General features: G+C 36.7%; 1 long non-coding RNA gene across 1 annotated transcript; it reads left to right on the plus strand.

Annotated features, from left to right (window-relative positions):
• Positions 1-389: 389 nt before the first annotated feature.
• On the plus strand, positions 390-35,529 carry LOC115278415. The gene is made up of 3 exons (XR_003902887.1): positions 390-502; positions 33,999-34,114; positions 35,498-35,529. It is a non-coding gene; the product is annotated as an uncharacterized LOC115278415 (long non-coding RNA).
• The last annotated feature ends 36,560 nt before the right edge of the window (positions 35,530-72,089 follow it).

Genomic DNA, 72,089 nt, shown 5'->3' on the forward strand with positions numbered 1-72,089 from the left:
GAGAAATTCCCTTTAAAGATTATAATCCGTTCTGTCTCCGGCATATAACACGGAGTATGGAGCAGGAGAGGCCTGATCTAACTCCCAGCTCATGCGAGTCAGCCAGCTGTGACTAAGGCGTGCTTCCGGGATGCCCGGACCGTGCTGGCCGTGGGGCGTAAGCAGCCGCCGCCTGGGCTGAGGCAGCAGAAAGTGAAAAAACATTTCCTTCCCTGAGGTCTTCCCGATAGATAACACGCCGGGCTAATCACACTTCGCTGGCGCCTCGCTTCCCGGGGCTTTTCCCCCGGATCGCCATTCTTCCTGTCACGGCCTCCTGGTAAGGCTTCCGCTGTGAGCCCAACTCAGACAGCCGTTCGCGGCGCGCGGCAGGGAGGAAGGAGGTGAGCGGCCCGCGTCAGCAGCGGCAGCGGTCGTGTGGCGAGCTGAAGGGACCCACAGCACATTACCAGGAACCCAAGGGAAAGGGAAGGAGAAAGACCGAATGCTACAAGTCCCTGAGGTAATCCATGCAAAAGACAATAAAGAGAGAACAGCGCCCTGCCCCGGGAGCAACTGCCGCGCAGGTCCCCGTGCTGCACTCGGTTACCAATGTTCTGAAACGTCTCATACTAATTCTTACTCATGAGGCTAATTTTCTTGTCAGGAGGCTATAAGGCAACTGGAGACCTACATTCAATTTCATACAGATCTTAAAAAAAATAAGCCATTTCAACAAATAATTTGGTTATAAAACACTAACTTTCGGGGCACCTGGGTGGCTCAGTCGGTTCGGCTTCTGGCTTCGGCTCAGGTCATGATCTCATGGTTCGTGGGTTCGAGGCCCGGGTCCGTCGGGCTGTGTGCTCACAGCTAGCTCAGAGCCTGTCTTCAGGTTCTGTGTCTCCCTCTCTGACTCTCCCCTGCTCACACGTCTATCTCTGTCTCTAAAAAAAAAAAAAAAAAAAAAAAAAAACGTTAAAAAGAGACTAACTTTTGAGTCAGGGTTGAGAAACACTTATTGGGGGGGGGGCGGGGAAGAGCAGGACTCCTGGGTGGGTATACAAATAAGGCATTCATAAGTTCACCAAAAGTCCCTTTAAAAACAAATAGGATTGAGGCACCTGTGTGCTTCAGTTGAGCCTCTGACTTTGGCTCAGGTCATGATCTCATGGTTTGTGTGTTCAAGCTTCGCATCAGGCCCTGGGCTGACAGCTCAGAGCCTGGAGCCTGCTTCAGATTCTGTGTCTCCCTTTCTCTCTGCCCCTCCCCTGATATTATTGTCTTTTCTGTAAGTAAAGAAAGACATTTCCCTTCTAAAAATAAAACACACACACATACCACATTTATAAATGTTATAAAAAATAATGTCTTATTCCTTAACATTGAACAACAGAAAAACTAGACAATGCACGCAACAGAAACTTTAAGATTATAATTAAATATATGTCACTATCAATAAACCATTAATATATAGTTAAATACTATGTTTTACTAAATATTTATTTGTCCTATAAACCCTAGCACTTTAAATTGTGCAAGCTGATGCTTTATTCCATCTCCTGATGAAAGAGGGGGATTTGTGTGAAGGACTCAGCAGCCTATGGGGCATATAGGAATCAGACCGAAATGGTTATTACTTCTATTATTCTTTCTCATTGCAATGTCTCTTTTCAGTTCCTTACTGTTAGAAATTATATAGAGAGAATGATAGACATTTAGATATATAATGAAGTTTTAAGACAGTAACTACGATATTTCTAAACTTTGCCAAACTTATGTGAACTAAATAATAATACTGGAATGGATGTGTTGAATAAAGAGCTCAAGCATTTTTCATCCAGTTTAAATTTTCCTATATATGAAATGTTCCAATATTTCTACAAACAGACAAATATAAAAAATAATGAGACCTTTTGTTTCCAGCAGTGTGAGTCAAGAGCAAAATTAGATGATTTTATGGCGGGGGTGGGGTGGGGGGGGCTTTCTGAGGCTAGAGGTGGGAGCAGAGCCCAGAAGACCTTAACTGAACATTGGTTCTGAACACCTACCCTCCTGGAGGGATTCTTCAATTGGGCACTCAGGTATCCCAGCATTTCAGAGTCCATGTGGGCAAGTGTAGTGGACTGATGCAGTAATATCCCCACTTAGTTCATGATTCCCTCTACTCGGACTCTTTAGAAGTACTTTTTGTATTGTGACTCTGGCCTTAGTCCTGTGATTTCCTTGGGTCCATGGGAATAATAGCCAAAATGTTGCAAACAAATTCAAAGCACTTGTAAATAGGATCTTGCCCTGTTGCTGTTCTTGGAACCCTGTCACTATGTGACCAAGCTCCAGGTAGCCTGAAGGATGACAGGCCACCTGGAGAGAAAGCCCTGTTGTCCCTGTGGTCACATTGGGGGCCATTATAACCTCCTCAGCTATTGCAGACCTATCTGCCTGCTGACCACAAATAGCAGGATGAGTAAAGGTGAGTTTAGCCAATTCCAGATCAGATCAAACCAAAACAATAACACGTAAAATTCTGAACTTCAGATTCATGAGCTAAATAAATGTGGGGTGTGTGTGTGTGTGTGTGTGTGTGTGTGTGTGTGTGTGTGTGTGTTAAAGGCTCTAATGTGATTTGCGATATGGCCATAGCTAACCAATGCAGAAAGAATGCCAAAATGGAGACTTTCCCACATAAACCTGGTATTCCAATAATAATAACAATGCTAATGATGGTAGTAACAAGGATAAAAATAATAATGCCCCACCACCTAAAGGATAAAGTTTCTATCTTTAGCATGCCAACTATGATTCTTTATGATCTAACCTCTACCTAGTCTCTTTTCATAATTTTTTGAAAATCCCACATTTTCCATCCTACTTTCAAGAATAAAAACTCATATTCATCCAAGAATAACGTTAATCCACAAACTATAGCATCAGACTTCCACTCTGCTTCAGAAATTCAGAAACTGATTGAACACTATGGGCATTTTCAAAAAGGAAAATTGTTGACGAAAAACTCAATACTCAGATAAGCTGAAACAAATAGATAAAACACACTAATTAATGAAACCTTGTTTTCTAATACTTATTATCCTGAATTTTCTATCCCAAGGAAGCAATCTCCTTAATGAACTCCACACATTTCACGTTCATCGCCACCTATACCAGGCCAAAAGTAACTCACTTGGCTGGGATGCCCCCTCACCTCCTGAACTAAAATTAGTCCTTTTCTAAGGTAACTCTACCTATAGATTTGATGCTATACGTGAAAGAACATATCATAGTAAATACTCAACAATTATTAGTTTTCTTCCTTCCTTCCTTCCTTTCTTCCTTTATCCCTCAATCTAGTATTTCACCTCCTTCATTTCCTTCCTCCTTCCTTTCGTTTCATATCAATTGACTTCCTTTTTTCAAGTTTTTTTAAAAATTTACTTTGAGGGGGAAAGAGAGATACAGAGAATGGGGGAAGGAGAGAGAGAGAATTCCAAGCAGCCTCCACAGTGTCAGCACAGAGCCTGATGCCAGGCTCAAACTCATGAACCAAAAGATCATGACCTGAGCCAAAACCAAGAATTGCAAGCTTAGCTGACTGGGCTGCCCAGGTGCCCCAAGTATAACCTCATCTTAACGACTCCACCATTACTAAACAACACACATTTACTGAAACAATGAACATGTTTAAATTTCTATTTCCTCCAACTCTTTTTTGCATGTGCTGACTAAATTAAACAACACTGAAATTTTACACATTTAATTTCTATGATTTTAGTGTAACTTTGAAACTAGTTAGGACTTTTAATTTAAGTAAGATAGTCTGCTTTTACTCTGTATGTTGTGTGAAAAGGAGCACAGTTGTGGATGGCAATAAACTATAGAACAGAATGCTGGAATAGAAACAGAAAACTCAACTTCTGGTTTTAATTCCATCACTTACAGTCTGTGTAATCTTGAGGAAATTAGTTATGCTTTATCAAATTGTATTTTCTTTTATTTCAATGTTTTATTTATTTTGAGAGAGAGAAAGAGAGAGAGAGAGAGAGCATGAGCAGGGGAGGGTCAGAGAGAGAGAAGGAGATACAGAATCGGAAACAGGCTCCAGGCTCTGAGCTAGCTGTCAGCATAGAGCCCAACGTGGGGCTTGAACCCACAAACTGTGAGATCATGACATGAGCCAAAGTCAGATGCTTAATCGACTGAGCCACCCAGGTGCCCCAAAATTGTATTTTCTATGCCTCAAATGAGGCTATAGAGACCTGCCCTGAGCAAAATCTACCTTATAGATGAGATGATGCATGAGGAGGTATCATTAATAGTGAAGAACTAGTGACCAGATGTTATAGCTCTTCCAAAAACCTGCCCAAAGCAGTAGAAATAGGAAATAGGTATGCAGAGAATGTCATACTGTCACAACAGCCTACATAAAAGAATCACAGTTACATCAAATGTGCTGAAGGGAAGGCAGAGAATGTTTTGTTTGTTCCCCAAGAACAAGAAGTCTATGAGTAAATGTGTTTGCTTATCATCCTGAGACTATAAGAAATTGTCCAGGTACCAGTTTTTCTCACAATATAGAAAAGTGGACTGAAATGTCATTCCAATGTAAAATGCTATTCTGATGGTTTCGGAGTGTTCTGAGTTAGCCAGTAGATTCCATTACTTCGTTATTGAGGGGAAAACAGAATGAGGTATCAGGAATATTCAAGATGTAGATCAAAAATACAGCTAATACTTTCTAAGATCATTTATATTCTATGGATGTTTTCTCTTGTCTTTATATTCTGTGAAACATTTTTTTGCTCCTTCCCCGCGCCCCAAAACCAAAGAAGTGAGTCAGTATCTGCCCTGAATGGTCCCTTGGGTACCTGTGGCTACCAAGAAAGAGAATCCTTTGGGAAACATAAAGGGATCCTCTGGGATTTGCTATTTTTTTTTCCTGTGAAGTTGAAGTGACTGGTCATAAAACTCCTGGGCTAGAGTCACCCATTTTACACAAGTGCTGTGCTCTGAGATGAAAAAGGACTACAGTCCAGGGAATGTGGTAGATGTTTATGGCAAGCCCATCAGTATAGCATCAGAGCCTTTCCCAAAGAAAGAAACTCTTTGAACTTATTCTGTGTAGTGCTATTTTTTAACTTTGCCACTGTCTACCTTATTGCAAATAACTATGTCTGTGCCTCCCTCCTCATGTTTTAAGCTAGGCCTGACCCTGTTAATAATTTATGGCTAAGTCACAGGGAAGGGCTCCTCTGCTTTGAGAACTTTTTGTGTCACCTTTTAACTGCTCTTACGTGCTCTCCCTTCTATTATAAATGGTGTTAAGCACCCCCTGTCGTTGTGGTTTTTTACCTGCTATACCATGTAGGAGTGAAGTCCTTATTTAGACACAGCAAATAAGCAGAGACCTCTTCTCTCTTCTCTACTTTTCTTTGAAATGATGCTGAGAAACCTTGACCTGCTAATTTGGGGCCTCTGACAAATCTCACTCACTGACTTTTCATATGACCACGCCAGCTGCACATTCTTGAATCACTAGAAATGCTCCTCAGGATTCCCCTAAGGTGCTGGCACCGCAGGTATAAATCTGTGCTTCGTCTCCTCCCCGTCGTTCTGCTCCTCCTGCTGCAACCCACTTTGCAAATGAGCTTGTTTGGAAAACTGGAACATTAACACAGTCTTTCACGGGCATGACTAGCGGAAAAGCAGGTGCACGGTATGTGACAAGGGCAACACAAAGTCACTTTAGACTGCTCCGTGGAAAAGAGAAGCTGATCCTGGAAAGTGATGTCAAATAACGATCTGCATATGACAATAAGATAATTGTAGCTGCTTTATTGTCACCACCATTGATGGTTTACCTACTATTTAAGGGGCACTGTGTTCATTTCATATGTCTTTTCCAGCTTTCACATACTCTACATGGGCATTATTATCTTGGCTTTCTAAATGATTGAACTGAGGCTCAGTCCTGTGACCTCACAAAAAATTACATCACCAGTATAGTTATAAGAACCTGGGATTTATCCTAGAGTTATCTGACTAAAAAACTTTTGCTGCTTTTACCTAAGCAGAAATAAACAAAAACCATCAAGGACTAAATAAATAAATGAATTATACACCCACACACACAGAGTATATGAATACTGTCTATACACTGACCTTCCCCTGCTTGTGCTTTGTCTCTCTCTCTCTCTCTCTCAAAATAAATAAACATTAAAATTTAAAAACAAAAAATAAAAGAGTTTTTGTTATACTTGACTTTAGTGTAGAAAAGTACACCATTGAAATATAACATACTCAGTTGCAGCAGAATCAGGTGGATACTGGCCTACAAAAGTGAAAACCTGGCCTTAAATCTGATTTGGAACAAGCTGGCTAAATTATCAGGGTTACAGTGATTTCGTTTATAACATGGCATAATACTAAATTCTAGAATGTGATTGTGAGGATTAAATGAAATAGTGTCTATAAACACTCTATTCCTCTTCCTATATGCCTCAGTATCATTATGCTACTTAAAACATAATATTACATCGTCATTTCCTATTGTAATAGTTCCATTCTACAGAGAGATCTTTAATGTGACTTCTTATTGTGATTCGTAAGGAAGAAGGTTGGGTAATTGCAAAAATATATATGAAAGATTGTTTTTCAGAGAAATACTGGATACATAGAATTTCTGTGAAAACTCACTGATACTTTAATTATAGGAATGTATAATAAATATTATAATTAGCTTATTGCACACATTAAATAATGAAAGACTAAACAAGAAAATTCCATTGTATAAAGAGGTTACTTTATAAATGATTTACTCTGGAATGGTTTAAGCTAATATAAGAATGACATACACTAGGCATGTCAAAATATACTCCAGGCTAAGGGTAGGTTCAGAACAGGCACCAAAATGGCAACCGCTTTGTTACTTGTAACAAACAAGTATCTGACAGTGACTTTTGGAAAAGCAAATAAAATTATGCCAAGACTGGCAGAGCTAGTTTGGTATCAGTTTTTACTCATTTGCATTTTCTGCTGTGGCTGATTTCTAACACACCAGCAAAAATCAGGAAGAGCTGACTAAGTAATGATTGGCACTGAAATGTAGATTAATGGAGACCAAATCTTATTTATATTAGTCAAAGATGTATTTATATTTAGGATAAACAGGAAGAATATTCTTAAAAATAAACCAAGGAGAATCCATAAGAGGGAAATTTTCACTGAGTACTAACAGAGGATTAAAAAGTGACTTAATAAATAAAGCTGCTTATATTAAATATACATCAGTTTATCTGTAAAGAAAATAACCAGAAAAATCTTTCTTCTTCAACTTGGATGTAAAACAAAATCATTTTTTCTCCCACTTCTCCTTTATACAATAACTTACTATTTTTCTCAGTAAACTCCCGGCAATCAATATAGAACACATTTGAATTTTATAAACAGCATCAACACAACATTCTATGCCATGTAGAAAATCATTTCAGTAATTGTAGTCTTCAAAATTACTCTGGCAAGAATATATTATATCAGCTTTATAAAATAATGCCTTAAGTTCTACCTCACTAGTTCAGATAAAGTCTATGTAATTTAATGGCAGATAAATTCTATAGGATATATTGTTAATACATAAGTATTTTGGAAAAAGCTTTAGTTTACATTCATTAGCTTTTTGAATTTTTCTCATAGAATGATAAGCTGTAACAGTAATATTGTATTGCATCTAAGCAAAAGTTTCCACCATAGGGCTCAAGCTGGTTACTCATTTGAGCCCAGTGATGGAAAAACTCATATTTAGAGGAATGGACCTTTAATATAAAGTAAGACTAAAAATAATCTGAAAATGATAACATCGTTTTTTGTACTACCACCACATATGTCCCTGGAAACCTCAAATCTAGTTATATGACACCCACTGATAAAATCTTTCAGTGGTCCCTTGTAAGAAGGAGTCTGAAGCCACATTTTGGGTATTGCTTGATTTCTAGCTCAGTTGTCCTTAAACTTGAGTGGATGTCCCAATTCCTAGAGAACTCATGCAAACACAGAGGGCTAAGATCCAGTCAGTGGGAGTGAGATGAGGTCTGAGAATGTCTATTTCTAACAATTTCTCTGGATGCTGATCGTACAAGTCCAGAGACCACTCTTTGAGAATTGTTCTAGTTGCTTGTAGTTACATGCAGGCTGTGGAGGATTTTTCACCTCCAATCACTGTTGTTTATCCCATTCTCTATGCCTAGAATGAATACCATTTTGTCTCCCCATGCTTAATTCTGAATTGTTTTTCAAAGCAGGCCCCAGAAGAACCTTCATTTTTACAAGGCCTCAGGCTGTGGTAGAAACCTTTCTTCTGAGCTTTCATAGAATCCTCTACATGTCTCTCCTAATTCATAAGTCACAATGCGCTGAAGTGACTTTTCTTTGCAACTCTTCTATCAGACTGTGAGTGTGTCAAGGCAGGGACCAAATATAGGTATTATTTGCAACACAACACTACCATGCAATGGGACACTCCAAAAAGTGTGATTAGGAGGACCTTTTCTGTGTTTCTATATGCAAACTTCCAGAACAATCAGCAACTATACAGATAATAAAAAATACTGAGAATAAAGAATTTCCACACATAATCAATAGGAAGAGTCTGGTAGAGATGGATTGTCAAGTGCAAGCTCAAGTTCCCTGACAGGTGCTACCTCGAGAAAGGTTAGTTTAAAAGAAGTTCAGTGATTTACTGATATTAGCTGAAGATGATTATTTTGTCTAGGACTTGATTTGTAGGTATGGCTCTCAAGATCGGGTTCTAAAATAAATTTTTTTAAGAATATAAACTTCTATACAGATTATAAAAATTCAAGTGATTTTTGACTACAAAAGACTTCTGTTTTACTCTCTATCTCATTCAAAGGTTTGGTAATTGTTGTAGTTTAACAATACCTAAACTGTATTTGAAACAGACATAATATTTCTTTTGTCCTAGATTCATACTGTGCATCTCAGACCTGATTAATATTGAGTGTTTCCAGACTTCAGAAATACTCAAATTAACAGCATTTCATTTCCAGAATAACAGAAAGACCACAATCCTGTATTGTTTATATTTTAAACTGCAGTTTTATCATTCTGCGTGGAAGGGCAAGGAAAGTTGTAAGAAATGCTGTGGTCATTTATGTACAATATAGACATTTTATAAGCAAAAAAAGTCATGGAAGACAAAGAGATAGGGAAAAGGGTTAAGAAAATGAAAACCTAGTGACTTCTTAAGGTTGGTCATGTTCAATTTATGAGACATAGATAATGATGGCTGAATTAAATAGAGAGTAAGAAAATAAATATTTCAATTAAGTGCCCTTGAAGTTTTAGATTCAAAGTTACCACCCAATCTCTCTGGGGAGTTTGCCCGACAGACTGCACTTTTATCAGGGACAATCAGTGCTCACAAGAAAGCAATGTGATGATCAATAAGGCTTTATGGTTATACTTATTCTATAATGATATCCTGGGAAACACTAGGGCAAAATAATGGTTCTCTGTGCTGATGGGGTTTATGGGCCCTTTGGCATCTCTCTGCCGCCTCCTCTGCATTTATTTCTAACGCTGTCTTCAGGCCATATGTATGCACAGCCCATATCATCCAAGACGTCTGCTGCTCATAGAGAATCAGGACAAGGGTCAGAGGCACTGCTGCAGAAATGTGGCTATGAAGAATCAGTACCCACTAGATACTTTGTGTCTTAAGTCAGAAAATTAGAAATGTACCACTAGCATGAGCTGAAGGGATTGGTGCACATGGATAAGGAAGGATGTCTTCTTTGCTGTACCTCATATCCACTCACAGACCCTAAAGAAGGGGTCGTTGCTCTCAAATACCTTTTTCAAGCTGAGAAAGCAAATGGTAAGCCTAGACGTGTGTGTGTGTGTATGTGTGTGTGTGTGTGTGTAAGGGGTTGTTTTTGGAAAATTAAAGCAAGTACACAAAGAAAAGGTGATGCAAAACATCAGAGTAGGACAAAATAAGGTCTTTTATCTTCTATGCGCCTTCAGATAGGAGGGTGCTTTGTGCTGCTTGTCATTAAAATAGTACCTTATTAATAATTCAAAAAGATCACAACTTTACATTTTTTAGCTACCTGGTTCTACTTTAATTGAAGAAATCTACTATTTTTAATCAACTGCTAACATATCCATTTAATATTCCACCCTACAATTTGAAACTAATCTCAATTCATTCAGCTAGAGTGAATCAAAGGAATGGAAATAAAACATGTTTTAAGAGATCAAATTATTGTAACTGAGAATTGACATTATGACTGCAAATATAAAGGCCTAGATTGGAATATTTTAAACTTGTCTTGTTGTTAGCCATACACATCATCCTGCATATACTCCATGCTGGCTATTTTGGTGTTTGTCCCATTGTTCTTGTTTGTTTTGCTTTGCTTTTGTTTTTTTAGATTATTGGAAGGACTGCCTTTGAATTATGGTACTTTGAGTATGGAAACTGATGTAATTTTTTAAACAAATTGTATAATGTTTCTTCATGAGCTATAGGACAAAAAGGTAGGTGAGAGGGGGAAATAGACTGTATGTCAAAAACAGTGAGAACATATTAATATAAAACTCAATTTTTCCTTGAATCTTATTCTAGAAAGTTCCAAGTTTTATCATTCAGGTTCACTTTCTGAAAGGATGTCTGTCTTTTTCTTTATTGTGCCTAATTTGCTAGTAACAGACAGAAAGATTAACAACCTCCTCACTACTAACTTCAATTTAGAAATTGTTCCAAGAAACCCATGCTATCAGTAATGATGAAAATTCAGGGTCAAATTTTTTTTTAAAAAGCCATGCCTCCATATTCTTTTCTTTCTTCTCTAAACATCAGAAAGTTTGACTCCCTTGTATCACCATTTACTGCTTCTTCAAGCCAAAATTGTCTGTTCTGTTGATTGACAAGAAATGATGATAAAATAAATGGTCTATTTTGGTTTTCCGTCTTATTTTCTCTTTTTGTTCTACCCTCACTGATCCTGCCCTACACCCCCAGCTATTACTTGTCTTATCTTTCTGCCATAATTGCCTAATGCCTCAATTCAGTTACTGTTTTTCAGACTGCGTTCAAAAGATGGCATGGCTTAATTTGAAAAAATCAGCAATTATTGTGCAGAACCCAGTTGCATAGCCTGGAACAATTTCAGTAAAATCAAATCAAATAAAAATATTTATGAGCACACATAATAGGAAAGGCACTGTAGTGGGTGCATTTGAGGATACAATGAAATATAAGCAATTCCTGCTATTAAAAATGCTGAAGACAGGGGTGCCTGGGTGGCTCAGTCAGATAAGGATCTAATTCTTGATTTCAGCTGAGGTCATGATCTCATGGATGATGAGATTGAGCCCCACATGGAGCTCTGTGCTGACAGTGGAGAGCCTGCTAGGGATTTTCTTTCTCTCTGTCTCTCTCAAAATAAGTAAATATTTAAAAATCAAAATAAATACATAAAATACTGACAATCTGTTCTTTTGGAAATTCACGATGTAATACAGGGGCACCTGGGTGGCTCAGTTGGTTAAGCATCCGACTTCGGCTCAGGTCATGATTTCCTGGTTTGTGAGTTCAAGCCCTGTATCAGACTCTGTGCTGACAGCTCAGAGCCTGGAGCCTGCTTCAGATTCTATGTCTCCCTCTCTCTCTGTGCCTCCCCCACTCATGCTCTGTTTCTCTCTGTCTCAATAATAAATAAACACAAATTTTTTTAAATTTGTAAATACAAAACCTAAATATCAGTAATAGATTGGAATGAGAGTGAAGCACCATTTGGAGAGAAAACAACCCAAAATAAAATGTGGTGAACACAGTAGGCATTCAGAAGTCAGAAACATTAATTTATATTGGAATTATGAGAAAACTCAGGACTTTGGGTCTGAGATTATATAACAGATTTAGGTAGGCAGTGATGATCATCCAGAGAGAAGGTATGGTAGGAGGAAATCTACAGAGAGAGAGAAAATAGCTTGTAGTATTTTGTGGGTAATGAATGCTCAGTTTTGGCAAGAGAGGAGAGGTTACATATCAATATATCAAGAGTCTAGGAATATCTTCCAGTCCATGGGGAGTCATTGATTCAGAAGCATTGTATCTGAGAAGAAAGTAACATGTTTATGGAGATTAATAAGGTATCACTATGCACTGGACTATTTGACCATAAGGATGTTCCTGAATTAGAAAACACATTCTGAGGGAGGGAGGGCCATATTCTGGTATTAGGGCTCTTTGAAATCACCTGACACACAGGTTTCACCTGAAGGATGTGGAGTGGAAAGGACACTCCTTAAGCCCACACAGGACCCCAAACGCAGATAATATGGACCTGGATCTAAGGCATCCGACAGTTGAGTCAGTGGTGGAAACCCCCGGAATGTGGCAGACCCCATCACATAGCACAATGGACCTGCCAAAATAAGAGATTTGCAGAAAGAGAACAGTGTTAGATGTTGCAGTGACTTTCCTCAAATGAGGAAGTTAGGAGAGATCAGGGCAGGCGTCCCTCACACAAATAACTTCAGATGGAAATAGAAATGTGGGAATCAGTCTTTTCACATAGTCATTGTCTCGTGACAGAAAAAAAATGGGATATTTCAGTGATGGTGGCAGAATGACTATTATGTGCCACACACTCTTCTAGACCCTGAAGTTATTGCAAAAAGCAAATACGGATGTGCCTTATGCTTTTCTGGAATTTATAATCCAAATGGATTAAATATACTAATTTAGCCACATAAATGTGTAAAGCAAGATAAGCAGTATGGAGAAAATAAGAGGCAGCCCTGAGAATGTGTGTCTCTGTGTACACATGCCTCATAAAAGATTGATGTGTCAGGAAAATTTTTCTGAAAAAAAAATGGACATTTTGGTTAAGCTTTGAGAATAAGTAGTTGTCAACTATGTAAAACGGCCTGGAGAAAAGAGTTTTTGAAAGAAGGTAAAAATTATGCAAAGTTACATGGGAAATTGCACTGATATATTTAGGGACAAAAAGAAGGCGTTTTTGGTTAGAAAAACAAAAGAAGTTGGAAAAGTGGTATGAGATGAAACAAACAAAATGGGCACTTACTAAAGTAAGGCTGTTAGGAATTCTATATGTACCCTCAGATAAATTGTAGTCTGTAAAGGATTTTTGACAAACACAGGACAAATCTGAACAGCAATTGTAGTTAATGTGGTTCCTTTTCAGCTCTTAGCACCGTAGCAGGTACCCATCCCCACCTCAAACCCTGTGGCAGGTGACTGTGCACCTGTTTCAGGGTATCCCTGGACACAACTTGTGGGAGTCAAGGTTGGTAAAAAGGATCCTGCCCTATGTTACGCCCAGATTATGGGGTCCCCAAACCAAGACCACCAGGGAGTCTGAATCATGTATGCAAAAGCAAAAGGCATTTATTCGGGCTTAATCTTGGTCTCTCAGACCTCACCAACGCAGTGGATCTGTGCTGAGAGCCCCAATCATCAGTTGGGCAGGGTTTTTATTACAGTTGGAGGCAAGGGATGGGGTGAAAGGTGGAGTGATACGATATGATAGGACGGTGCATCGGTAGAAATTGGTGCAGCGCCAGGTGACTGGCTAATTTAAAACTAAGTGGGCTTACTAAAAACAGAGGCAATGTCAGGTACTCCCTTGTTGGGCCATGATTGGCCGAGGCTAAGGGTGGTGTATGACCTAACCTGAGCCAATCATAGACCCCCAGGAAGGTGGAATTTCCCAGAATCTAGGTGGAGGGGGGGGAGGGGAGTAGGTTTCCATTAACCCAAATCATCATAGATGGGGGGTATTATTCTAAACTTATTGAGCAAGTCCCTTGTTTTAAAGTTCCTGGAACTTCATGTGGGGCCACAGATTCCAGTAAGTTTTAGTCATGCCTAGGGAAACAGAAACTTGGGCCTTCTAGTTTCCGAGGCTTATTTGAAGCCTGTCATGGTGTTAGTTTGGCTCTTCACCCTACAAATATTGGGGACCTTTGCTCTCACTGTTGATTGCTGCTTTTGATCCCAAAGGTATGGACCAACAGGAGGACAGCCATTCTTCTAGTGCCTTCTTCTGCTATTATAAGCCCTCCCCCTCCAGCTTATATGATTTGCAATGGCTTAAAGGGGCAGCACTTTTCACTTTCTCTTTTTTTCTTCTTCCTTGTGGGAATCAGCCATCAAAGACTAAGATATTCAAATGCAACTGTATATATTGGAAAAATTAGAAAGTGATCATACATATTCAGGGAAAGCTGCAAGATGAAAAACAATACAAGAATAGTAGGAAACCAAACTCAACAGCAAATTAAAAGGATTATACAACGTGACCAATTGGGTTTTCCTGGAAATGCAAAGGTGATTCAATGTACTCAAATTTATCAATATAATACCACATTAACAGAATGAGGGGATAAAAACAAAACACCTGTGATCATCCTAATTAATGTACCAAAGAATTTGAAAAGCTTTAACATCCTTTCATGATGAAAAACACTCAATAACTCTGTGTTATTGGAAGACTTGATATTGATAGGATGTCACTAGTAGCTAAAGTGATTTACAGATTTAGTGGGATCCCCATCAAAATCCGAGTGATGATTTTTGCAGGAATAGAAAAACCTACCCTAGTAAAAAAATGAGGGACACCACAATAAGAAATCACACCTATTGGAGTGGTAAAAATAAAAATCTGACTATACTAAGTGTTGATCAGGATATAAAGGATGTGGAACACTGCTGGTGGGAATGCAAAATCATATAAATACCAAGATAAACAGCTTTGTGATTTCTTAAAAATGTAAATGTAAACCTGCCAAATGATCCAGCCACTTCATTCTTGCTCTTTACCCAGAACAAATGAAAACATATGTCTATACAAAGAATGAGTGTTCAAACATCCTTATTTGTAACAGCTCCCAAACTGGAAATAACCAGGGTCCATCAAGAGGCAAATAGATAAACTATAGTGTAAGTAATACTTAATAATAAAATAAAATAAAATAAAATAAAATAAAATAGTTGTCCCTGCTGCTGCTACTGAAGAAGAAGAAGAAGAAGAAGAAGAAGAAGAAGAAGAAGAAGAAGAAGAAGAAGAAGAAGAAGAAGAAAAGAAAGAAAGAAAGAAAGAAAGAAAGAAAGAAAGAAAGAAAGAAAGAAAGAAAGAAAGGAAGAAATAAGGAAAGAAAGAAAGAAAGAAAGAAAGAAAGAAAGAAAGAAAGAAAGAAAGAAAGAAAGAAAAAAAGAAAGAAGAGGGGAGAGGAGGAGCAGAGAAGCAGCAGCAGCAACAGAAACTTAACAGAAGTTGTCTAGGTGAAAGATGATAGTGTTGCCAGAGATAAGTGAAGGCTTTCCAGAGATATTTAGGGAAAATACTGAACACTACTTAATTGGCTCACTATATATAGGTGGTAAGGTAAAAAGAGATTTCAAGGATTAATCCTTGGTTCTGATTTATGCAGCAGAATAGGAGGAATGATTCATTGAGCTAGGAAATCCTAGACTAGAAAGGGTAGGGCTTTGGAAGAAGGAGTAGGGGAAATTTGTAATTTCAGTATGAACATGTTATGTAAGATGTTGCCTGTAAAACAATCCACTAATTGAATAGGTGTGTAGAGTACAGAGGATCAGTCTGCACTCAAAATGCGAAATTGGAAAATCACTTACTTCCAAAGGTATGCAGAGACATGGGAGAATATGATAACGTTTAGTGGAAGGAAAATAAAAATAGCATTCAACTATGAAAAATCTGGCATTTAATATTGGGGAAGTGGAGTTTGCATCTACGAAACACATTCCAAGGAGATGAGAGGAATCCAGAACAGCATGATGCTATAATCCAAGGGAAGAGAAGGTGAGAAAACAGACCCATCAATAATGACATCTTTATTTAAGAAGTCAAGTAGGAGAAAAATTGAAAAGGGGTTCAGGAATTAGTCCACAAAAATATTTTGTGACTCTAAATTGTTCTTATTTTTATACAGTAAAACTGACAGGTAGCATAAAGTTTTAATAAATTTTAATATAATTATACATTCATATAACCACTCCCAATATCAGGATATAGAACAATTCCATTACCCCCAAAAGTTCCATGCTACACCCTCCTCACAAGCTCAAACCCAGCAAACATTGATCTCTTTGACACTACTACAGTTTTCTTTTTGAGACCATCAGATGAATGGAATCATATAGTATGTAAACTTCTGAAACTCACTCCTTTCACCCAGCATAAGGTGTTTTAGAGTATCACCCCAATTTTTTTTTCATATCAACTGTTTGTTTCTTCTTAGTACCAAGTACTCATCCTTTGTATGATTTATTACATTTCATTTTTCCTTTCATCTGTTAAAGGAACTTTGGTGTGTTTTCAGTTTTTAGTGATTATAAAATGAGCTACTATAAACATTCATGTACAAAACTTTGTGTGAAGGTTTATTTCTCTGGACTAAGATCAGGACTAGGTTTGCAGATCCCATGGCAAGTAGTTGCTTGACTACGCATGACACTGCACAACTTCTCTAGGGTGGTGGCAGCATTTTGCCTTTCACCAACACATGAGAATTCTGGGTGTTCTATAGGCGTGCCAGCATTCTGTAGTATCAGCATTATTATCTCTTTAACTTCAGTCCTTCTTATGCTTGTGTAGTGATTTCCTATCATAGATTTAATCTGTATTTCTCTAATGACTAATGATACAGAACATATTTTCACCATCTTATTTACCATACATATAAACTCTGTGCTGAAGTGTCTGTTCAATAATTTTGCCAATTTTTTAAGTATGTTTATTTATTTTGAGAGAGAGCGAGAGAAAGAGAGAGAAAGAGAAAGAGAGAAGAGAGAGAATCCCAAGCAGGCTTGGCACTGTCTGTGCAGAATCCAACAGGAAACTCAATCTCACCAGTCACGAGATCACGGCCTGAGCTGAAATCAAGAGTCAGATGCTTAACTGACTGAGCCACCCAGGTGCCCCTATTTTGCCTATTTTTCATTTAGGTTTTGTTTTCTTTTTAAAAACATATTTATTTATTTATTTATTTTGAGAAAGGGAAAGCATACACGAGGGAGGGGCTGGGGGGAGGGGGTAGAAAGAATCCCAAGCAGGCTCCATGCTCAGCGCTTAGCCCAACATTGGGCTCAGTCTCATGACAATGAGATTATGACCCAAGCCAAAATCAAGAGTCAAAGCCCCTGAGATTTTGTTTTCTTATGTTGTTTTGAGAATTCTTTATACATTCAGGATGTAGGTCACTATAATGTATGAGATTTACAAATATTTTCTCCCACTCTGTAGCTTGTCCTTTTATTTTTATAATAGTATTTTCAACAGAGCAAATGTTTTCATTTTGATAAATTCTAATTTATTCTTTTTTTTCTTTTGTAAATAATAATGATGGTGTTATTTCTGAGAACTCTTGTCTAATTCCAGGTCATAAAAATATATTCTTATTTTCTTCTGAAAGTTTTATACTTTAATAATTTACACCTAGTTATATGAACCATGTTGCATCAATTTTCATATAAGTTGTGAAATTATGTTGAGGCACAATTTTTTGCATATGATCATGCAAATGCAATCCATTGATTTTTGAAAATACTCCCCTTCTCCATTAAATAAGGAAAATAAAACCCAACAAGATCAGAAAATATTTATAACAGAAGATCTCCATTCCTTTTGGGTTTCTTCTTTTTTTTTTTTTTTTGCCTTAAAATAGCAATATATTTTTCACATTTTATTTTATTTTATCATTTTTGAATTTTTCATTTTCTTTTTATCCCTTTTTATAAATTTAAAGTTTAGTTAACATACAGTGTAATATTGGTTTCAGAAGTAGAATTCACTGTTTCATTACTTACATCTAAGGTCAAGTCCTCATCACAAGTGCCCTTCTTAGTGCCCATCTCCCACTTACCTCCCTCCATCAAGCCATAGTTCACTATCATTAAGTGTATCTTGTGGTTTGATTCCCTAAATTCCCTAATTCCATAAATTAAAAATATTCTAAAAATAATAAACATCTGTGCTCTTTCTCCCAAATTAAAAAAAATAGTATGTTTCTAGTGTATCAAAAGAATGCTTTGAATCCCTCTACATCTTAGAGTTAAACAAAATCCTGAATTCTGAGATTGTGATTCTCTTAATTTCCCATAATATTATCTTCAAATAAGCATATCCCTAAACAATTTAGCATTTGAATGTGTATGTCTTTGAAATGCATAAATGTAAACATATTTTATATTCTACAACTTATTTTTCACCAGTATTGTTTGTGAATTTAATATAATTTTATGTGGATAGACATAATCCATTTTATTCAGTGCTATATAGAATCCCATTCAATGAATATAGCACAATTTATTTACCAATTCTCTTTTGTGAAGACAATGGTTTATTTGATTTTTTTAAATTAAACTATATTTATGGAATAAACCAGATATGTAGTTAGGTGGGTGGGTAGATAGATAGATAGATAAATGTCACCTGGTAAATACTTGCAAGAATGTCTCCAGAATGTATGCTAAAAAGTTGAACTACTATAGAGTTATAAAGTATGCATATACTTTACTAGATAACTTCTACCAATTCTCCTAGGTAATTATAATATATATTTCCACTCATAATGTATTAAATATGTAATTATCTTTATCTTATAAGATTTAAACATTTTATAAATATAGTAATTATGATGGAATCTCATATATTTGGCAAAGAAATTGCTTGAAAAGATACACATAAAACTTAAACATACTTTAACTTTATACATTCTATAATTCTATATAGTTATGAATGTTTATCAAATGAGCTTGTACTGCTTTCTAATAACAACAGAAGTAAAGACAAAAATACAGATGGAAGATAGTAATAAAATTCAGCTATTTTTAAAAGCCAGTTTATCACATAATGAGCAAATATTCTTTGACAAATTGGGGAATGGAGAGTACGTAGCTCAGTCTTGTCCCTAGGACACAAGTAGATATACATATGTGTTATTTTTCACTTAAGCAGGATAAACAAAACAATCACCCTTTTCGTAATTGGCAGTCTTCCAAATACTGGATCCCATGTAAATAGCAATATGTGGTCATGAGAAATGCCCATTAGTTTTAACACAATTCTATTTCTCAAGACTTTATGATAATTTAATCTCTGTGGATTAAGTTACTATCAGCAATGTTTCCAGGACATTTTGTTCAGCTGTTCTTAGAGGTTGTCACCTATGTTGCATTTTAATTTATTAATGTACATAACTACTTTCCCCATGCATGTTTCTGAAACAACCCTGGCTTCAAAATCTCTCAGAGTTGAAATCTCAGTTCTGTGACATATTAGTTATTTACATGTGGATGACAGGTCCATGAACTAATAAGCATGTTTCTCCAAAGTGCTACTTCTGTAAGTGCAGGTGTATTACAATACTTACAATGCATAGGTCAATGTTTTGGTAGAAGACTTTTAGTGAAAGTAAGATGAGACATTATGAAGACTATCTTCGGCTCCCATTTAATATGTACAGAAGATATATCTTCTCTGTTTTGCTTCCCCCTCTCTCACCATCGATTCTGCTAAAACCAGAGTGAGTTTTCTAAAATATGGTATTGTTCATGGATAAACCTTACCAATATCTTCAATCTCATAGTGATCCTTAGGATTAAATTTAAAATGTTTTAACACCACGTATAGGGCCCTTCATAACTAAGATTTCTTTCTCTTTCTAGCCTCATCTCTTGTCAACTACTTGCTCACTGACTTCATTCCAGCTATCCTATGTTTCTTTTAGTTTCTTTATTTCTACCTTATGTTTCCCAATAACTTGTTCTACTCTACTTTGCTTTGAAGGCATAAATATGAGTTAAAGGGTGGCATCAATACACTAGGAAGAGTGTCATTAAGATCTGGACCACTTCTGTGCAGTTTATTTTGGCCTTCAAGGCTGATGCCTCTATGTCACTCCCATTTCATAATGTACTACTGCTGGGCCCACCAGACTTTACAACTTGTTGAGTTTTACACAAGGCAGACCATGATGAGTGTTTTTATTTGAATTTTTGTTTGCTTTGTTATTGTGCATCATTATTGTTGTAGTTTGGTTTTTGGTTTCTAAAATATATAAAGTACTGAGTTAGTGTGATTTATCATTACATCTGTGGTGATGAGCAAAATGTTGGCATAGACAGTAAGTATCCAGTACACATTTTCTGAATGGATGAATGAGTAGTAAGTAATTAGAAATCTCTTTCTGGTTAATTCTTTAAGTTGCTACTTAAACCTTCTTAGTTTATGCTTAATGCATTAAAAAGGAAGAGGCATTGTTCCTATAAAAATTGGGTCTTGTATAGTAATACAAGAAGATGGCATATACCAGCATAGTTTTCAGATAAGGCAGAATGCAATGATGCTATTCTTTGGAGAAATAAAATTGTATGACAGTTCAGAAGAAGAGCAAGTATTAGGGGATCCTCAAAAAAAGAGATGTTTGAAGTAGACATTTTTTAAAAGGGTAAAAGATCAACAGTTAAGTAATCCAAGTGGAAAGAACAGAATAAACTAAAAGAAGAAATGCAAGAAACTCAGGCTATTTATTAGGAATGGCATGTCTAGATGATCTGATCATAGGCTAGATTAATAATAAAACAAGTAGCTTTTTAAAAGTGAGAAAAATTAGAGAGGAAATTAATAGCTACTTTATTAACATCTGACACTCTTCATATGTTCAGCTTTTGAAATGATTCTTAAGCTTAGGGAATCCACTGATTTGTGCAACAAAGCACACATTCTGCTCTAGAAGCAGAAAGTGCCACTTAATTGCTTTCTACATTTCTCCTGCATGTAGAGTTTATCACTGGATGTAGGGCAATCAGATGGACACATCTCAGTTTCTTAATCTGACATGAATGACTCATTAGGTACAGTAGCAATGAGATCAGCTTCACTTATTTTCCAAAGTTGGCCATGAGTGTAGCTCCATTGACCATATCTATTCTTTCAATACTGGTGATATTAGAACAACAGTACTGCTCTGTTTAATGAAACAGTTGGTAGCATAATTTTAAGTATCTTCTTTCCCCAAATGCATGATCTGTAGATATGGCTCTCAAGTCCTGCCATAGACTTTGAGTTTCTTAGTATCTTAACAAAATGCCTTTCTGCTGAAATCGTTCAATTTCTGGTTCCAAATACTTGTACCTAAAAACCTTGACTAGTACACTAGACTAAGGGACTTAAATTCTATACAACTGAAAATCAACAATAATCTAAAGTATTTTAATTGGGAAATATGCTAGAGATGTGAATTAGTAAAATTAATCTAGAAACAATGTGTAATCATTCAGGAAGCCAAAATAGGCTTCAGGTAGTGAGACAGGAAGGAAAAATACATAAATAAATAAAAGGCAATACATATAGGCATTTCACAGAAAAAGGAACACAAATCACTTATAAGGATATGAAAATATGCTCAATCTTATTCATAAATAATAAAATGTAAAAGAAAACAACAATAAGAGGGCAGATTGGCCAATATTAAGGAACGATAACACAAGGCTTGGGAGAATGTGGGGAAATCACATCTTCATACATTGCTATAGAGTATGTTATTTCAGCTTCTTTGTAGATAATTTGGAAATACGACTGCATACATAAATGATGTTTTTTGTAATGACACACAAACTATGGTGAAGAGGGAATGGCATATTTGTTCTGGAAAAGAATCTCAAATTTCATCATAGTTTGTTTTTTACTATTTATTATAATTATTTTGATAACCAAAATGCTTTTTAATTTTTTTAACTTGTATTCATTTTTAAGAAACAGGGAGAGATAGAACATGAGTGAGGGAGGGGCAGAGAAAGAGGAAGACACAGAATATGAAGCAGGTTACAGACTCTGAGCTGTCAGCACAGATCCCAACATGGGGCTAAAACCCACAAACTGTGAGATCATGACCTGAGCCAAAGTCAGACACGTAACTGACTGAGGCACACAGGTGCCCCAAATTTTACTTAAAAAGGAATAGTGAAGGCCAGATATGAAAACAACAACAACAACAACAACCTTGAACGTAAAGAAAAAAATTGATAGAAAAGGACAACATAAAAATATAATTCAGAGACAAAACTGTTTTGGAAAATGATTAAATATAGAAAATGAAGAGTAGATGGAAATAAAATTTTATTTATACTCATGGAGACTAGGCGATTGAGAAAAATAGAATTATCATAAACTGAATAAATGAAGAAATAAGAAAAAATAAATTTTAAGGAATAAAGTGAATATTATTTAAAACATGCTGTAATTGAAGAGTCTATTTGTATGTCCAGCTAGATCTCACAACAGACAGTAACAGATTATAGATAAGATCAGTCAAGATGTCTCAAGATTCAGATTTCAGAAGTACTCACAACGATAAGCTAGTTATAACTGTGGGAATGCCAAAGAAGAAAGACCAGTAGAAATGAAAAGAAGCATGACCTTGCTTCTAATAACACAACTCCTTTCAGGCAGTAGAGGAACAAGAAGAATCAATAAAGAATATAAGAGAGGAACAGGCTGTACATAAAGAATAGTATGTTCACTGGACCTAAGGGATGGCACAGTTTTAAGACAGTCGGTTGTGTGGCTAGTCAGAGAGAGATTGATTAAGGTTTAGACTGAGAAAGGGTCACTTGATTTTGTGACTTGATGGTCAGTTAAGTTAAGCAGTAGTAGACAGCTGATTGCAAACAGTCCCAATGAACTAGCAACAAAAGCTATTCATTTGAGAAGTTAGTCACAATAGGAAAAGAGAAAAGAAAGAAAATGAGTTCAAAGGACTAGAAGAGCTTTAAAAAGAAACTTCCCCAGAGGGATATGTGCATAACATCTTGTGAAGATGTTAGATATTTTCCTTTGTATTCAAATGTTAGTCTTTTTTAATATTAAAAGAAGACACAGGAACCTAACATTTAGAAGAAATAGGTGGGAAAAACATACTACTTTTTGTTGGTGGTGTTGTAGTTGAATTCAATTCAACTGAATCTCTGCATTAAGACATTCTAAATCTAAGTATACTTGATAGTGGACCTGGGTGATACAGTTTAGAGGGTATCTCTCACTTTAGGTACAACTGGAGTGGATGATGGGCATTCTTGTTGGAGTCCTTAGCAGGGAATTTTTAAATCTAAAAAAGAAACCCTCTACCTTTGTATTTCTCTATAGAAATATATGACCTCATGTTACAGCCGTGCATGTATCTTCTAGCACAGTCTCAGCTGTGCTACAGGGAATTAAGAGAAGAGCACTGTGTTTTCCTTTAGTTAAAACACTAGAGGATCATTAGTCAAGTTTGGTATGTCAAGTATCCACCAGAGATTAACCTCCTGGTCCCCTTTCCTGCCATAGTCTTGCCCAGCAGTAGATAGATAGTATCTAAGCCCTCAAAGGGAAAGGAAGCTTAGGAGCAAAAAGATTGAATTCTGAAGCCCAGATAGCTCTCTTCCGTGTAAAAAATCTTTCATTTCCTTGGAATACTTACATTGAATCTCATTTATACTCTTGGCTGGTACATTAAAACATAATAGAAAATCTAAGAAGTGTTATCAGTGTAGGAAGATCTAATATGGTCATTGACAACTAAAGAAGACACTAGTAAAAAACATTTCAGGAATATGCTAAATAAGATGACAGCAAGTTTTTGTTTTTAGGTAGAAAAGATATTTTTTCTGTAATTTTTATCTCCAAATGTGTAGAAAAATATTTTTACCCATTTTGAAGTCATCAAGAAGTAGTCAACTTATGACCAGATTTACGGGATTGGAGGTTAGCTAGTATAGAGTTTTGTACTCATATTTATTGAGAGGGCATTGATATTTTCCTAATTCAATAAGATACCACCTACAGTTTTGCTAGATTTGGTCAGCTTCATCAAACAACTGGGCAGTTACTCAGAGGAAAAAGTAATCGATCAGATCAGCTACTTATAGTCCAGTCAATCAAAAATCTGGCTATTTGCCTGAAACTTTCAAGTTTTAATGTTTCCTTTTCGCATTATGCAGGCATCACCACTTTCAATCACATTTTATACTTATTCAAGATAACAGTTAATTCTACTATATTTCGACTTCCTAATATGCTCTCTCTCCACAAAACACAAGAACAATCAAATCACATGACAGGAATGAGCATTTCATTATTTTAAAGCATTTAATGTCTAACCAATAAGATGGCTCTGTATACAGCGAAGAGATATTTAAATGCCACCTTGATGAATATTCCACTTAATTCAGATAAAGCTTTCCCTTTAGGGCAAGTGAGGCAGAATGCTGACTACCCCTTTAGAGACTACCTTTGGGGGGATGCCATATGTAAGGAGTAAGTGTTAAGAAGTAGTTGGGCAACTTACATATTTTTTCTTCTATAGTAATATACTTTTTAGATCTGTATTATTCCTGTGTAGTCCTTAAAATGACTGTCACAATAAAGCTTTGAATCCTAATTTACCAGAGACAGAAATACATTTATATCCATGGCACTTAAAAAGTACATTTTTCCCCCTACAGTGACACATTATAATGATGTCAAGGTCCTGAAAAAAGAGCATGACATTAACAAGATGGAAGGCTAACTTAATGGAAGTTCCATTGATAAAATGCCATCCTCACAAAGCTAGTAATTGTTCTTTGGCTATTATACTCTTACCAAAGAAGCAATATATCAGATGCCTGCTCATCTAGGCATAACTCTAAAAGATTCTGAGACACTGTAAGTTGTATATCACTAAACTGTGGAACATTAAAAGCAACTAACTTATTCATTAATTATTATACCTTACTGACTAGAGTGAAGAATTATGACAGACCATTTACTCGTTAAAAACCTCATACATAGTTATTTGAAAGTGTTGTTTTCTTTTAAAATGAAATACATCCCTTGAAAAAAAAGTCAAAGATTCTATTTTTCATGCATAAATTAATAACCGTAGAGCATAGGATTGCAAAGTTCTTGGGATGACAATTATGTTTGTGTGTCTTATTGAGTTTTATTACAATTTACTCTGTCCTCATATGAAGCTGAATGTAATTCTCCAGTATAGAAGAGTCAGGGCTCCTCATAACAGACAAAATGGCTTCAATACAAATGTTTCACTTAAAGTTGAAATTAAATCTTTAAAACTGAAAATATGTGATTTTAACATTTTTATTTGCATTATCCATATTGTCATTATTTAAGTTCGTGTAGACCCTCTTTTTTGCCACTCTCATCCCTTTGTCATTGAGCTACTCAAATTAGCTTTTGTATTATCACCTCCCCAAGAGATTTTAGTTCAATTATTACATTTAGTCACAGGGAACATGAACAAGTACTGTGCAACAGCAGAATGATAGAAACAAGGATTTGCCCAATATGGTAAAATTTCTCTATGAACCTCATGCCCCTCTTCCCTCTCCACATTTAGAAATCACCTCTGAGCATCAAGTGATAGATTGTATGGTCTTAAGAAATTATAGTCATAAACTAAAACAACTCATTTTCTCACGGAAGAAGGAAAAGAAGGAATCAAGATGATCAAATATATTTAAATCTCTGAACCCAGGGTCTCTCTTTATCCACTTACGTTACTAATATTCATCTATTGTACAAGGTCAATGAGTCATTGCCTTCTGGCTTGGTTCATTAGTGGAAAGTGAACTCCCAGGCACTTACTGCCCTTTGAGTGTGCATGGTAGCTTCAAGCAAGTAGGCCATCTTCTGAAGGCCACAGGGACACTCAAACTGTGGGAGGGGTGGGTTCACAGATCAGGTTGGCAGAAGGAGGAGCCTAGTGATTCCGGCAGGTCCACCATGCTGTCAGCTAAATGATTCTAACAAGAAACAGTGCTTGTCCTAAAAAGGTTTCCCAGTGTTTTTGAATTTAAGATTCAAACTAAAAAATTAAAAACTCATTTTTTTGGTATTTAGAACTGCTGCTCACAAACAAGAATTAATACAAGTTGATCACAAAAAAAGGCAAGCCTACACCAAGTGGTTTACAAACAGATGATATCTGGCCTGTGGCAAGCTCAGTTTCTTAGTTGCTAACACTTGTTCTCAATATCACCCAAATAGATTTTCTTTTTAAAAAATTCTCCATAATTGTATATGGATAAGAACCATTTTGGATCTGCACATGTAAAGCCCATATGGCTAAAGGCTGCTAAATGCCTGGAAGATTATCCTGAGAAGTTCTGCAGTTAGTTTTATATTCACTGCATTCAGTGTTATTTTTGTAATTGTAAAATTAAGAAAGAGTAAATGGAAAGAGATAAAAGGTATTATAACTACTCCTTAATTAGTATGCTTTAAGTGAATTTGAATCTTTGCAAGTAGATACCAAGTTATTTCAGCTATTTCATGGGAAATAGATGACGAAAGAAAAAAATGTTCTCTGATATTCAGGCTTTTTTTTTTTTTTCCCAAAAGCTATTCAAATAGAAGTTTTATCCAACTGGTTAAGCACCCATCTGCTGGCCAAACAGTACTTCTGATTATGTGCAACTACAGCAGATCTGCATTGTAAGATGTTAAGTTATTTATTAGTCTATATGTGTTGGCTTCTGTCCTGATTACATAAAAATTCTGCAGTGTAAAAGACACTTTAATAAAAGCTCAATAATATTTGTACTCCTGCCAAATAATTCTCTTAAGCGAGTAGTCTTTAAAGAAACATCTTTGAGGAATTGGTGTGGGCAAGTTTACAATTCTCTTTACATATGGAAACGGAAGACTATGAGTGACCCTTTAGCATATGCACAACATGCCTTCATTTTTAGAATAACAAAGCTTGATTACAGAGAAGAAATCACTGAAATATTTGCATAGTAAGAATATGTTTACCCTATGGAATTTTCTTTCACAGTTTTCAATAAAGCATCATTTGAATCCAGGTTTAGTCACTATTAATGTACATGTTTAAAGCTAGTAGGAAGGAAAAGTTTTCTTACAAAGAGGAGTTTTGTATTCATTATATCTTACCTGTGTGTACAAACTATGGATTGAATTGATCCTTTCTGGCATTTTCATCATTATTACAGTGAATCCTGAATCTGGCAAGGAACCTACCATTCTCCTTTCATTTCAGAGCCAATAATCTCAGTTTCCCTGTTTATCTCACCTAGACAGTATGATAGAAATCATGACTTATTAATGGTACCATTTCATCTCTTAACTCACATTTAAATAGTTTTTTTTTTTTTAATGTGCAGGGGTGCCTGAGATAGACGTCAGCCTAGGTCATGATCTCATAGTTTGCGAGTTTGAGCCCCATGTCAGGCTCTGTGCTGACAGCTCAGAACCTGGAGCCTGCTTCAGATTCTGTGTCTCCCTCTCTCTCAGCTCCTCCCTCACTCATGCTCTGTCCCTCTCTATCTCAAAAATAAATAAACACTAAAAATTTTTTAAATTAAACGTGCAGCCCTCTACCTTGCCCAATTTACCTCACAGGTGAAGGGGGAGTGGATCAAAAAGAAAACAATTAGACGTACAACCGGAACAGTGACATTAAGTGCATTGTAGAGTGGTTTTACCATACCCCTCACTTGCATACCAAGAGATCTTAAACCAATATTACCAAATAATATGAGTGATTATATGCAGATAATTAAGTAGGCTGTAACTGGGCTCCCTTCCTTTTAGGAAATTACAGAAAGTAAGCAAGCTAGACCTAGAGGGAAGAGTTCTTCAAGCAGGCCTTGAGCTTAACTTCTAGAAAGCATATGACCTCATCCTCTTAAAGTTACAAATATTTAATTATTTTATGCAACACTTCTCTCTAAGTACACTTTGCAAAATACTACACCAGGAAAGTGATTGAGTTTCAAACATTCTGCTTATTCACAAGTGTTCTAAGTTTTGGGAGCATTAAGGTGATGTAAATAATCTTTCTTTATGTTTTGTGATTTTTTTCTCTTTTAAAACAATTATTCCATGATAATAATGCCACATAATTATTAATCCCTCTGCAATTATGCATATCTTGCTTCTAAAATTTTGACATCTTCACTGAATGAAATAATAAGCTTTGGCAGTAAAAAAGAAAGAATATTATTGATAAAGATGTTAAGATAAATGCATGGGTTGTCATATAATTTTATACATGCATAATCAGGTAAATAATATTTAGTTAATATTTTGTAGTGGATTCATTAAAATTGTAAATATTTAAACAATTTTGACCTACAAAAAAGACAATTTCCTCTGAGTCAATACAAGCTTTATTTGACATATTCTCTTGTCATGATGAGGGAAAAAAAAAAGTTTCCAGACTTGCTGTTTTCAAGTTTCTTTCTTTTTTTTAATGTTCAGTTATTTATTTGAGAGGGAGAGAGGGGGGGGGGCAGAGATAGAGGGGGACAGAGGATCCGAAATGGACTCCATGCTGACAGCAGAGACCTGGTCATGGGGCTCAAACCCACAAACCATGAGATCATGACCTGAGCTGAAGTCAGATGCTTAGTCAACTGAGCCATCCAGGTGTCCCTGTTTCCAAGTTTCTTAGTGTTCTTTCTCACTATGTTTAGAATATAAACCTAATAATAGTAATGTGTTAGAGCCTCTCTCTAAGGAATGTGATGAAAACCTCAAGACAAGGGAAGGCAATAGACTGCCCACGCAGACTACATATTACCATATTTTGGAGATAAAGGAGCAAAACTTGTACAAAAGGCAACCTCCCCCTGTGCTCAGGGCTCAGCCTTTTGGGTCTTAGCAGGTTGAACCCCTGCTGGCTCTAAGAAAGCTGCTTCCTGGAAAGAAAAGCCTCAGTGTCCCTACTCTCTGTGTTATGCACCAATATAGTAATTACTATTATCATTATTGATCATGGCAATGCTTTTCAGAGTGCCGTGATCTACCAGACACTGCCCCAAAACCGGAAATAAATCATCAGTTTTATTTATAAGGTATGCATTTTGAGGAGACTAAATGAACAACTGGACAACGATCAGACCACATGTGCGTAAGAACTCTGACCCATAGACTCAGCAGCAACCGGTTTAGGAAACCACACGATTCCTGTAGCAATTGGTTTAGAGTAATACGGACTTGGTCAATGACTTCAAGCATCCTCTTCTTTCCCCCTGTTTCCAATTCAGGACCAATCAGACAAAATAGAACAATCTCCCCAAACTAATCACATAAGACACCCTCACCTCACCTCAGTCTGCTTCCAGCTCTCTCCTGGGACGGCTTTCCATCAGAGCATTTCTGAAGCCTTCCATTTTTTTCCGATCAAGCTTTCCCAATTCCCAACTCCTTACCTGCTTCCCACTCTCCCAGAGTCAAGTAATTGTAGCTAACTTTCTTTCTGTTGCAAGTTCTGAATAATAGCTACTATTTGCTCTCATTTGGGTGTTTTTCTTTGACGGGAAGGTAACAGTTTACTCAAAGGAACAATTTGCCCTGTGGTTTCACTTTGACTTCCAGACGAGGAATACCAGTGGTGAGGAAGGAGACAGTGTGTCAGAAGCCCCTGGCTGTTTTTTATAATTCTTCTGCCCTCACCCTGTTTCCGGCCTGGGCAGGTACCTTGCGATGTTACTCACATGTAATTGCATCCTCTTCGGCAGCTCTGGGGTCTCCCCACTCTGTTGCCTATCACCTTGGTGGCTCTGCCAGTGTGGCTTGCGGGTGACGCCCCGCACAGCAGCCAGTTGTCATCCTGTTCTCTCCTCCAGCAGCAGGGAGACATTACTGTTTCCTGCACCATGGTGACAGGTAAAGTGCAGGATGCCAGTTCAAACTGAATTTCAGCTAAAGAATAAATTGTTTACTATAGGTATAACTTGTGCTATGATTGAGACATATAAAACCTATAGTTTTGTTACTCTAAAGTTGAAATTTAACAGAGTAATCACAGCATAAGCAATACATTAAGTATATACCTTATATACATATTATAGACACAAACTGAAACACATATTGTATATACATATGTACATAATACAAATCCATATTATAGACTCGTATGCCTATAGATATTTACATGTATATATATATGTATACACATATGCAATATTTGGAACACACTTACAGTAAAATAAGCATTCATTGTTCACCTGAAATTAAAATTTAACCTGGAGTCTTTTTTTGTTTTTTGAACTAAATCCATAACCTTGTCCCTACGTGCAGCTCTGTGAAAGACAGAGAGCCAGGAGCTGCCCAGATTGTTTTCAATCATCCACTTCTGCTCGTGTGCAATTATCCCAGGAGAGTGAAGACAGACTACAGGTGTGAAGCGTTGGTGTGAGGAGGGGTTACTGTCACAGTTTCACAGTGACACAGCAATCTAGTCCCTCTGGCACATGTCATGCTATTAGGGTGCTCATGCTCTAGAGTCCTGATGTCCTTTCCTTGATTTGTGCTCCTGTCGTAAGTGCCTAGGTTTTCAGAGATATCTGTCCATGTCTTTTCCCCACCTGCAGATCACTATTAGTTTCTTTTCAACTGAGCTCATAGGCCACAATTTTGGATTCTTAATTACATCTGATCATTCTACGACATTTGCAACAATGAGAATCTCTAAGGAAAGGTACTGCTTACCCCCACCAAACATCCTTATTTTTAGCTCTTATCTATCTGGAAAGATAAGACATGCCAAAAAAGGGAAGGAGAAGATGGTGGATGGTGTCCATGATCAAAGTTTTCCTTGTTGCCAGAGCAACAAACACAATAGATAACGTGAATGGAAAATGGAAAATATTTGAACGTGTGTGTATGTAAATAGGGTGAGGTCATGCAGAAGGATAAAGAGAATAAGTAATAGGTTTTTCTATCTGAGAATAATATTTTCTGTTGTCACATTTAAATGATAGCTTAGCCATCTACATCAAGGTGAACACTGTGATGGGTAAGTTTATACTTTATTTTGGAGTATGGACTTTACATGCAGGGTTGAGGTGAAGGGAAGAAAAGTAACAGCATCAAAAGAACACATTATGTAGCTTGCTCAGTTGCTCCTATGGAGAATAGAGTGAAGGAAGGAAGGAGTCCCAGAGCAGGGAGACTACTCGGGAAGCTATGATAATAATAGAGAAGGGAGCTGGTGAATGCCGAACATAGTCGGGAATGGTCCAGAAAGAAGTGATGGTATATAAAGAGAAAGTAAGTGTTGACACTTAGCTTGGAGACTGGATCACTTAGAGAATAGCAACATTATTTATAGGACTTAGAGAGACAGAAAAAGGAGCCAATTTTTCTGGGAAGATAATGCCTTTTTAAAAGCATACAGAACCCTGGAAGTTTCCGGAGTGAGCCATCTGATTTGAAGTATACTATCAGCAGGGGCGCCTGGCTGGCTCAGTTGGCAGAGCATGCAGCTGTTGATCTCAGGGTTGTGGGTTTGAGTCCCACATTGAGGGTAGAGATTGCTGGAAAATAAAATTTTAGAAAAGTATACTATTGGCCACAGAGGCCATGGAAATAGTTGGAGAGAGATCAAAGTAGGAAATTAAAAAATTGTAGGTAATACAGGATGCCTGGGTGGCTCCGTTGGTTGAGCGTCCGGCTTCTGCTCAGGTCATGATCTCAGGGTTCATGAGTTCAAGTCCCGCATCGGGCTCTGTGCTGACAGCTAGCTCAGAGCCTGAAGCCTGATTTGGATTCTGTGTCTCCCTCTCTCTCTGACCCTCCTCTGCTCACACTGTCTCTCTTTCAAAATAAATTAAAAAAAAATAAAAAAATTATAGGTAATAATTAACAGTTCTTATTTGGATGGCTGATTTCTCCTGGAGAACAAAGGGCTGAGGGTCAATGACTAAATTCTTGGAAGTGTTCATGCAAGATGGGAGACAAAGAACAAGAATCAGTTAAATGACACAGAGATGATGCAGTTAGAGCTGTTGTGTGTATGTATGTCTGTTTATGTGGGAGACAGAGAGAGACAGAGAGAGAAAAAGATAGAACTATGTGGAAATAAAAATAAACCCACTTGCAGAAGGAGTTGTGATGACTTTAATGCTCTAATGTCCTGATTTATTATTATTATTATTGTTATTATTATTTTAGTCTTTGAACTTGTGTAATGTAAATCAAGTCTGATAGGAAAACGTCATGTGCATGTGTGCACACACAGCAGACTCTGGGCCTGCAAACCTGGGTGGCCCCGGAGTTCTGAGCAGCTGTCTCGCAGACCACAGCGAACTTTTAAGGCCAAAGCCATTGGCCGGGGGCACGGACCCAGAGAGACCGCAGCAGCAGCAGCAGAGACCACCAGTGTAGACAGGTTAAGGCTTTGCATGCACCGGAGGTCAGCTTGCCTGTCAATCTGTGACCCCCTCCCTTGGCAGACGCACAACTTTTAACTCTCTGGCCCGAATATGTACTGAAGGTGTCAGGCAGCAAACTTCGTCTGTAAATTTGTACAAAATAAAGTGGATACATAGTCATTGCAATAACGCATATTAAGGTGATACTAAAATTTGTCAATGTTTAGATTCTCTGATTCTGGAAACTGCAACAATATTGCAAAGCAAAAATCCAAAGACTTAGAAATAGAAATTAAAGATTTGCCACATTTAATGGAAAAGAAAACTGTTTTCAAATGAAGCTTCAAATGACCAAATATTAAAAAGGATAACAAGGGGCACCCGGGTGGCTCAGTCAGTTAAGCGTCCGGCTTTGGCTCAGGTCATGATCTCATGATTGTGGGTTCGAGTAGCTGACAGCTAGCTCAGAGCCTGGAGCCTGCTTCAGATGCTGTGTCTCCCTCTCTCTCTGACCCTCCCCTGCTCACGCTCTCACTCTCCGTCTCTCAAAAATAAATAAAAAGCATTTTAAAAAGTTTTAAAAAAAGGATGACAATTTTAATTTTTTCTTATAATTGAAGATACAGTGATAGAATGAATAATTAGGTGCTTGAATTGTATACAAATCTGAAGTCACTTTTGGTTTCTCCTACTACTTCTCAAAGTGACGGGAAACAATGGAAGAAACACAACAAGCCATTGTATAATTTTCATTTACAATCAAAACCATACTTTAAAGAAATTGATTTGTATGAGGAGCTAAATTTTTTAAATTCATTTATTTATTATTTTGAGAGAGAGAGTGAGAGCACATGGGGAGGGACAGAGGGAAGGCGAGGGGGAGAACACCAAGCAGGTCCTGCACTGACTGCACAGAGCCTGACACAGGGCTCTAACTCAAGAACCATGAGATCATGACCTGACCAAAACCAAAAGTTGGATGTTTAACCAACTGAACCGCCACCCAGGCACCCCAGGAACAAAATTTCTTTTAGAAAATATTCTGCTTGAATTATCAGGTCTACATAATCCAAAGTTTGTGTTTTGAACTAATTTACCAGAAATTATCCCAATGTGGGCCCTATGAGCAGCTCAGTTGGTTGAGCATCCAACTTCAGCTCAGGTCATGATCTCACGGTTTATGTGAGTACAAGTCCTGCATCAGGCTTGCTGCTGTCAGTGCAGATCCCTCTTTGGATTCTCTGTCCTCCCCTCTCTCTCTGTCCTTCCCCCCCTCTTAAAATAAATAAATAAATAAATAAATAAATAAATAAATAAATAAATATGATCCCAGTATTACAACAGCCTACAAAATAGACTTATTAGCTTCAGCAACAATCATACCAACAGGAAAGATCTTTCCTCAAATTAAAAAGTATTAAATGTTATTTAATATATTGAGATTTAACACTGAAACATTAAGACCTTACATTTGCCAGGAAGAACTGACATCATTGCTAATTATATAAATTGAAAATCAACTTGATAAAAGTATACCCTTTGATGACACAAGAAATGGATTTGCAAAAAGCAGTAAAACCTTATGATAAATCAAAACATCACATTAACAAAGCATTATTATTTAATGTGCATAATTACATAAATTTTTTTTGCAATTTTTGTTTCTATCTTTACTTATGTATCATTGTTACTCCAAATATTTTTGATAAGTAATAAAATATTTTAAGAAATAAAGCCTTACATTTTATTACCTTTAATGACACATTTTCCCTCCTTTTTGAATAAGGTGCCATGAATTTTCATTTTACAAGGGGCCCTGTATATTAGATAACCAGTCTCAAATTCAGCAAAAAGGAAATAATTCCAGAAAATCTGGTAGCTCTTATGACACAGAACCAAAAGGTAGGTTTTATTATTATTCATATTCAGTGGGGCCAACAGATCAGTAGACAATTGAATATATAGTGTTTAACTCAGTTCCCAGAGGGCATGCCACTCCAGGCACGGCCACAAGGGGGCATTAGCGTTGGCCTGGAGCCTGAGGGAGTGAGGGGGAAAACAAGGGCAAAAACCTAGTGTGATTTCTGTGGGGAGGAACGGGTGAGGGCAAGATGCAGGCTTAGAATTTCCTCCCTTTAATAATTTCAGGGACTGTGGGGCTCTAGGCTCCTCCTAGTTGACTGATAGCTTGCCCTGTGATGATTAGTTGCCAGAAAAAGAGGCTGACCTACAAAACTAACCTAAAAAAAGGAGGCTTTTGGGGAATAAGGACTCCCGATTGAGTAGTTTGCATATGAAAGGCGCACTCCTCCAAGCAAAGTCCCTCCAGGGTCAGCAAGGCTCTAGATGTCAAAATATCAGAAACACATGATTAATGCCGGGGGTTGGTGCACAATGACAAATACCAGGAGAGATTAGGGAGATGCAGAATCTCCAATGGATTTTCGAGTCAGGTAATATTGTATTATCCTTACAAAAGATAATTTATACAGTTCTTTAGGTGAGGAGAAAAGGCAAAATGCAGACTGTCAAAGCATGGGCATATCAATTGATTATTTGAACCAAAATATATTGTACACTGTGCAGATATGTTCAAAGGAAGTGCAAATACTGAGAAGTGAGAGGAGACAGGTGTATAAGCTATAACGAAATAATAATAATAATTGAAAGGAGAACACTGCTATTTAAAACTAGAGAGATGCAAAGACAAAGATATTTCTGATAATATAGCAAATACCTTTTAGCATGATAGACTCAAAAAAACACATAGTATTATAGTGAAGATATTAGCAGCAAGAAGAACAAAAGTACTTAAAAAGAAAAAGCTGCTGAAATATATATATATATTGGAGCTGACTTACAAAGATGGATATGAAGGATAAATAAGAGTTTGGCAAATAAAGAAGAGTGGATAAAATAACATAAAGAGCCAATGGAACAGATGAACAGCATTCAGCATTGTGCGATAGGACTACAGCTATTGTTTTATTTAATTTCTGTATCATAAGTGTACTCTTTAATCCCCATCCCCTACTTCCCCCATCCCTCTGTCCATATCCACTCTGGTAATCATGAGTTTGTTCTTTATGGTCAAATAGTCTGTTTCTCGGTTTCTCTCTCTCTTTCTTTGTTTTCTACTCTATGCTCATTTGTTTTGTTTCTTAAATTCCACATATGAGTGAAATCATGTAGCATTTGTCTTTCTATGACTTATTTCACCTAATATTATACTATCTAGCTCCATCCATATTATTGCAAATGGTAAGATCTTATTCATTTTTATAGCTGGATAATATTCCATTTTATGCATACCGCATCTTCTTTATCATCTATGAATGGACACTTGGACTGCTACCATAGTTTGGCTATTTGTAAGTAATGCTATAATAAACATATGGGTATATCTCTTTGAATTATTTTTTGTAGTATTTGGGTAAATACGCAATAATGTAATGCCTGGATTTCTGGATTGTAAAGTAGCTCTCTTTTTAATTTTATGGGGAAACTTCATACTCTTTTCTACAATGGCTGCCCCAATTTGCATTCTGGCCAACAGGGCAAGAGAATTTTTTCTCCACATCCTCACCAATACTTGTTTCTTGTGTTTTTTTTCCCTTGTGCTTTTTTATTGACCATTTGGAAAGGTGTGGGGTGATATCTCATTGTGAACTACAGCTATTTCTATAGGACTGAGTATAAATTGAGGGTCAAGGGGAGTCTGATGATTAAAAGGATAGGAATAAGTAAATCTTAAGAGACATCTTATATTAAACAAAGGAATTTGGAAGTTATCCTGGAGGTAATAGAGGTGTGAAAAGTTTTATTAATGGTAAGAGAAAGAAGCGTACATTTTCTTTTTTTAAAATTGTTTTAATGTTTATTTTTTGAGAGAGAAACAGAGTGTTAATGGGGGAGGGGCAGAGAGAGAGGGAGACACTAATCCTGAAGTAGGCTCCAGACTCTGAGATGTCAGCACAGAGTCTAACAAAGGCTCAAACTCACAAACTGTGAGATTATGACTTGAGCCGAAGTCAGACACTTAACTGACTGAGCCACCCAGGCACCCCAATAAGTGTACCTTTTCAGAAGATCTCTCTGGAAATTGTGTGGCAGATAAATTTTAGAGGGGCAAATATTTATTGGAGGCTGCTGAAAATTAAAAGGTTGCTGGAGAAGGAAGAATGGGTTCATCAATTGAACAAATACCGAATGAGCATGTACATATGATAGAAACTTTTTTTATCAGAAATATGTATGTGGACACAGGCAAATATAAATATATTCTTATAAAGCTTACAGTATGGTGCAATAGCAAAATCATAAGCAAATACAATGTCAGGTCATTTCCATGTTACAGAGTTAAATTAAGAGCTTGCGCTAAATATTTACAGCAACCCCTCTCAGTACAAGACAATCTTAAAAAAATGTAAAATGTTTTAATGAGCTTTTGAGTTGGCATGAGCATTAGAAAAATCTTGTGATGTCAGAACAAAAGCAGATCTATAGGATAAGGAAATAATAGAGCTAAAACGGTCTGTTGGCTTTCAGTTCTAGAGTCAGGTTTAAAAAGATCAAAAGTACTGGGGAGAGAAGACAAATCTGGATCACTTACTGTAAAATTTAGCTACGCTATCCCCTACTGCTGCTGCCTTGGTGTCCATTTTGTTTGGCCAGCAGTCTGCTGGGACCTTAAAATGATACTAGCCCCTCATATGAAGGCATGCAAGATTCTGATATGACTTTCTTTATTTTAAATTTTCTTAATGTTTATTTATTTTTTAGAAAGATGCTGTGAGCAGGGGATGGGCAGAGAGAGAGAGAGAGAGACGGAGGAGACAGAGAATTCAAATCAGGTTCTACTATCAGGGCAAAGCCAGACTTGGGGCTCAAACTCACAAACTGTGAGATCAGGACCTGAACAGAAGTTGAACACTCAACAGACTGAGCCACCCAGGCAACCTTCGGACATGAACTTCTGACATGGCCCTTGTGATAAAACAATTTCTCCAGTCTAAGACCCCTGTGGAGTTTAACACCTGTCTTTTTAGTTTGAATGGACCAATCTGGCTTTAGCCTGGTAACCTCAACCCATCCCATCCACACTCACTAATAAAAGCATGTGCCCAGGTTCTGTCTCTCTTTGCTTACATCCTGCCTTGACTTCCCACATGGTTCCTCAGAGGTTGCTGTGTATTTTTCCTGGGACCTATAAGTAATAAACTTCTCTATTTCAGTTTCTCTTGTGTTCTGTTGTTGAACTCTAGCTTCCTGTTGGGCACCTTGTGCTTCACCTAACAAATGTTAATTTAACAAAGTCATAATAGTTACCAACAACAGAATGGGAGAGTAGTGATTGCAGTTAACAAGAGGGTGCCTTGTAGCTGCAAATGGTTGACTAACTTGCTCTCCCTGAGGGTAATTCTATCATGAGGGGTCTCCTGCGTGCTGGCACTGCTTTTCCCTGCTGGATCCTGCCTTAGATTCCCATCCCAAAAGGCAAGCTCAAAAGAAACAAAAACAGCAACAACTACAACAACAACAACAACAACAACAACAACACACACACATATAAACCAAGAAAAGTCTTCTGAAACTTTGGAACACTGCTCATTTGAGGTGCCACGGTTGAGTCTTCTGCCTATTAATACCATATGGAGGGTAGATTTCTCCCCTATGGGTGGATTTCTTAACTTGAAACACAGACTCAGCTGCCAACCAATAGAATTGGGTAAGATTTTAACAAGGTGCTGGTGTGTTAGTTAACAGCTGGGACACAGGAATGGCACCTCTAGTACAAATATAGGCTTTCAGAGAAGGGCATTGAGTGATTCTCTTACAAAAAGGCTAGGGAGACCCTCCTCTCTGATGGCTGTGTTGTGGAAGGCACCAGAATACTCTTATCAGGGAATACTAAGGTAAATGACCTTTTGTTCCAAAGCATCTTCACTCCATCCTTGGTCAGTATTCCAGATTGCTTGCCCAGAAGGCCTCCACAAGCTAGTCAAATGCTAATACTCTCTGTTATAGCTATTACTCCTATATAACCTGGATGATAAAGTTGCTAGTCCTCTCAAGACTAACTCTATTTCAGGAGATATGCTAGAATAAAATCAGCCAGGTGCACAATTCCACCGCAGGATGGTTAAGTGCCTGATGTTCGCAGGTGTCTTTGGGTGAATACTGACCCAGAGCTCACCTCTCTCTATATTAAATGGTGCCAATAGAAGTGAGGTTTAAACAAGTCAGTCACTCCCTCCTTATATCATCCTTCAAGTTGTATCCCAGGCATATTGGTCCTTCATAATAACCAAATCAGAACCATCTATCTGGCAGGTTTGTGCTCTAATGATGTTACTATAGTTTTTGTAGAGCAGTCTCTGGATTATAAAGATGTCATCAACAAAACATCCTACAATTAGCCCATCAATGTCCTGAGAATCTGTACACATTGTGGATGGAGTCCTTACAAAGTAACATGGTCATGGACATTGTGACTTTCTTTGTAAAGCATACCCCTGCTGACCCCATGGAGCTCACTGAGAGCAATTTAACCAGAAGTAGATCACATACTTGTAATTCCATCCTGAACCAGGCTTCTAGCATATGTGAGAATTTAACCCCAGCCAAACACTCCTATCCTTCATCGGTTTTCGCCAAGGAAGACCACCAGCTCAGGCTGGTCTCTACCACCCCAAGCACATCAAATCCTCAAACAATTTCATCCCAGCCCAGGAACTCACTGTTGAATGTGATTGGACCTCAACCCAAGAGAACAACAAAGGAGACATGCACCACAACCTTCCTGCATACTATGATTCATCCCACAATTGCTTGCATTCTAGGAATGAAATAAAAATTGTGGGAACTGTCAGCCTGGAGGCCAAGCTGCAATATTTGATTCCAACTGATAGACCCTAAGGACCCTATGAAGTATCATTGTTTGCCTTGTAAACTTTACTTCCATCAAAACACTTGTAAAACTAGCAGTAAGTCCCCTGCTAACGGCTGGTAGACTAGACTTCATTTTACTTTTATGGTAAGGCTAAACTATGAATTCTAAACCACATCTAGCCACAATAAGGCACTTTCTCAAAACATCCCTAACTTGACCTGCTTAGAACCCATGGTTAAGGATTTATTGCTGTTGTGTTCACTGTGCAGTGTACTAAATTAAAGCCTTTTCTTTCCACCACTGTGTCCAAAACAGACTCTATTCCTCTTGTTCTTCCCACCACCACTGCCAATACCTCCACAGTACTCAACATGGCCACCTTCACCTTTCTCCAGGTCTTATCCATAAATCCTTCCCTGTTGTATGCCTCAATCCTGCCCTACACCACAACCAAATGGGCCAGATCTAACATGACAAATACATTCAAATATATTTTGATATGAACCTTTAAAATGGCAAATATGAACCTTCAAAATAGCAGCCCATTCTTTGCAAGTAAAACAATGTTGAATCTGTCACCACACACCACACACCACACCAGCTCCATGTCACCATCTATCCTGCAGATCCTCCTTAGTGATCAGCCCCTTGTGTTAATTCCCTCCAAAACACCATAAGCCTTGTTTAGGCTAAACCAAACCTCCTAATATAGACCCCAAGAAGGGCATCCTGTAGGTAAGCATAAAAATAATTAATTTTATAATGGGGATTCTCTAAAGTCTGCCAAGTACCCTTGAACATCCTGTATGCTCACTGCCCCCTTAATGATAAATAAAGCCTCTTTTTGATGTCATTGTGGGCATGAGTCAAAGGGCCAAGGAAAAAACCACTTAATCCTGCCCATGCTGTAAGCCATCCATAGAGATGGCCCACATTAGTGCAATATTATTACATTTAATATTGTAGCCACATTTTATCCTCCTGTCACCTCTCTGCTACAGAGGTACTGCTCACCTAGCAAAAGAGCCATTCTTATGCTTCTCTTGTTGGGTCTTCCTATCAACTCTAGCATGGCATGTATAGGAACAGGTGCTACCACTCCAACAAGATTAAATATTAAAAGCCACCCAGAAATTATCAGCCATCCATCCTAACCAACCACATGCAGATGCTGTACCATGCTCTCAGTCTGATGCAGCAAGAGCATGACTCACTAGCACAGATGGTGATGAATAATCAATTGGCATTAGATTTCCTATTGGCTGAGTGGGATGGAATCTGTTCTTTACAGGGCAACTCTTGCTGCATTTACAATAACAACTCAAGACAGGTGCAGGCCAAACTCCAGAAAGTTGTTTCAAGATACACAGGCTATGAATAATATAAAAAATATTTCAACAAATCCCCATACTTCCTGAGGTCTTTGAGTTACTCTCCTGGCTCTCCATACCCATGGGGGAGAATGGCTAAGAAATGAATTTCAAACAGTGGTGAATGTATTCATCATAGTCTTCATCATTATTTCCTTGGTTAAATGTTATTAATAATGGCTCTAGAAAACAATACCTGTGTCTTTTAACATGTCTGCTACCCAGGTGATAGCTATTCCTGATGTTGACTTATCACAGAAAGGATTACCAAGAGAAGAGTTTACAATGCTATTCCATGGGTAGCTGCCTCAGCATCCTTTTTTTTTTTTTTTGCCAAGAGTTCTCCTACAGGGACCTTAAAATGACACTAGCCACTCATTCAAGTTCATGTACTCAATAACAGTCCCCAGATTTAGAAGTAAATGTAAGTTCATGACATGACTTCTTCAATGGCCCTTTAGGTCAACAGTTTCCCCACCTCCTGGAACCTTCTCCTTATGTGCCCTTAGGTAAGACCCTGTGCAGTATAGCAAAACTATGGTCTTTTTGGTTTGAATTGACATATCTAGACTTTACCCAGGAACACGAAATCACTCCACTTGTAAAGTCATGTGCCCCAGTTTCTGTCTTTTTTTCTGCCTATACCTAGGTTTGACATCTCCATGAAGCCTTTGAGGCATGCTGGGTACCTCTCCCACAATCTGTGAGTAATAAACTTCTCTATTTCAATGTCTTTCAGAATCTGATGTTGGACCCTGGCTTACCACCTGGCACCTTGTGCTTCACTTAACAAATGTTAATTTAAAAGAGTCATAATATGAGCCTGCATAAAATCTAGATTACTAAAAGTAACCTTTCCAGGGTACCTGGGTGGCTCAGTCAGTTAAGTAACTGCCTTCGGCTCAAGTCATGATCTCATGGTTCATGAGTTCAAGCCTCGTGTCAGTCTCTGTGCTGACGGCTAGCTCAGAGCCTGAAGCCTGATTCAGATTCTGTGTCTCCCTCTCTCTCTGACCCTCCCCTGCTCACTCTCTGTCTGTCTCTCTCTGTCAAAAATAAATAAACATTAAAAAATTTTTATAACTGTGCTATACTTATTGTTAGGAGACAATTTTTGAAAGGTCTTTTATGGTTCTCTACATTTTGTGAGTAAAGCACTGATTACTCTGTTTTGGACTCTTTTCAAGAATGTTGGTATAGCCAGAAACCTTGGAAGAAATAATGTTTCTCCCAGGAACAGAGGCCAAGTGTGCTTACAACCATGGATGAAAGACATAGTGCTTCCCTTCCAAAGAAAAGGCAGGCTTTCTTACGCCCGTGATTCATAATCTCATGGCTTTTTCTCCGTAACACAATCTACTGTCCATGTGGTGTCACCTGGCCCTCTTCTTGTCATTCTGTGGAACCTGAGACTTGGGATACTGGGGAAACATGCTGATGGTCCTGTTTCTTACTATGCATGTGTAATGAAGTTTTTTTGTTTTTTTTCTGATCTAGGAGTTTTGTGTGCTATGGCAGCATTCATGAAACTATGACAAGCAAACTGGTTAGCATCAAGTAGCATAAAATTACAGACTTTTCAGAATTCTTGATATTCATACAATGGATTAAGTAATATAATCTACTTTAGCTATATGCATTGATGTAAATGAATCACAAAAGCACTTTATTGAGCCAGAAAACATAAGTTGTATAAAAGTATTATCTCTTGCATAGAAAATAGAATAGGGACTCTATCATTTAGATGAGGTATACATACCTATGGGATCAACCTATTTAAAATTAAAAAAAACTGAAAAATCAGAATAGTAGTGACTTCTATTGCAGATGGCTGGGAAGAAGTTGTGGTAAGAGTAGATGCAGTGTGTGACGGGCACATGGGTGCCTCACAGGTGTTGATAACCTTCTATCCCTTCTGTTGGGCCATAGCTCTATGGGTATTTATTTTATTTGCTTCTTAAAACTCTACATATATATTTTTACATTGTTTGATATTTTTGATGTAGTTCACACTTAAAAAATGTAAAAATCACAGAATGGAAAGAAATAGGGTAAGGAGGAAGGACAGTGATGGGGCAAGATGGCAGCAAAGTTCTCCCTGGTAAGGTGACATTAAGCGTGTCTTAAGGAATTTGAGGAAAAATCTCAGTGGCTGTCTGGGGGAAGGTATTCTGGGGGAAGGTATTCTAGGCAAAGGAAGAAGAGCCGAAATTGTCCTGAGTTGAGACATCTTCAGTGCATTCACAGAACACCAAGTAGGTCAGCATGGCTGGAGTAGTGTGATCAAGAAGGGGACTTGTAGAAAATGAGTTCAGAGGGATGGTGGGTGGGACCCGATATTACAGGACCTGAAGGATCATTAAACTTTATAGGATAGAAGAGTCGCATGATAACACTGTATTTTAAAACAATCTCTTTGGATGTTGTGTGGAGAATAGACCGGAGGCGAGCACAGAAGGGGGGAGATCATTTCAGAGATTACTGCAGTATTTCTCAGGCAAGAGAAAATGGCAGTTTGAACTAAGGGAGTTGAGGAGATGTAAGAAGATGTCATAGTCAGGATTCATTCCAAAAGTAGAGCTAAGGGGGTTTCCTGATGATTTTGATTTGAGAAGTTAATGAAAGAGAATAATCAAAGATGCAAATCCAGAGGGAATGCACAGTCTGATTCGTTTGAAAGTTAGCACAGTTAGAAAAAGTATTTCTGGCCTCTTCGTGACAATCACAACAGTGAATTTGCTTTAGCTTTACTTTCAAAACTATTTGAAATTGTTGGTTATTTTTAATATCTCTTCCTCAGTCCATCATTTTTATTTTTATGGTGTAGTCTATTTGTTTTATTTTTGTTGTTGTTCTTCCCTTTAAAGCAAATTCTTATGAATAGAATTTTATCATTAAATGTGATTGCTTAGTTGGAACAACTTATAGAATTTAACCAAAATTTATTAAGAAATAAAAGTAATAAAATTAATTTTGAAAATTATATGAGCTTAATGAAAAATTACATGCATTTTTGATGTATCTTCAGAAATTAATGGATTAATATTCATCTTCCAAAGTAACTGATATGAATTCAGCATGACAATCTAAACTTCCTACATTTAGGCTCCCAAGTCAGCTAGAGTGGAGTGAACTAGCTGGATGACAAGAGGCCTTCTCTACTTCCTTACTGTACCCACTTTTCCTCAGACATTTTGTTCATCTGTTTCATCTTTCTCTTCTGTTGTTCCTTATTTCGTTTTCCATACTTTAGCAATCCTCAAATGTCAGAGAGGTTCAGAAATGCCAGAATTCTGCCCAGATACAGTAAAGTACAGACACAAGCTATGAACCTGGGACCAAAAAGATTGGAAATATATTTGACACAGGGACCTACAGTAGAAATATGGATCAACAAATACTCAAGCGGGGGCACCTGGGTGGCTCAGTCAGTTAAGCGTCTGACTTCGGCTCAGGTCATGATTTCACACTTTGTGGGTTCGAGCCCCACGTCGGGCTCTGTGCTGACAGCTAGCTCAGAGCCTAGAGCCTGTTTTGGGTTCTGCATCTTCCTCCCTCTCTGATCCTCCCCTGCTCGCATTGCCTCTCTCTGTCTCTCAAAAATAAATAAAAAAATGAAAAAAAATACTCAAACGATAATAGATTAGCTAACAGAGGTCAGGAAATGTAAGTGAGACAGAAAACAGGTAAATAAACAAAACAAGGCCTAGGCAGAGGTCATACCCGAATTGCTTCACCTTCTGTTTGTCACCCAACACAAGATCAGCACTCAAACAAAAATCCTTAGAACTCTTTTTGACTTACAACAATGCTGTAAATTTCTGTAAAAGTTTGAAGAAGTAGTGACAGTTACATTGTGAAAACTCTAGCAATTGGCTTAGGGCTGTTAGAGACCACAAACAGATCTAAAAATCCATTGTATGAGTTATTCACAGTTGCTTCTGACATTTACTAAGTTGTGCCTTGAACCTTGACATTGTGTCTATCTTGGGGACATTAGTTGTCATAGATGTCCTCAGAGTGCTTTTAGTCCATGAAAGAAACTGTGCACATATCTTATCAGGAAAAGAATTATTTATCAAAAACCTAAGAATGTTACATTGAAAATGTTTCTTGCTTTGCCTTGGCGTATGAGAATTTAGAGCCAAATTTTGTTGCTAAATGAGAGGTACTAATGGTATCAATTTTAGTGCGTTTGTTTTATCTTGCCTTTATTATAAAATGTGGTATTCTTCAATTATTTGTTTTCTAGTTTTCATTATATGCACTTTTGTGCTTTAATTTATTCAAATTCTTTCTAGAGTTAAGTTGAAAATAAATTAGTCAATCATTGTTGAAAATATTTCAGGTCTATTTTATAATTCTACCAGGAAGATAGAATTACCTATTCCTCTCTTTCTTTTATCACATAAGCACTGAGGGTTTTTTGGGTTTTTTTTTTTTTGCCTTCAAAGTCATGGAATATTTATTGCTATATATAACCAAGAACAATATGTAATTCCCAACAATGAGTCTAACTTATAAAATTTCCCGTCTTAAATAACCAAAAGGTACAGTGATAGAGCCAACTCCAGTACTCATTGTTCTCTCCAAACCCTCTTCTTTCTGCCCCATTTCAACTGATCTCACATTAATCTCATTCTCTGAATGCTTTTCCAGATTGAATTTCCGGGGGAGGGGGGAAAGCCTTAGATGACTTTATTTAGTATCATCTCCTTCCACAGCATCTCCACTAATAAAAATCTCTCCAGCACCAGCTATGATACAGAGTCATCATCGTTCTTCAACATTTATCAGAAGCCTTTGCTATTTAACACAGCCTGGGTTAAAATAACAATGATAAAGGAAACACATGAAAAATTAAGAAGAAAAGAGATATATTTAACTTTCTTATAGTTGATTGAAGTTCGTTTGGGTGACACTCAAAGAATAGCATATTGGATTCTGAAAGAGGCAAAGGGAATTAGAACTAACTTATTTCATGCTTCACCAGCACTCTAAGTAAAAGAGGAGAGGGAGAGAGGGAATGAGGGGGAAACACGTACTTATGCAAGCTCAGATCAAATAATGCGCTGCTGGACATACTGTACATTTCTGGAGGTCTAATGCGGTTAAAAAATTCAAGAGACTCTACCTTCTGGAAATCAAAGCATTACTGACATGATCTAATCAAGGGTTGCTGATTATTCTTTCGCACAAAGAGAGATTTTCAGGAAATTTAGAGGTTGGTATTGGAAGAGGAGAAAAAAATCTGCAGAATTTGGGGGAGGGCTGAGAGATGTAGATAGAGAAATCTGTTATCATCAAATAAATTTTTTAAAATCTTCAACCAGATTGATGGAGTAATGATATTAATAATGATATACATACCTTGGCCTCACGTAATTAGCTTTAAAGATAGAGCTTTGATTTAATGGCATTAGTCATTTCCTTTCTCCTGAAGTTGCGGGAATTAGCTACAAATTCAGTTTTTTTTAAAATGAAGAGTAAAAGTGGTCATTTTTCTGAATATAGCATTTTATACTGTCCATTAAAGATATAAGATTGACTATAAAGAAATGCTACTGGCACAGGCAGTGAAAAAACATAGAAAACTCCTATCAACAGATTTCTATTATTTTAAACCCTTTCATGAAGATTTTGCATGTTGACAAAGCAGTAATTATTGAAGGTATGGGTACAAGGTGAAGTGCACATGGAGTGGGACCAGTTAGAAAGAAGTTCAGGTGCGTACATTCTCAGACATTGAATCGGTGCCTATCAGGCAGGTCACGGTGCTACATGCCCAGGTTTTCAAAGCACAGCTGCCTCTCATTTGGACACATACTGTCATGGACGCCTCTTTCTCCTGGGTGGCTTTGTCTCTTGCAATATAACATTAATTCTATTCTTAACCGTACTAAATAGGGTTTATGTAAAATCAGAAATACAAAAGGGATTTTCTGTTTTCTTTTACATAAACAAAATGCCCACTGGCTTCATTTTTTTTTTTTTACTTTAATTCATCTATTGAATTTTTAAGGTATGGCACAATATAAGAGCTAAATGATTGCAAGAAGATCTACAAACATTCTAACTGCATTTTAGCTGGGATAATCATTAAATCCTAACCTTCCCATTCTTTCCTTTGTTCTTCTACATCAACAGAGTCAATGGAATTCCAGATCTTAAAAGCAGGACTCTAGAGTCAGCTGGCTTGTGTTTAAATTCCAGCTCCAACACTTGCTAGCTGAGCAAAATTAGGTAAACTCTGCCTCAGTTTCTTCTTCTATAAAAATGAGGACAAAAAGTGTACCATAATATAGTACCTCCATACTTATAGGTATCTTGTAAAGTTTGTGAAATACATGGAACTATTCCTGGTTAATAATCTGCACTATGTAAATGGTTAGTATTATTGCCTTCTGCCAAGATTCATATATGTTTGGAGTGAAAAAAATTATACAATACATAGTATCCATATTTAAAAACAAAAATTACTGTGGTCATCTCTGAATTGAAGGAAACACCAGTGAATATAGTTGGCAGAAAAAAACTTTTACTTATTTGGGAAAACCTCAATAGTATATTGAGTAAATCAGTCTTTATGTAAGCAAGTGAATAAATTAGAAACTATAGAAACATCAAAAGACAGCATGTATAAATAAATATAAGCTGCTACTTTCAATAAAATAGTATGCTACTCATTTAATTAAATATGAAGTTAAAGCTTTAAATGACTTGTACATATAGTATAATTTTTTATAAATAATAGGGTTACATATCCTGATGAAAGTATTAGTTCATCTATTACTTATTTTACTGTATATGGTCATAATGATATGGCACTATACTATCCATTTTAGGTGTTTTTTTACATGTAATGTGCAAAAATTTATAGCCATCATTTTGTTTTCAATATATTAAGAAATTTCAATCATGACTGTAGAAATGGTTCATTAAATTGAGTTGAATATTTTGCAGAATTCGGTATCTGAGAATATCAGTTATGTATTTATTGAGAGAATATTCCAATTTTCTCCTAATGTGTAATGAATCTCCTAAACTTATTGGTATCACACAAAACTGGGTTCTGTGGGTCAGGAGGTCAGAAGAGCTCAGTGGCTTGGCTCATCTCTGATCCACAAAGTTTGGGACCTTAGCTGTAGACCAAGACACCAGGGAGTGTCTCCAGTAACTGGGAACCAGTATCATCTGGAGGCTTCTTTACTCACATGTCTGATCCTTATGCTGGGATAACATGAGACTGGCTCATCTAAGACTATTGATGCTAATACCTACACCTATTCATGGGAATTGAGGTCTCTCAAAGCATGCCAAGCCGATTCTGAGAGGGAGCACCCCAAGAGGGAGTATGTGGAAAGGCAGGGTTCCAACAGGGTAGCTTGAGCTACGAGGTACCCTGACCTGGGCTTGGAAAGCATGCGGCATCATTTTCTTCACATTCTACTGATAATAAGCAAATTAGAAAGGCCATATCAGAAGCAAGACAAAGGTGATTTACATCTACCACTTGATGGGGTTCTGCCAAATTCACATGGCAGAATAGCCTGTATAATTGTTGACATTCATGCAGCCATCTTTGGACAAATAGAACCTGCTACAGGGATCCAGTGATACATAGAATTACTAGATTCTGAATACAGAAATTTAAAAGAAGCACACAAAAATAACAAGCATGATAAACATAAACTAATTCACTATCTACAAGTATAAAACATTTTCAAAAGGCCTCTCTGAAGATCTCAAAGTTACACAGCTTAAGTTTTATTCATGACATCAATTATAAGCAAATAATGTTCTAAAACAGAAGCATATCTCAAAATATTTTAAATATAGTAAAGGTTGCAAAACTATGAATTAAGCTATATTTTATAAACCATGTTGATACATAATATATATTACCATATATCATGGTTATTATTTCCAAATCACTTTTGTTTAAATGGATGTGATGGTATCAATACTCTCTCAAAACTGAAATTATGTTGGGAGGGCAGTAGATTTATAAACAGATAAATATAATACAGAATAAGAAATTCTTTAATTAGATATGCTACCCAAGTTTTTTGGAAAAAAGGAAAAAATTAAAATTAGCTGACCACTCGGACAAAAACTCACATACTAATGGCTATAAAAGGCTATGATAGCTCAATGATTTTCATTAGCCAAAGTCAGTTATATATAGAATGTGCATTTATAGGGGGCATGTGCTTATGCTTCAGTGTTGCAGAATACTTCAGTATAACAGAAACAATGGATGATATTGGAGAAGAACAGTAAAGATTATTTTTTTCAGAAAGAAAGAAAAAATCAACTTTGATATTGAAATTGTAATAAAAAACTAAATTATTAAGAAAACAGTTTTTGAGTGTCTACTTCCTAGTTGCTGAGGGTATAAAGATGAATGATGTCTGCTCCTAATACAGCAGAAATTAAGTGAAGGGATTTGCTATGTTTATCAGAGATTAGAAACAAAATTTAAATAAGCCTTGAGCCCAACATCTTCGTCCTTTTTTTCCTCAAAAGAAAAAAGAGAAGAATGCATTTTAATTCATCTCTATAGCTAAAAACCAAAATTATGATTCCTGAAACATAAATCATTTTCTTTTTTTAAGTTCTTTTTCCAAATTTCTTTCCATGTACATACATTCCTATGATATTAATTTTTCAAACATGCATGCTCTGGAAACCAACATTTGAGCAGGGATGTCTACAATCTCAGTGAAATGTTGATGTCTCCACTATTGATCCATTTTTTAAAATGATATGTCTTAATTGTTATTTTCCCATCCTTTGGCATAGTAAAAATGTGTATTCAAGAAAGACTCTTGATTTATAAAAAACCCAACTTACTGCTAATTTGTGTTAATTCTTCCTAATGGAGGCCCTCTAAGAGCAATGGCACATTTTTCTTAATTGTTTTTATGTAATCCATTTGTCATCATTAATCTGCTCTGGATATATTTCACAAGATTTTCTCTTAAAAGTAGCAAATGGCTCTTGGTGTCTAATATGGGTGTTAATGATTGACTGATAAAATGTAATCCTGGGAAGGACTTTCCCAGTGCTGTCTCATTAACCAGATGACCTCTAGACATTGTCAGCACAACCCAGCCAAGGTGATTGATCACCAGAGAATAGAGGTTAGTAACTCTCCTCCAGGTATTAATGTATAGCATCTTCACTTACCCCCATCTCAGGCTTTTCCAGTAAAAGATTGATTTATTATGCAGCTTCAATGGGGATTTGTCAAACTCTTAATCAAGGAATCCTATATTGCCACAAGTAAATCAATGACACTTTCTGGTAAAATGACTTTTATGGCACGTGAAAACATTACTCTGTGCAGGTACTATTAGGTAACAGCAAAGTATATTCTGATATCTGTGAAGCAAAGATGGGTCAAGAAGGAAAAACAACACACCCATTCTTTGAGAAATGCTGTTGTAAAGTGAAATGCTTTCTGTTATTTCCAGGAATGAATCAACACAACTCAAAGCTCTGGGACTCTATAAAAGGAAACACAGAACGCAGAGGTGAAATGGCTAAGGAAGAAATGTACTTAAAAGACTGAGTGTTTGAGGAATGTATGAGGAAAATGATGTGAAAAGAAATCTCAAAGCCTGACTGTTTTTGATTACCTGTCCTGTTTAAATGTCCCCAGGGATGGAGTAACCAGCAGGTGTTTTGTTCATTTCATGACATTTGATGTGTTTGGTATTCAATACTCCATGGTCTATTTTAAGACCATGACTAAAATTCTCATTATTTGTGAAACCATATCTAAATGGTTTTAAAATTAAAGGAATGTAAATAGTGCGAACTAAAGACACCAAAGTCTCATTACCAAACAAAACAAATAAACAAACCAACAAACCAAAAATTCTTCTGTCAGTGCTTTATGTCTGGGAATATATTCCTCATGTCTAAAAGTAAGTTTTTCTAAAAATAAATAAGCTGTATTTTCTGTCATAGGTTGAACTGTATCCTGCATAAGAATATATATTTTAGTCTTAATCCTAAATCAAAATGTGACCTTATGTAGTCTTTGCAGGTTTAATCAGGTTAAGATGAGGTAATTAGGGTGAGCCCTAATCTAACACAACTGATGTCCTTATAAAAAAAAAAAGAAATTTAGACACATACACACAGAAGGAAGATAATGTGCAGACGGCCATGTGATGACAGGTAGAGACTAGACGGATGCAGATAAAAGCCAAGGAACACCAGGAATTGTCAGCCACCACCCCTGAAGCCAAGAAAAGACAAGGAAGGATTCTATCCAGAGTGTCAGAGAGAGTCCTGTGAACATCTTGATTTTAGACTTCCAGCCCCCAGAATCATAAGACACCAAATTTCTATTGCTTTTAAGCGACCTATGGGTGGTACTTTGTTGTGGCTGCCCTAGCAAACCAACACCGTCTCTATGACTTGTGCACAGGGAGCCATTGCCCAGTGAGGGGAGAGTGCCACTGAATAGACACATGCACTTAAGGGCTCACAAGGTCAGAGAAATGAGAGACTTAGTGACCTGAGCCTAGGCATCTCATGCCATGGACAGAGCTGTCTGTGTGTGGGAGCCAAATGGATGGGACGAAGACCATAACTTTTTTTGTAAGAAGAGAGTAGCCCCACCTCGATGACAAGGGGCATTTTATGAGGAGGGGTAGAGGTGTCTCTTCTTCTTTAAATGTGATACAATTCTAAACACAGCATTAAAATCCAGTGACATCTGAATTATTTTTGAAAGACAAAACCAAATTTGATATGATTGCTAAAAGAAAGCATTTCTTATATTCAATCACACAGGGAATAATAAGGGCTTCTTCACAAAGCCAGCAATCAAGTTTTTGAGAAACCTGTGAGATTTGTAAGTCACCAGGGACCACACCAACCCTCCTGTGTTTAATATTGTGATCTTACCAATAATCCATTTGTTTAAAGAAATCAAGCATGACAAGAAAACAAAGGGAAAGCTCCAGTGATACTGGAAACTGGTATCCTCACTGCCAAGTCTGTCATTATTCTATATTGAAGACCCAGGCTTCAAGGGCAAAACATTACATCTCAAGTAGAAAGTACCATTTTCACTGCAAGAAACATTTCATTGTAACAGTCCTTTAAAGAAGTCTCACTCTCTTAGAGGAATAATTTGTCTTTGAGGAACTGCAATGACTTTTGAGAATGACTTGGAAGGGTTTTTTTCTTTAAATGTCTTATAAATAGATAGAATGGTTATAGGATGAGGCCTGTTGTTGAAGCAGAATATATTAATTAAGATCTTCTACATAAGAATATAGGTTACATTCAGAGAGTGATCACCACTAGCATTTTATAGTTCCTAATGAGTCTATAACAACTGCTAAACTTTGTATTCTCAACATCACTTCATATCTACATAACCTTATACTTAAGAATTTACATTTTTTTTGAATCCAAATAGTTTGAACCATTGACTTGTATACAACTCTTTGAATATTTAAAACTCCATCAGAACTAGAAATCATAACAGATTTTATCATGATGTTAATTGAAAAATATATTAATATGAGATGTTTTGTTTAGAAACTACAGCCTACGGGGGGGGGGGGGGGAAGCAAATCATCATTTTATAATGACCTACTCCATGCTTATTAAGAGTTCACCTTTTTCTTATCACAACATGAACCTTTTTTAAATTGGTCATTTTAAAGAAATTCCTCCTTAAAGGGATTTTGGTAGATCTCTCTTAAATTGAGCCAATAATACCCTTAAATAATCCACCTCAATTACATCTACACAAAGCAAGAAAGCAGTAATATGAACTTAGACTTTTCATAAAGTGAAAAGCTTTTGGATGCATATGACAGAATGTACTAGAAGAAACTCCCTCTCAAACTTAGAGCCCCAAAATGACCTTATTGATTTGCCTTGGGACAATATTTTTCTAACACAGGGTTTCATTTCATTGAATGGATGTCCTTTGAAGTCAATTAAACTTGGGCATGGCGCTCCTAGGACTACACGTACTTTTATAGCTGAAGGCAACAACTATTTGACAGAGTGACATGGAAATCAGACTCGTAATGTGGAGTACTATTTTCAACCTTAAAGCATGTGGGAAATATAAAGTAAGGGTATTTATTTGATATTTAAAACTAAGCTGTTTCGGGACTTTGGAGAATAAATAGACAAATTAATTCAAGTTTTCTTAACATTTTTTCCCCCTCAGTGCAGGCTTATAGAACTTCACTCTCTTTGCTAACTGCCAGGTTCTCATCACTGCTTGGCCTTGCCCACAATAGTGAATACGACCCAACAGCACATAAAAGAAATGTCAGCAACAACAGATACTGGAAATACCTAAATGTGGGTTATCAGGGACCATTTACTAAAAGGAGAAACATTTTTTGGTTCAGTTGTTTGAGAAAAATCTTTGAGTGGTACTTGATTATTCCCATTTGACAATTTTCTAAGTCTGATGATGAGAATAGCCTTGGATTCAGAATAGCCTTGTTAAGGCAGGGCAGTATTTTGCGTATGCACTGATGTATGCAACTAATTCTAGGAAAGAGAAAATCTTTTTAAACATTCTTCCAGAGCCACAATATGTAATTCACAATTAAATAAAAAATAAAGGTTAAAAAGAGCAAACTTAGTTCATATGTATTAACTTCTCAATGGAAATTAGCTAAATAAAAATAAAAGGTAAAAGTTTGAAGACATTTTTTAATGTTTCCATTTCTCTACATTTCAGAGAGAGTGGAAAAATATTTTTATTTTCATTTATTTATGAAATAATGGTAGTGAGCTATTTCTGTAAACTGTGGGTACTATCTTCCCATCTCCCTCATGAAAAGAAAAATGCAGAAAACAAATTGCATATTTACTTTGACTAATGGTGTAACGTTGCTCATACTCTGTTGCTTTTCTCTTAGGAAATGTTATCTGACATGCTATACTAAAATAGGTTTAAAAGTAAGTTTTAAAAATAATTACTGAGAAATCAGATTTCTTCGGAATCTATTAGAGAATAATCCATTAACAAATTTACATATTTTTATGGGAATAGCTGGTTTTTCTTTTTGCTCATATTAAATAAGAAAATATATTCCTAAATTCTTAGGAAACTTCAAATGCATCAAAATTTAAATACAACATTTTATTTTAACTTTACAGTTACCTGTAGGAAATAGCTCAGGGGCACAAAGGTTTCTGCTAATTTGTGATCCCAGGTTTACTGTTATTGCCCTTATTTCACCCCCAACATTGAAAAAATGCAACCTATTCATATGCCAAAGACATTTCAGCATATTTTCTATATATTACAAGTGCGTTTATTTCCATATCTCAGTTGGAAGACAGTAATTAGAATGTTGGTTACTCAAGGTAAATACTTGAGAACATTCAGAAGTGATATCACAAAACACCTTTATTTAATGAAATAAGAGTTTCAATGTGAAACTCTTCCCCTGCTGAGCACCATTTTCCTGTAGCCTCCTGATGTCTACAAATGATCTCACCATTCTTTGCTTTGATTGGCTCATCCTACTTCTGACATTCCTATTGTTAATTTCAACAGTTTATCAAGCAATTCGAAGTGCTCACCCACTGTTCAAAGTTCTGCTATGGTTCAACATTGAATGACTTCTTTGTTTTCACTCTCTTTGGTTTTGCTGATTTCACAGCATGCAGTTCAAATTTCTCTTTAAATCACTCTCTTCTAGTGAGTATATTCTTAGGACCACAGCATCAACAAACTCTGGAACCCTGCTCAAAATGTAGGATTTCCAGCTACATTAGAAACCTACCAAATCAGAATCTGCATTTTCATGACTCTTGTGTAAATTCCCCGCTTTTGAAGTTTGAGAAGCACTGCTCTTATGCACTATGTTACCCTCCCTTTGTACCTCCAATTCTTTATTTCTACCTGACAAAAGTAGAAGTAAAATTGGATCTCCAAATCGTACATCAGAGAGGGAGGTAGAGAGGGCTGCTCTTCACTATGTTGTTTCATACATTCAGTTGTTGCCTTATTTTTCTGTCCTACCCTCCACCATATCTGTGCTCTCCCTATACAAATTCTCCCCACTGATCTTGCCAGGCAGGTCATCTACTGCTACAGGTCTCTCATTTTATGCATCTTGCAAGTCTACATTCTCCATCATTAGCAATCATGCCTTTATTAGCTAATAAGCACCCAAAAATTCATTGAATTTTCTCCCATAGTGATGATCCTTTCATTCTCTCTGGATTATTGTTGGTTTACATCACTTAATATTATATTTTTATAATATTAATTTTCTCAGGAAATACATGTACACCAGCTCTTACTTAGTATGCCAATGGGAATCAAAACGCCTTCCAGCCACTATTGAAATTACTCCAGTTTTGTTTTTGCCCATACTTCTCTATCTTCATCTTATTCAAATTCTCAACAATACTTTACACAGTTGTCTTCTTCCTTCTCCTGACTTTTCTCAGAGATTATGGGCCAGGTTTTGGCTTTTGTTTATCAAGAACGTATGGTACTCCTGCAGGATTTTTTACCTCGATAGCAGGGATTTGTTGTCTTTCTGCTTCAAAGAATTAAATGATGGACATAGAATAAAATGGGTGGCAGGCGAAAGTTTATTAGAGTATAAGTTTAGAAAGTAAGAACAGCATGAAAGCTCTCTTTACAGAGAAGGGATGTTCGAAAATGAATGCCCACGACAATAGGCAAGGGACTTTGTTTTCTAAGGTTTTGGTCAGTTACCCCTTGTTCCTTCTCAGGCCCTACCCTTTTTGGCTTGATAACTCTAGGTGTTATGTTCTTTATTCCTGACTGGCTCAATTCCATTGTGTGAGGAGTCGGAATGTGGTCATACTGTCCCTCCTTTAACATATGCTTTATAGCTTACTTATTTTAGTTAGGTGTTTTAATTGTCAAATTCCTGAAGGAAACCTGAAGGGGAGTAGGTGGTTTCTGTCACATTCTAAAGAGGAACCTTAAACCTGAGTGAGTTTGCTCTTGGTCAGAAGCTCTTAGCATTGTTTAAAATTTTTTTTTTAATTTTTTAAGTTTATTTTTGAGAGAGAGAGACCACATGAGCAGGGTACGGTCAGAGAGAGAGGGAGACACAACATTGGAAGACAGGCTCCAGGCTCTGAGCTAGCTGTCAGCACAGAACCTGATGCTGAGCCCAAACCCATGAACTGCGAGATCATGACATGAGCCGAATTTGGATGCTCAACTGACTGAGCCACTCAGGTGCTCCTCTTAGCATCATTTAAAAATAAGTGTTTTTCCCCACCCAGGGAACTCAGGTCCTAACCTTTCCCTTTGCCTATTTTACTCTGTCCTTTCCCTATCATAGTAAGGACACAAAAACAGACATTATAGATCAATAAAACAGAATAGAAAATCCAAAAATGGACCCACAACTGTATGGTCAACTAATCTTCATAAACCAGGAAAGAATATCCAATGGAAAAAAGACAGTCTGTTTCGCAAATGGGTTGGGAAAACTGAACAGCAACATGCAGAAGAATGAAACTGGATCACCTTCTTACACCATTGATAAAAATAAATTCAACATGGATGAACAACCCAGACGGAAGACAGGAAACCATGAAATTCTACAAGAGAAAACACAGCAATATCTTTGACCTCAGCCATAGTAATGTCTTACTAGACACATTTCCAGAGGCGAGGGAAACAAAAGCAGAAATGAACTATTAGGACTTCATAAAAATAAAAATCTTCTGCACATCAAAAGAAACAAGCAGAAAAACTAAAGGCAGCCTGTGGAATGGGACAAGATATTTGCAAAAGACATATCTGATAAAAGATTAGTTTTCAAAATCTATAAAGAACTTAGTAAACTCAACACTCAACAAACAAACAAACAAACAAACAGACAATCCAGTGAAGAAGTGGGCAGAAAACTTGGATAGACACTTTTCCAAAGAAGACTTCCAGATGCCTAAGAGATATGAAAAGATGCTCAACATCACTCATTATCAGGGAAGACAAATAAAAACCATGACTAGATACCACTTCACACCTGTGAAAATGGTTAAAATTAACAACACAAGAAACAACAGGTGTTGGTGAGGATGTAGAGAAAGGGGAACCCTCTTGCACTGTTGGTAGGATGTAAACTGGAGGAGCCACTCTAAAGAACAGCATGAAGGTTCCTCAAAAAGTTAAAAATAGAACTACCAAATGATTCAGCAATTGCACTACTGGATATTTACCTCAAAGATATAAAATCATAGATTTGAAGGGGTACATGCACCACAGTGTTTATTGCACCATTGTCAACAATAGCCAAAGTATAGAGAGAGCCCAAATGTCCATTGGTTGATGAATGGTAAAAAAGAGGTGATAGGTACAGATATAACTATAGGTATAGATATATAATAGAATATTACTCAGCCACCAAAAAGAATGAAATCTTGCCATTTGGAAATATGTGGAACTAGAGTATATTATGCTAAGAAAAATAAATTAGATAAAAAAGTAGCATTAAAATTTCACTCATATGTGGAATTTAAGAAACAAAACAAATGAACATATGGGAGAGAGGAAAAGACAGAGGGAAATAAACCATGAGAGATTTGTAAAGATAGAGAACTGAGGGTTAATGGAGAGAGCTGGGTAGAGGATGAGCTAGATGGGTGATGGGTACTAAGGAGGATGTTTATTATGATGAGCACTGGATGTTGTATGTAAGTGGTGAATCATTGAATTCTGCTCCTAAAACCAACATTGCACTGTATGTTAACTAGAATTTATTTTTTTTTTAATTTTTTAATTTTTTCATTTTTGAGAGACAGATAGAGACAGTAGGAACAAGAGAGGGTCAGAGAGAGACGGGGATACAGAATCCGAAACAGACTCCAGGCTCTGAGCTAGCTGTCAGCACAGAGCCCAATGTGGGGCTCGAACCCACGAACCATGAGATCATGACTTGAGCCGAAGCTGGATGCTTAACTAACTGAGCCATTCAGGCACTCCAAGTTAACTAGAATTTAAATAAAACTTTGAAAGAAAAAAATGATTTAAAAAATTTAGTTGGTGAGTAAAATAGTGTAAAATAAAATAAAATAAATAAATATACAATAAATAAATAAATAAATAAATAAAATAGAGTAAAATAATTTTCTGCATTATAGTTCTATATTGTCACAAACAGTATGGAGTTTCCTCAAAAAGCTTAAAATAGAACTACCATATGATCCAGGAATTCTAATTCTGGGAATTTATCAAAAGAAAATGAAAACACTAACTCAAAAAGCATATGCAGCCCCATTTCATTCCTGCATTATTTACAAGAGCTGAAAATTTTAAGAAATGGAAAAAACTTTAGTATCCATCAGAGGGTGAATGGCTAAAGAAAATATGATGTATTTTTATATAAATATAAAAAACATAAATACAAAGATATATGGACACTCACACAATGGAATATTATTCAGCTATGAAATGAAGAAAGTCTTGCTCTTTGCAACAGCATGAATAGACCCAGAGGGCACTGTGCTAAGTAAAATAAGTCCTACAACAATAAATTCCATACAATGTAACTGATATGTGGAATCTAAAACAAAAGGAAAACAGGAAACAAAAAAGCAAATTGAACTCATACAGCAATTGAACTTACACAGAGAACAGGTTGGTGGTTGCCAGAGGTGGGGGTTGGCAAGTGGGAGAAATGGGTGAAGGTGGTCAGAAGGTACAAATTTCTAGTTATAAAATAAATAAGTCATAGAATATAATGTATAGCATGGTGACTAGAGTTAATAATACTGTATTGTATATTTAAGAGTCACCTTGAAAGCCTTTATTACAAGAAACAAAATTTGTAACTGTGTATGGTGATGGATGTTAACTAGAATTATTGTGGTGATCATTTCACAATATAGAAAGATGTGGAGGGAATTATTGTGTTGCACACCTGAAATAAATATAATGTTATGTTAGTTGTATCTCAATAGAAATGAGTCATGTGATGTATAAAGTTTATATATTTCTGTCATATATTCCTTTCAATAAGCCTTTTATTTTAGTACAATTTTATATTTACAGAATCATTTTAGACTAGTCCATACAGCTTCCCTATACCCCACGTCCAGCTGTCTCTTATTATTAGCATCTTGCTTAATGTGTTACATTTGCTACAGTTAATGACCAATTATTGATCCATTACTTTTAATTAAAGTTTTAATTTTATTCAGATATTCTTACTTTTTACCTAATGGCCTTTTCCTCTTCCATTATCCCATACATGATACCACACATATTAGTCATGTGTCTTCCAGCTCCTCTTGATTGTGACAGTTTCACAAACATTACTTGCTTTTTATGCCTTGAAAATTTTGAAGAGTACTGTTCAAGTTTTTGTAGAACATTTTTTTTTTTGGAATTTGTGTGATGTTCTTCCTATGATTAGATTGAGGTTACTTTTTTTTTTTTTTTTGGAAGGAAGGCCACATGGGTCACAGGCCATTTTCATGATATCATATGAAGGTTAATACTATCAGTATAATTTATCTCTGTTGATGCTGACTTTGGTCACTTGGCTGTGCTGGTATGTGTCAGGTTCATCCACATTCAAGTTCTTTTCTTTCCATTCTACATTGTACTCTTCCTTTGAAGGAAGTTGCTATATGAAATCTACACATAAGGAGTGGAGAGCTTTGCTTTACCTAATTAAGGGTGGAGTATCTACATAAATTATTTGAAATTCCTCCACAGAAGAAGTTTATCTAATCTTACCTATGTATTTAATCATTTATTTATTTATTTATTTATTTATTTATTTATTTATATCAGTGTGGACTCATGCAAATTTGTTTTATATATTGAGTTATAGTCCAATATTACTGCATTTATTTTGTTGCTCACATTTTTCCAGCTTTGACCATTGGGAACCCTTTCCATTGACCCCTGTGTCTCTTTGACTCTTTTTTAGCACTTCCTTCCTTTCTGGCACCAGGAGATGTTGCAGATTCCTCTTGCTGAGAACTTCTGAGAACACAAATCAGGATGGAAAAGATCGCGAGTCACTTTGCTGCCCCCATTCCTCCTCACCCCTGTCCTTCATTGCCTTTCTTGCTCCCACCCCCATCACTCTCTCTCAGCACAATACCGGTTTGGGTCTGGGCCCCGTGTGGAGCAAAGCACTACTGGCCCCATTCTGACATACTTCAGAACTTGAGAGAAAGACTTAATTTGGAGCAAAAGTTTTCACCATCTCTCAAGCCCTATGGTCTGGAGCCACCCCTTGAATAATGTGTCAAATGCCTGTATATTATATATATGTAGAGAAAAATCTAATTTTTTGTTTGATTTTCCTTCTTCCCATTAAGACTCTTGTTTTTTGGTAAAAAAAAAAATTAGGCCCCCTTAGCCACAGAGCAAGGAAATATATGCATATACACTAATCTATGTATATACACATCTATACCCATGCCTTTTTATGGCTTGAATGACATTGCTTCTCCTCACCCAATAATATTCCATGTGGATGCACAGTCTGTTTATCTATTCACCTTTTGATGGACAATTCAGTTGCTTCCAATCTTTGGAGATTATGAAGGAATTTTCTCTAAACATCCACATGTAGAACATAATATTACGTTTCAGTTGGATAAATGTAGCTGAGTAAGACTGATGGGAAGATGGAGAAACATATGAGAAGGAGCAGAATGGTGTGGTAAGAAAGTGTTGAGCTTTTCAGGACACTGTTAAAACTGTCTCCAAAGTGACTGCCTTTTTTTTTTTTTTTTTAACATTCTCAAAAGCAGTGATTTGAGGATTCTGGTTGCACTGCATCCTTGGCAGCAAATTTCACTGTTAGATGTTTGGAGGTTAGCCTTTCTCATAGGTGTAAAGTGTTATTTCATTTTTGTTTTGGTTTGCAATTCCCTAATGAGATATGACTTCATGCATCTTTTCATATGGTTATTTGCCATTCGTATATCTTCCTAGGCGAGGTGTCCAGACTTTTTGCCCATTATAAAATAAGCTGTAACTTTCCTTATTATTGAATTTAAGAATGTCATATATATTCTGAATTCAAATTCTTTTTCATATACATGTTTTTTCCAAGTATTTTCACCCAGTCTGTTACAGTGTCTTTCTAAGAGAAGAATTTAAAATTTGTATTAAAGTCAACTTAATTTTTATGTATTCTGATTTTGATATTATATCTAAAAACTCATCACTAAATAAAAAAATCACATTAGTTTTCTTCTAGAAGTTTTACAGTTTAAAATTTTTAAAATATTTTTAATGTTTATTTATTTTTGAGAAACAGAGCATGAACAGTAGAAGGAAAGATACAGAAGGAGACACAGAATCTGAAGCAGGCTCCAGGCTCTGAGCTGTCAGCAAAGAGCCCGACATGGGACTCGAACTCATGAACCATAAGATCATTACCTGAGTGGAAGTTAGCTACTTAACTGACTGAGCCACCCAGGCATCCCTAAAATTTTTTTTTAATATTTATTCATGTTTTGAGAGTGAGCGGGAGACAGGCAGAGAGAGGGGGAGACACAGAATCCGAAGCAGTCTTCAGGCTTTGAGCTGGCGGCACAAAGAACCACATGGGGCTCGAACCCATGAACTGTGAGATCATGAAGTGAGTCTAAGTCAGCTGCTTAATTGACTGAGCCACCCAGGCGCCCCAAGAAGTTTTATAGTTTTGGACATTATATTTAATTCTATGATCCATTTGGAATTAATTTTTGTGAAAGACACAAAGTCTGCATCCAGGTTCTTCTAATTGCATCATCTGGCTCATATCTAAGTTTGATTCTAATGATTACTTGGTCTTTTAGAGTGTTTTATCTTCTCTTTCAAGATGGCTTATCATTTTTTTGTTGGAAGCTGGATATGTGTTAGTTCATAGCTCATTTATCATACTGAGATAAACATGGGGTTTTATTGTGAGGATTTATGTTAATCTGCCTAGGTGTGGGGCCATGGTTCCTGTTTGCTGTGCCTGCCAGTGTGAGGGACTTTGTATTCCTCTAGTGCAGTTGTTGTTGTTGTTGTTGTTGTTGTTAGTATTTATTTATTTATTTTTGCCTCCCCCTTAACTTTCGGCTTCTCTAAGTACTACTTCTCATGGAGAGTGTTTCTTGCAGCTCTTCAGCTACAACCCACTACTGTTTTGCCGTAGCCCTGTTGCTATGGTAGTGATGTAGAGAGATTAGGAAGTAGTCTTAGTTATGTCTCAGTTTCAAGCATTGGGTCTGAGTCTCTGGTCTCTGATTTTCCCAAATTTGTCTCTTGTGGCATAGTCCCATCATCCCTATCCTCCAGCCATATAGGTGAAATAGGAACGCCAGGGGTCTCTTGTGAGAAGAATTCATGTAGGATAAGGGTCTGGCATAGTCTGTTCCCCTGGAGAATAGATATTTGTTATACAGAACTCTGTGGGTATATTTCCACAATGATTACTCTTCAATTCCTGCTGCCAAAAACATGAAGGGGTCTTTTCTGAATATTCATCCAGAGGACCCGGTGGGATTTCTGGAGGTAAAACCCATAGTAGTTTTGAGGTCCTTTTAAGACTGCGGAGTCCAGGAATTCCACAGTTACACTAGTCCACACTAAGCAAATTTAAATCAACCGCTTATATGTATTCATAATTTTCACTTTCCTCTACTTATCAGAAATTACTTCTCTTCTTTTCTTGTTTTAGATTTCTAAATAAAAATCAAACCTTGGAAAAAGATAGGAGTATATTTAGACGTGATTCTTTCTCATATATAGTTAAAGCATATAGCATATTTTGCTTTGCTTTTTTAAACTGCAATTACAAATTATAATATGCAGGGTATTTTTAGTCTAATATTGTACCTTCAGGACTAGGGGAGACTAATACTATTATAATTACCTCTATTTCTTATCTTATTCTTAAAATTACAAAAAAAAATCCTTTGTCTATAAGTATTGTAGCTAGGTTTTTTTAATGGAAAATATATTTATATCGAAGAATTAATATGGAAAATGTGACATTTTTCATTGCCTAGATCAAGTTAATTGCTAACCAAGACAGGTTTCTCCCACTAGCTAAAAGTAGAGGCTTCCTATTAAGACTTACATAAGTCAAAATGAGGTAAAGCAAAGAAGCAGTTGCCATTAATCTACACGGAAACACTTTTTTAGTGTTTCCAGACCCAAAAAATGAGCTGTCGTAGGATTTTCTGATACCTTAGGACACATCTTAATAACAGATGCCCTTCTCCAGGGCATGGTCTGTGCTTCCTGCCTCTTGCTGATCTCGCATAGCTGACTGCCGAGTTGGTGATGTAGATTCATTGAGGCATAGGTTTGTCCATGATAATCATGGGAACAAAACACTCACTTCTTTCTTCTTAATGGGTGTGTGTGAGAGTGTGTGTGTGTGTGTGTGTGTGTGTGTGTGTGTGTGTTTAAACAGATATATGGTGATATAATTGGCATCTAATAAAGTGTACTTAACAAATACAATTTAATAAATTCTGACATTTGTATGTACCTGGAAGGTGATCAACACAGACAGCAACAATCCATTCCCCACCCAAAGTTTTCTTGTGACTCTTTATACCCCTCACACCAACCTTTCCCTATGCTCCCAGCCCCCAAGCAACAACTCATTTGTTTTCTGTCCTTAGCGCTTAGTTTTCATTTATAGAATTTCATAAAAATGCGACCATTCAGTATGTAGTTTTTGTTGTTGAGCTCTTTATATTCAGCATCATTATTTGAGATTTATCTATGCTGTTCAATGTATCTGTAGCTCATTGTTTTTATTTCTAGTAGGAATTCCATGTGTAGATAAACATAACTTGATTATCTCGATGAACATTCGGGTTGTTTTCAGTTTGGGGTTCTTACAAATAAAGCTGCTATGAGCATTCACATAAAATTCTTTTTACAAAAAATATGCTTTCATTTATCTTTGTTAAATACTTAGCAAAATAACTGAGCATGTGGTAGGTGTATATTTACCTTTCTAAGAAATTGCAAAACTATTTTCCAAGTGGCATTTTTACATACAAACCAGTAGTTCATGAACATTCCAGTTAATTCAAATACTTGGAATATTTGTTATGTTCAGTCTATTAATGTCTAATATGTAGAGGCAATGTTTAATTGTGATGTCAGCTTACATTTCCCTAATGATTAATGTTACTAAGCATTTTTTTCATGTGCTTATGTGCCATCTGTATATCTTCTTTGAAAAAGTGTTTAAATCAATTGCCAAGTATTTCATTTGATTGTTTGTTTTTGTTATTGAATTTTGAAAGCACTTTATATATCTAAATAAAAGATCTTTATCAGATATATGATTTGCAAACATTTTCTTTAGACCTGTCTTTTCTTTCTTTGGAAGTATTAACACTTTAACTGTACATTTCTGCCTAGAATTTTTAAAAACTTTGTAACTAAAAAGCCCATAGCATCAATTTAATTGTAAATTTATTTATCAGATAAGAATAATTCCAATGCTTCTCTCTGTTGTGTTGTGATAGATAATTCATCAATTATGCTAATAATTTAAGTATCTAGGTATTCCTAATCCCCTTACAGGTTAATGTTTAATCTTAAACAAACTTGTGAAACATAATCTTCATGAAATGCTCTTTGAAACATATCAGACAGAAATAGTTATTGAATGAATTCTGTAGAAGAGATGCTACCAATTCTTGTGTGCTTTATTTAACTATTCAAAGTGGTTTTTTTCCAACCCACCACCAATGTCAAAAAACTATTGAAATTAAATTGAGGAAAAAATTTGTTTCCTATTGTTTATAATCACACAATTCATATGGATAAGTCTTTGATAGAAAGAAAATAAATATTACTAAATAATCCCTAATTTTTCCCTAATTGGTTAGTAATTTTTAAATGTTTTTCAGAGAGACGAATGCAACAGAACTTATAAATTTATAATTATATTTATTCATTTATCTTTACCATAAGAATGCTTAAGAATCATGTGGATCCTCCTTTCTCTTGTGGGGAGAGTGGATTTTCATTAGTCACAAGATTTCTTCAAGGGCTGTTTTATCACTGAATAGTTTATTTTTGTTTTAATGTTTATTTTTGAGAGAGAGTGAGAGGGCAGGGGAAAGACAGAGAGAGGACAGAAGGCAGAAAGGAAAGCAGCTCCGTGCTGACAGCAGCTTGCCTGATGTTGCTCCAGTTCACAAACTGAGAGATCATGACCTGACCTGAAGCCAGACGCTTAACCAACTGAGCCATCCAGATGCCTCAGTCACTGAATATTTTAAACGCATAACTACGAAGTGCCAAGAGATACTTCATCCTCAAAAGCCTCTATCTAAAATGGTAAAAATATAATAGAGATGGTTCAATATTTTTTCCTACATGCTTTGATGCCTAGTAGTGATGCTACAAATACTTTAAATGTTATTTCCTGGCCTTTTGAAATAAAAACAATGACATTTAGAATGCAGCCAAATAGCATTAATCTGACTTCTCTGCCTGCAAGTTATATTAGCAATTTATCTCTAGGAAGGTTTCACAGTTAAGGTGACATCACACAAAATGTCACTCTGGAGAGAGAGCCAATGACCCTGTTCTGATAGGATAAAAACCCAAACAATACAACTGGCTGTATTTCAAATTACACCATGATGTGTCCTAAAGGACTCTCAAAACCTAAAGGATTCCTGCATCTAAGGGTTTTAACTGACTCTCAGGATTAATTTAAAGAAAGTGTCATTACTGATTTCGTAGTTTTTCAACAGATAGCTATTGAACGTCTATTATATTCCATTCACGGTTTAGCTAATTAACAGTAAAATTCAAATGTTTTCATAGAATTTGCAGTGTAGTAAGAATGGCAAGTAATAAAGTAAATGAGTCCATTACTACTAGGTATAAAAGTATTGGTGGGCATAAAGGTCTACTAGTTAGGTATATTAGTAGTAGGTATAAAAGAGGGCATAAAAACAAAAAGAGATGGGGAATGACGTGGTTCAAGATAATTTAAAAATTTCAATAGAGGGTCAGGAAAGTCCTCAAAATATATGACATTTTTATTGTTCACAAAAAAACACTTGTATCACACTCTCTTCCAGGCTGTGGTTTTCAAATATTAACCCATTTAGTATTCATGATAACTCTATGAAATTGGCACTATTATTAGCCCCATCTCCTAGAAAATGAAACTGAAAAAAACATTAACGACTTGCCCAAGATCCACAAGGCTGGAAGGTAGCAGACCCTCTTCTACGTGCAGGTAACCAGCCACTCAGCTGCATGCTCTTCACCATTGTGGCCCTCAGCCTCTCTTCCTTGAGCAGAGACACAAAGAAGGTAAGGAAGGGGAGGACACGTCATGGAGATATATGGAGGAAATGCATTCTAGACAGAGAAGAGACAAAGGCCAAAAGTGCTTGAAAAACAGTCTGGAGTTCAGTGTGCCTAGTGTAGTGTGAAGTAAGGGAAGGGTAATAGGTGGCAGTTGCCTGAGAGGTAGTGGGGTCCTAGATCACATAAAAACTTTACTTTCACTCAGAAGGACATAGGGGAGAGATTTGAACAGGAATGACATGCTGTGTCTTATTGTAAGAGGATCGCTGTGTCTGCTGGGTTGAGAATAGACCATAGACAATAGAAAAGCAAGAATAGTAGTGGGGAGTCCAGCCCAAAAGATTACTTTCCTTGAATCAAGTGAAAATGTTGGAGGTCATAAATAATGACCATATTCTCACATATTTTGAGTACGAGTTCCATAGAGATTAGATATGGAGATTTAAAAACAAAACAAAACAAAACAAACAGAACACCAGGATGACATCAAGAGTATTGACATGAACAATCAGAAGGATAGAGTTGTCATTAACTGAAAAGACAAGGCTCTAATAGAAGAAGGAGATGGATGGGGATAGATTTGGACATGTTATATTTGATACTTATTTGACATCTAAATGGAGATGTCAAGTTGGCAATCGGCTTTATCAGTTTAGAGTTCAGAAAAGAGATCCACATCATAGATAAAAGTATGGGATCATCAGTGTACAGTTAGTATCTAAAGGTATAACACTAGATGAAATAACCAAAGTAGTAACTGTGGAGAAAGAAAGGAAGGATTTCACAATTACAGCAGTGTTGATAGTTGAACATATTTTCACTCACTAGATAGTAAATGTAATGTGTCACATATGAAAAGTAGGAAAATCAATGAAGAAGTAGAAGTTCTCTTGTTATAATTCTCTGACACTAACACATGTAGAAAATGCTAGTATAAATATATATATATATGCATTTATATACATACATGTATATACAGATGCATGTGTATGTACTTGTATATGTAAATATACATATGCATATGTGTATACACACATATGTATAGATATATACAAATATAACATACATGTTATAATACATATTTGTTTTATTATATATGTGATATATATAACATATATATCTTATATAACAGACAGGACCACACAAGTTTAAAAAGAACTTCATCTGTGTAGGGGTTTATATTTTCTCAGAATTCTAGATTCTCAAAATTAATAACATAACATTGAGGGGCGCCTGGGTGGCTCAGTTAGTTAAGCATTGGACTTCAGCTCAGGTCATAATCTCATGGTTAGTGGGTTTGAGCACAGTGTCAGGCTCTGTACTGATGGCTCAGAACCTGGAGCCTGCTTCAGATTCTACATCATCTTCTTCTCTCTTCCCCTTCCCCATTCACACTGTTTCTCTCTCTCAAAAATAAATAATCATTAAAAATTTTTAAAAATTAACATTGAAATCCTTTCCATGTAACATCTATAAATTGTCCTATTTGAAGTCTCCTTGAAGTAAGTTTGGTTGACAAAAGCTGTCTGGTATGGATGCAAATAACATATAAATGGGCAAATAGACATGCTTGTATTATCATTAAAAGGAACGAAGGAAGAAATGCGGGAGGAGAAGAAAGGACAGCAAAATGAATAGATGACAGCAGCCACAGTTGCCCATATAGATTCAGACCCTAAATGACCACATTTACAAGGAGCACCTGCATTTCCTAATCACCCATCCCGCAAGCATCGGAGTAATAATCACAGCCAAAACATACTTTCAGAGCCTCTGAAACTGAGAAATAGCTAACAATCTCTGGTATTTAATTGACCCATGGAATTAAAGCTTTGTTAGAGTTGATTTTGCAAAGAAATTTGGATTCTGAAACCCATGAAAGGCAGATGGATTCTGGGAAAGAATTAAGAGTCTGCTGGTAGGGGGGTGATGGGTTGTTTCATTAATAAAATGTGAACAGCAGGAGGATGTTAATGAATAGACACCCCAGAACTTGCATACCAAATTTATTCCATAAAAAAGGAACTTGAATATGTTAACAAGCAGAGGTATTTTAGAAGAGGAAATGTCAAAACAGGGAACAAATTCATTACTTAAAACTGTATGGTTTTTTAAAAACCAGTTTATTCTACTTTCAATAGAGCACTGCCTTTTTTTCCAACTTGTGGTCTAAAGATAAATGAAAAAATGCAACTAACTAATATTACTTAATATGACATATTCCATTGTTAAAATATTTATCCCAACACTGGGGAATTCATGACACTGGTTATTTCATTTAGATAACATACTTTGTTTTCAATTCTTTGGCTGACAAAGAGTAAATCTTTCAAAACTGAAACTAATTTTGCCTATGTTACAAAAGTAACTCACGTCTGTTTTTGAAAAGTTAAAACTATAGATGAGGCAAAGACGAACATTAAAAACTACCATAATCCCACCACTGTCACTATTCACTCACTAATGTTAATTTTAGAAGAGTACTTCAAATAGCAGGAGACACCTAAGTGTGTCAAAGGAAACAGAATTAACAATTAAGGCAGTGTCCCAAGTGTGGGGTCTTTTTTTTTCCTTTCAAAGTCTTACTTTTTGCACTCCACTGAGGCTAAGGCAGGGGTACTGTAAAAAATATCTCTTCTGCCTCATCTCCATGTCTACTTTTATCATCTTGCATTTGCAGTTAGCAAGATGAAGTCTCCGAAGTTTTCAGGCTGTTCTGCAGTCCTCTGGGGTCTCCCACTGGTAGGCTGCTCAGCTCCTCCCCGTGAGAGGATCAGCCATGCAGAGCCACTCCTGTAATGTATAGTGCAGTGCCGTATGTGGCTGTCCAGCTCTCGATTGCCATGCATCCCCTGACATCCTGATGCAGGAAGTAGAATGAGTGACATTCAATTATCCAAGAAAGAAAGTCTTAAAGGACCTCATGATACTAAGATAAATCACCCTGGCTGACAGCTTCATTACAAAACTGACATATGGAGAAGAGATGTAGCCCACTGGGCTAAAGGTAGCCTCTCAGCCACTCCCTAAGCAAGCAGGAGGCCTGGGAAAGAAGCATCTCAGCCAGATGAAATGGGCAAGTCTCAGGAGTCCTATCATAGGAAGATTAGATTTTGCCCACAATACTAAGGACTGCGTTTCTGACATCATTTATTTGCTAAATAACCCTGAGAAGTTCTAACAAATAAATGTAGTAATAATTGTTATGATACAGTCTCTGGCTAGGCTCTCCAAAGCTACTCCCTCCTCAGGCCTCAACTCCCCACCATTAATTTAGAAGTGATCTCAGTTTCTCATTTCCTTTTTACACTTCACCTGGCACAATCTATGGCTGTCTTATTCATTATCTCTATCAATTAGAACAATGCCTGGCACTTGGAAGACATTGGATAATATTGGTGAATGAATGAATTTGTGAATGAATGAAAGCGCACAATGAACAACTGACTTACTGGCTCAACAGACTGCCCGCCCAGTGCACTTACCCAAGAAACCAGAAGTTGTAACTGGCTTCTCCTCCACATTGCTGCCATAGGAAAAGGTCAGTCCTGTGGCTTGTACTATGCAACCCCCTCCAACCAGACTATGTCTACATTGTCCCCTGACATTAGCAAGAAATAGAGTAAGTAGGGCTTTTGCTTTTATCAAAATGGATACTAATAGTATTCAAATCATAGGACTATTTTGAGAATTAAGTTAGATAATACAAATAAAACACTAAATGCTATGTCTGGCACATGGTAAGAGCACTGTAAACAATCACTATTTGGTGTTGGTCCCTAATGCTAGAGGCTCATGGCCGCAACAGTGAGCCTCCCCATGACATCCAGGCAAAAAACATCATTTGATGGGTGGTTGGAAAGGAAGAACATTTTAGGAGTTCCTTACTTTACATTCATTCTGTGAGTTATGCATTGACTTTGTGAGGATAGGCCAAAGAGGAAAACTTCTACAATGCTGCCTGCTACTTGTGGAGGCCTTGGTCAATTATTGAATATTAAAATTAAAGGGCCTCAGTGATATTAAGCCTGGATATCCATTTCATGTCTGAATCTTCTCAACAACCACCTCAGCAGAGGGTACTCAGCTCCCACAGACACTGGTGAGAAGCCTATTCCCAAATATATTCAGGAGACAGGTCCAAGGGGAAGAAGAATGCAAAATTGCCTGTATTATATCCTGCTTTTAAAGAAAGCACTGCATATTCAACAATATGAAATTCTACAGTGCATGCTAAAATGCATAAACTGCCATGGAGGGCTTCCTTTAAACTTCTGAAATAATCTTATTCTCATTTTGATTCCAGTAATACTAGATGTAATGAAAATGTCAAAAGAGGTTACTAAACGATTTAGGCACATTTTCAATTCCTGTGTTGCATTTTTAATAGTTACATTAAAAAGTGAATACTGTAGGGACTCTCTCTCTCTCTCCCAGGGAAAATGAGGTGTACCGGAGATATAGCTTTGATATAAGTAAAGGCTTTAAAGAGACAGCTATTTAATTATGCATTAATATAAATGCTGAATAGGAGATGTTCCATAATGAAGGGAACCCCTCTTACAGATTATATCCTACTCACCCTGTTAATGTTTAGTTCCTATTAGTGGTTGGAGAGCTCACCAAGGCTGGACAGACCAGGAAAATCTAATTAAATCAGCTGGTTTCTTGGGAGATGGGAGGTAAAAAAGAAATTGATGCCTGCCTAGGAAAAACAGTTATTGAGGTAAAATGAACCAGAGATTTCTAGTGGGGGATTATGTTGCCTTATTGCTTGAGGTGTCAAAAACACTGAACTTAGAACTAACACTTTCATACACAAATAACTGCCACGAGGTAGAAAAGGGGACTGAAAATGCAATTAGCATGGTACTAGTTGGTCCAATTATAAGAAAGATAGAAATCCCCGAGATCCCAAAAGGACCCCTGTTAGAAGTCCATGCTAACCTCTTTATAAATTGCAAACCTAAAATAGATTTCACATAGAGTTGTATTATGCTTTGTAGTCTAGAGGTCACAGTGCAAGTTGCATTGTGTTTTTCTCTCCTACCACCATCATATTTCTACAGATAAAAGTTTAGATTAAATATCTAAGTAGCCTTGAAGAGAAGTAACAGAGGGGTGGAATTTGCAGTGTGCTTGGTGGAGACAAAAACTTGGGACATGGTCTCCACCGGGGTTTTCTTTTCTTCCTACTTTAAATGGGTATGCCCTTGACTCAAGTTATGGGAATCAGAAGTTATTAAAAACAATAGCTTTTTCCTTTCATCCTTTGATTCTAAAGTCTTTGAAGAGCCTAAGTACTGTAAAGGGATGTACCTGTAAAGGATACAGTAAAAAGGAGTGAAGAGCATTCCAGGAAAGCTAAAAGGTTGTGAAGAGAAAAGGTCCCTGATATTAAAAAGCAGTCACTGGCCAGGGACTGGAAGGAGTGCTGATTTAGAAGCCATTTTGCTTAGCGATGAACGAAATGGCCTTGTGATTAGAGGCCTTTCATCTGTTCTCAAAACACAACTGGACTCCTGAATTTAGTGAACATAGAAAAGAGAATAATGCAAACTTTTTCATTATTAAAATTTTGCCTTGGGCTCAGTCAGTTAAGCATCTGACTTTTGAGTTTAGCTCAGGTCATGGTTTCACAGGTTCCTGAGTTTGAGCCCCATATCAGGCTCCGTGACAAAGTACACTGCCAGAGTGGAGCCTGTTTGGGATTCTCTCTCTCTCCCTTTCTCTCTGCTCCTCCCTCACTCACATTCTCCCTCTCTCTCTCTCTCTCAAAAATAAATAAATAAACATTTAAAATATTAAAATTTTACTAATTGATGAGACCATAGGAAGAGGCAATTTTACCTCTAATTTATATAAAGAAAGGCACAGGTAATTCTACTCCTGAGTTAGTAGGCTGGCTGGCTATAAATGTAGAAAACCAGTTCCTACTCCAGGTTCACTTGATAAGCCAAATGAAAAAGTGAGATTTATATGGTGAATTACAGGATTAAGATTTTATGGTTCAGACTCTGAAGTATTAAGTCTGAGTAAGTTTGATTTTATAATGAAATTGTTAAATGTGTGAGTTGTGTCATCAGTGCCTTCATATCCTTTCTACAACTATGGAGCTCAATTCCTATACCTTTCATTCCTGAACAGAAGCTGATTTTCATTGGAACATCCCTATATCTAAATCTCTCCATTATTCTCTCACCATTGAGATGTGCTAGAGATCCATTCCCTCTTAAATTCATTCTACAGAGAACATATATATATATATAATCGGATAAAATCATTCTGAAGCATTATTTGTGTTCAGTG

This window comes from Suricata suricatta, chromosome 1 (assembly GCF_006229205.1).
Source record: "Suricata suricatta isolate VVHF042 chromosome 1, meerkat_22Aug2017_6uvM2_HiC, whole genome shotgun sequence".
Taxonomy (NCBI): Eukaryota; Metazoa; Chordata; class Mammalia; order Carnivora; family Herpestidae; genus Suricata; species Suricata suricatta.